Source organism: Prunus avium, chromosome 1, assembly GCF_965620075.1.
Source record: "Prunus avium chromosome 1, drPruAviu1.hap1.1, whole genome shotgun sequence".
Taxonomy (NCBI): Eukaryota; Viridiplantae; Streptophyta; class Magnoliopsida; order Rosales; family Rosaceae; genus Prunus; species Prunus avium.
The window spans coordinates 15,526,444-15,598,001 of NC_142284.1; the positions used below are offsets into that span (position 1 = coordinate 15,526,444).

General features: G+C 37.5%; 3 protein-coding genes across 5 annotated transcripts; 2 read left to right on the forward strand and 1 right to left on the reverse strand.

Moving 5' to 3' along the window:
- Positions 1–14,304: 14,304 nt before the first annotated feature.
- KINESIN-12B (phragmoplast-associated kinesin-related protein) lies at positions 14,305–23,398 on the forward strand. The gene is made up of 16 exons (XM_021949175.2): positions 14,305–14,864; positions 15,752–15,889; positions 15,972–16,055; positions 16,154–16,279; positions 16,381–16,440; positions 16,533–16,586; positions 16,672–16,764; positions 17,885–17,980; positions 18,133–18,278; positions 19,144–19,293; positions 19,387–19,516; positions 19,611–20,864; positions 20,966–21,064; positions 21,152–21,304; positions 21,431–22,228; positions 22,885–23,398. Exons 1-16 carry the CDS (start codon positions 14,568–14,570, stop codon positions 23,197–23,199), a joined length of 3,993 nt encoding a protein of 1,330 aa, XP_021804867.2. The 5' UTR covers positions 14,305–14,567; the 3' UTR covers positions 23,200–23,398.
- Positions 23,399–30,389: 6,991 nt separating this feature from the next.
- LOC110749037 (transcription factor bHLH62) lies at positions 30,390–33,423 on the reverse strand. Its single transcript, XM_021949042.2, has 8 exons — positions 32,206–33,423; positions 31,874–32,110; positions 31,714–31,779; positions 31,550–31,618; positions 31,387–31,458; positions 31,052–31,279; positions 30,884–30,962; positions 30,390–30,783 (listed from the first exon to the last, which is right to left on the reverse strand). The coding sequence occupies exons 1-8, from the start codon at positions 33,118–33,120 to the stop codon at positions 30,746–30,748; spliced, it is 1,704 nt and encodes a 567-aa protein (XP_021804734.2). The 5' UTR covers positions 33,121–33,423; the 3' UTR covers positions 30,390–30,745.
- Positions 33,424–43,631: 10,208 nt separating this feature from the next.
- Positions 43,632–53,706, forward strand: LOC110749045 (DNA topoisomerase, type IA, core). 3 transcript variants are annotated; one of them, XM_021949055.2, is made up of 15 exons: positions 43,632–43,931; positions 44,031–44,087; positions 44,903–45,006; positions 45,538–45,631; positions 45,784–45,883; positions 46,459–46,699; positions 47,598–47,760; positions 47,844–47,963; positions 48,872–48,951; positions 49,548–49,826; positions 51,228–51,396; positions 51,713–51,841; positions 51,955–52,167; positions 52,398–52,577; positions 52,881–53,706. In XM_021949055.2, exons 1-15 carry the CDS (start codon positions 43,908–43,910, stop codon positions 53,526–53,528), a joined length of 2,601 nt encoding a protein of 866 aa, XP_021804747.2. In that variant the 5' UTR covers positions 43,632–43,907; the 3' UTR covers positions 53,529–53,706. The 3 variants fall into 3 exon arrangements, with proteins under 3 accessions (XP_021804747.2, XP_021804756.2, XP_088102982.1); XM_021949064.2 differs by lacking the exon at positions 43,632–43,931 and having other exon boundaries at positions 44,066–44,087; positions 45,543–45,631; XM_088246856.1 differs by lacking the exons at positions 43,632–43,931; positions 44,031–44,087; positions 44,903–45,006 and having other exon boundaries at positions 45,798–45,883.
- The last annotated feature ends 17,852 nt before the right edge of the window (positions 53,707–71,558 follow it).

A 71,558-nucleotide genomic window follows, 5' to 3' on the forward strand; every position in this document is an offset into this window, starting at 1 on the left:
TGGAGGTGAGTGAGGTTGGGGTTACGGGTGAGTCTGGATTTCCACTGAATGAGGTGACAACTTGGTTGAGAGGAGAGTAAAAAAAATAGGAGATAACTGACTTTGCCGCGTGGAGACCAAAACTTGAGGTGATGACTTAATTTTAGGTTTAGACACCCGGGCGTCACATGTTGCGCGCTCAAGAAGGGACTTCAATTTTTGAATCTTTATGTGCGGCTCCATCTCAGCTTGGTAGGTTCGTTTTTGCAGAAAAGGAAATACAGATAAGGAAGTTAAAGGAACAACATATTTCATTCATAATTTGTATGAATACATCACTTAACACAATCTTGGGGTGTACAAAGACACTTTCTTTCTTCCCGAAACTTGTGTGCCATAGTTGATTATGGTTAAGGCCAAAGGTGTACATGGTTGCACAAAAATCATAAACAATGTTCACTATGTATTCCTTTAATTTTTCTTCTTTAGAAGGTGAGGGAGGTTGGGGTTGGGCTTGGGAGTGTGGAGGCAAGTGAGGTTGGAGTTGTGGGTGTGGAGGTGAGTGAGGTTGGGGTTGCGGGTGAGTTTGGATTTCCATTGAATGAGGTGACAACTTGGTTGAGAGAGAAGAGTAAAAAAATAGGAGAGAACTGACTTTCCCGCGTGGAGACCAAAACTTGAGGTTATGACTTAATTTTAGGTTTAGACACCCGGCCGTCACATGTTGCGCGCCAAAGAGGAAACTTCAATTTTTGAACCTTTATGTGCGGCCCCATCTCAGCCTGGTAGGTTCGTGTTTGCAGAAAAGGAAATAGAAAGAAGGAAGTTAAAGGAACAACATATTTCATTCATAATTTGTAGGAATACATCGCTTAACACAATCTTTGGGTGTAAAAAGACACTTTCTTTCTTCCCAAAACTTGTGTGCCATAGTTGATTGTAGTTAAGGCCATAGGTGTACATGGTTGCACAAAAACCATAAACAATGTTCACTATGTATTCCTTTGATTTTTCTTCTTTAGATGGTGAGGGAGGTTGGGGTTGGGGTTGGGAGTGTGGAGGCAAGTGAGGTTGGAGTTGTGGATGTGGAGGTGAGTGAGGTTGGGGTTGCGGGTGAGTTTGGATTTCCATTGAATGAGGTGACAACTTGGTTGAGAGAGGAGAGTAAAAAAATAGGAGAGAACTGACTTTCCTGCGTGGAGACCAAAACTTGAGGTGATGACTTAATTTTAGGTTTAGACACCCGACCGTCACATGTTGCGCGCTTAAGAGGGGACTTCAATTTTTGAACCTTTATGTGCGGCTTCGTCTCAGCCTGGTAGGTTCGTGTTTGCAGAAAAGGAAATACAGAGAAGGAAGTTAAAGGAACAACATATTTCATTCATAATTTGTAGGAATACATCGCTTAACACAATCTTGGGGTGTACAAAGACACTTTCTTTCTTCCCGAAACTTGTGTGCCATAGTTGATTGTGGTTAAGGCCAAAGGTGTACATGGTTGCACAAAAACCATAAACAATGTTTACTATGTATTCCTTTCATTTTTCTTCTTTAGAAGGTGAGGGAGGTTGGGGAGGCAAGTGAGGTTGGAGTTGTGGATGTGGAGTTGAGTAAGGTTGGGGTTGCGGGTGAGTTTGGATTTCCATTGAATGAGGTGACAACTTGGTTGGGAGAGGAGAGTAAAAAAATAGGAGAGAACTGACTTTCCTGCGTGGAGACCAAAACTTGAGGTGATGACTTAATTTTAGGTTTAGACACCCGGCTGTCACATGTTGCGCGCTCAAGAGGGGACTTCAATTTTTGAACCTTTATGTGCGGCTCCATCTCAGCCTGATAGGTTCGTGTTTGCAGAAAAGGAAATATAGAGAAGGAAATTAAATGAACAACATATTTCATTCATAATTTGTAGGAATACATCGCTTAACACAATCTTGGGGTGTACAAAGACACTTCCTTTCTTCCCGAAACTTGTGTACCATAATTTATTGTGGTTAAGGCCAAAGGTGTACATGGTTGCACAAAAACCATAAACAATGTTCACTATGTATTCCTTTGATTTTTCTTCTTTAGATGGTGAGAGAGGTTGAGGTTGGGGTTGGGGTTGGGAGTGTGGAGGCAAGTGAGGTTGGAGTTGTGGGTGTGGAGGTGAGTGAGGTTAGGGTTGCGGGTGAGTTTGGATTTCCATTGAATGAGGTGACAACTTGGTTGAGAGAGGAGAGTAAAAAAATAGGAGAGAACTGACTTTCCTGCGTGAAGACCAAAACTTGAGGTGATGACTTAATTTTAGGTTTAGACACCCGACCGTCACATGTTGCGCGCTTAAGAGGGGACTTCAATTTTTGAACCTTTATGTGCGGCTTCGTCTCAGCCTGGTAGGTTCGTGTTTGCAGAAAAGGAAATACAGAGAAGGAAGTTAAAGGAACAACATATTTCATTCATAATTTGTAGGAATACATCGCTTAACACAATTTTGTGGTGTACAAAGACACTTTCTTTCTTCCCGAAACTTGTGTGCCATAGTTGATTGTGGTTAGGGCCAAAGGTGTACATGGTTGCACAAAAACCATAAACAATGTTCACTATGTATTCCTTTGATTTTTCTTCTTTAGAAGGTGAGGGAGGTTGGGGAGGCAAGTGAGGTTGGAGTTATGGATGTGGAGGTGAGTGAGGTTGGGGTTGCGGGTGAGTTTGGATATCCATTGAATGAGGTGACAACTTGGTTGAGAGAGGAGAGTAAAAAAATAGGAGAGAACTGACTTTCCCGCGTGGAGACCAAAACTTGAGGTGATGACTTAATTTTAGGTTTAGACACCCGGCCGTCACATGTTGCGCGCTCAAGAGGGGACTTCAATTTTTGAACCTTTATGTGCGGCTCCATCTCAGCCTGGTAGGTTCGTGTTTGCAGAAAAGGAAATACAGAGAAGGAAGTTAAAGGAACAACATATTTCATTCATAATTTGTAGGAATACATCGCTTAACACAATCTTTGGATGTAAAAAGACACTTTCTTTCTTCCCAAAACTTGTGTGCCATAGTTGATTGTGGTTAAGGCCATAGGTGTACATGGTTGCACAAAAACCATAAACAATGTTCACTATGTATTCCTTTGATTTTTCTTCTTTAGATGGTGAGGGAGGTTGGGGTTGGGGTTGGGAGTGTTTAGGCAAGTGAGGTTGGAGTTGTGGATGTGGAGGTGAGTGAGGTTGGGGTTGTGGGTGAGTTTGGATTTCTATTGAATGAGGTGACAACTTGGTTGAGAGAGGAGAGTAAAAAAATAGGAGAGAACTGACTTTCCTGCGTGGAGACCAAAACTTGAGGTGATGACTTAATTTTAGGTTTAGACACCCGGCCGTTACATGTTGCGCGCTTAAGAGGGGACTTCAATTTTTGAACCTTTATTTGCGGCTTCGTCTCAGCCTGGTAGGTTCATGTTTGCAGAAAATGAAATACAAAGAAGGAAGTTAAAGGAACAACATATTTCATTCATAATTTGTAGGAATACATCGCTTAACACAATCTTGGGGTGTACAAAGACACTTTCTTTCTTCCCGAAACTTGTGTGCCATAGTTGATTGTGGTTAAGGCCAAAGGTGTACATGGTTGCACAAAAACCATAGACAATGTTCACTATGTATTCCTTTGATTTTTCTTCTTTAGAAGGTGAGGGAGGTTAGGGAGGCAAGTGAGGTTGGAGTTATGGATGTTGAGGTGAGTGAGGTTGGGGTTGCGGGTGAGTTTGGATTTCCATTGAATGAGGTGACAACTTGGTTGAGAGAGGAGAGTAAAAAAATAGGAGAGAACTGACTTTCCCGCGTGGAGACCAAAACTTGAGGTGATGACTTAATTTTAGGTTTAGACACCCGGCCGTCACATGTTGCGCGCTCAAGAGGGGACTTCAATTGTTGAACCTTTATGTGCAGCTCCATCTCAGCCTGGTAGGTTCGTGTTTGCAAAAAAGGAAATACAGAGAAGGAAGTTAAATGAACAACATATTTCATTCATAATTTGTAGGAATACATCGCTTAACACAATCTTGGGGTGTACAAAGACACTTTCTTTCTTCCCGAAACTTGTGTACCGTAGTTTATTGTGGTTAAGGCCAAAGGTGTACATGGTTGCACAAAAACCATAAACAATGTTCACTATGTATTCCTTTGATTTTTCTTCTTTAGATGGTGAGGGAGGTTGGGGTTGGGGTTGGGAGTGTGGAGGCAAGTGAGGTTGGAGTTGTGGGTGTGGAGGTGAGTGAGGTTGGGGTTGCGGGTGAGTTTGGATTTCCATTGAATGAGGTGACAACTTGGTTGAGAGAGGAGAGTAAAAAAATAGGAGAGAACTGACTTTCCCGCATGGAGACCAAAACTTGAGATGATGTCTTAATTTTAGGTTTAGACACCCGGCCGTCACATGTTGCGCGTTCAAGAGGGGATTTCAATTTTTGAACCTTTATGTGCAGCTCCATCTCAGCCTGGTAGGTTCGTGTTTGAAGAGAAGGAAATACAGAGAAGGAAGTTAAAGGAACAACATATTTCATTCATAATCATCTATGTACCAGCTATCAGGTACTTTATACATGATTTTGGATGATACCACATGGCAAGCATCCTGAGATAATAGGATAACCGTTTCCTAACTATTGTAATGAAAATAGAAGAGTGATATGGATAGTGCAGGGTGATGTAGTGTGGGTGACGGTCCTATCAATCCTGCCTCGATGAAAACAGACCTAACCTCAGGTTTGGAATTGAGGAAAGCGACGCTCGATGTCTGTAGCATCCTCCCAAGTGGCATCCTCCTCAGGTAAACCAGACCACTGAATCAGCCAGTGCACAACAGGCTGGTTGCAGCGTTTGAAAGCCTGCGATTCAGAATTTTTACAGGTGTCCATTGCACAAAGCTATCCGGGCGCAATGGAGGAAGTGTTGGGGATGAAGTGAGGTGAGCACCAATTTTCTTCTTGAACAATGAGACATGAAAGACACTATGAATTTTTGAGCCAGGTGGTAAGGCAAGCTTGTAAGCCACTGCCCCAATCTTAACAAGGACTTGGTATGGACAGTAAAACCGAGGAGACAGCTTGGGGCAGTTAGTAGTACCCATGGTGGGCTGCCGATAGGGTTGAAGGCGCAAGAAAACCTAATCGCCCATAGCAAAATGGTGTTCATAACGTTTGTGATTTGCAAAAAATGTCATGTGCTCTTGAGCAACTTGCATATTCTGTCAGAGTCGTCGCAATAAGGAGTCACGCTCATGCAGAGCTAGATCAACAGCTTGTACAGCGGATGAACCTGGAGTATAAAATTCTACAGAGGGAGGGGGTTGGCCATAAACCGCTTGGTATGGAGTCATCTTGATGGCAGAGTGATAGGTGGTGTTATACCACCACTCGGCCCATGGTAACCAAGAAACCCAGGACGTGGGTGTGTCCCCCACGAAACAACGAAGGTAGTGTTCCGAAGTGCGATTGAGAACTTCAGTCTGACTGTCGGATTGCAGGTGGTACGCTGAACTATGGCAGAGTTTAGTGCCCTGGCGTGCAAAGAAAGATGTCCAGAATTGGCTTGTAAATGTTGTGTCCCTGTCACTCACGATGGTCCGTGGCATCCCATGGAGCTTAAAAACTTCGCGGATAAACAAATCTGCAACCTGTGAAGCTGTAGAAGGATGTTTGATGGGGATAAAATGCCCAGACTTTGACAAGCGATCAATGACGACAAGGATGGCGTTCTTCCCATTGACTGAGGGTAATCCTTCAATGAAATCCATGGCAATGTCTTGCCAAATGGATTCATGTATGGGCAAAGGCTGGAGCAACCCGGGTGGATGTAAAGCTTCGTAATTTTGGCATTGGCAAGTGTCACAAGCTGCTACAAATGCTTGCACATCTTTCTTCAACCTCGGCCAGCGAAAATTACGGAGTATGCGCTTGTAGGTGCGGAGTTGCCATGAGTGTCCCTCCATTGGAGTGGAGTGAAATTCCTCCGAGATCATGGTACGCCATTTAGAAGAAACAGAGACAAAGAAGCGCTCCTTGTAGTAAAGGCAATTATTCTGCCATGAATAATGGGGTTTGGCATTAGGATCAGCCTGGAGGAGGCTAATAAGTTGCTGAGTTTCATTGTCAGAAGTATAATCTTGTTGAATATATGGGATGCAATCAAAAATTGGAGTGGATAAGCCCATAATAACCAATAACTCTGACTTCCTGGATAAAGCATCAGGGCCAGCATTTTTATACCCAGCACGATATTCGATTTCATAGTTGTAACCAAGTAATTTGAGCAGCCATTTCTCTTGAGTTGGAGTGGTAATGCGTTGTTCCAAAAAATGCTTGATGGTTTGGTGATATGTGACAGTTTTAAATTATCGACCCAACAAGTATGGTCGCCATTGTTGCACTGCCAGAACCACTGCCAGAATCTCCTTGTCATAAACCGATAAAGAGCGATGCTTCTCGGATAAGGATTTGCTAAGATATGCTATCGGCCACTGCTCTTGGGACAAAATGGCACCAACCCCACTATTAGAGGCATCAGATTCCACGACAAATTGTTTGGAGAAGTATGGTAGACGGAGGACATGAGTGGTTGTCAGGGCAATTTTGAGGGCATGGAAGGCAGACTTTGCAGTTGGGTTCCAATGGAAGTTATCCTTGCGCAAAAGATCTGTAAGGGGCTTGAAAATTGTACCAAAATGATGAACGAATTTGCGGTAATAACCTGCTAATCCCAGAAAACCACGCAACCCTTTTACCGTCGCAGGCCTTGGCCAATTATCAATGCATTGAATTTTCATCTTATCCACTAATACTCCTGCTTCAGATATTGTGTGACCCAAATAATCGAAAGTGGACTGAGCAAATGTGCATTTAGAAGCCTTCACTTTGAGTTGAGCAAACCTTAACACCTCAAATACAGTGGTTAAGTGGTGAACATGTTCATTCAAAGTCCGACTATATATCAGTATATCGTCAAAAAACACAAGGACAAACTTACACAGATAAGGGCGGAAGATGTCGTTCATGAGTGCCTGGAATGTGGATGGAGCATTGGATAAGCTGAATGGCATCACAAGAAATTCGTAGTACCCTTCGTGTGTCCTAAATGCTGTCTTTTGGATATCAGCGTCCCACATACGAATTTGATGGTACCCGGAACGCAAATCTAGTTTGGAGAACCAGGCTGCACCATTCAATTCGTCTAGCATTTCGTCAATGATTGGTATTGGAAATTTATCCTTGATTGTCACCTAATTTAGAGCGCGATAATCAACACAGAACCTCCAAGTCCCTTCTTTCTTGCTAACTAGTAGTACCGGGGAGGAGAAAGAACTCGAACTCCTCCTAATTATCCCAGCTTACAGCATAGCATTCACTTGAGACTCAATTTCGGCCTTTTGCCAATATGGGTAACGATATGGCCGTACATTAATAGGTCCGGTACCTGGCAGCAATGGTATACGGTGATCAATGGCACGAGAGAGTGGTAACCCCATAGATTCCTCAAACAAATCAGAAAATTGCTTTAATAAGCCTTGAACACACAGTGGAGTGGTATACATGACTCCATGGTTTGCTTGGGTTTCTAGAAATTGCTCATCTTTTGCAAGCACAGCCAATACTGCAGATTTTGGTGGGATGACATTGCTCCCATTGCCCTTGTTGCCCAGTAAACGATAATTGTTGCCATCCACTGTAAACTCCATGAACTTATCTCTGAAATGCCAGCCAATGAGTCCCAATGCCTCTAACCATTCGACCCCCAAAAACTAAATCACACCCAGATACAGAGAGGAGGCAAAAATCACCTTGGTATGTTTTCTCATCCTCTCGATGTTTTCTAGCTGTTGGTTGGGTTGTTTAGAATTAATTTCTGCGTTTTGGTGGTTAATTAAGCGATAGAAGTTTTGGCCAGTTTCGACCCCCGATTCCGGCCACTTCAAGTGACTTTTTAGGGTTGGTCCAGGAACAAAAGTTGCTCCACTCAATGTCCTGATCTTGCATTATAAGTCTTGACCTGCTATTTGGAGATTTTGCGGATCGCCGGAAATTGCTTTGGGAACCCACACGTTGCCGACACGTGGGGCGACGCGTGAGCCACTTTGTGGCCTGTTGTTGAGCCCTAAAATGATCCCCATGTCGTCCCGAGCACGACGATATGCTCGGATATGAATTTGGTTATCGTTTGATCGTCGATCGGATATCACATATTATGCGTTATCCGGGTTCGATGTGTTCAAACAGTTGGATTGACTTCATTCCAATTTATGTTGATCTAGGCATCTTTAGGATTGTGTATGAATTCGCGGATTGTGAATCGGAGCCCCGAATGTTCCGATTCAATAACTTAAAGTTTGGGTTAAACGATAACCGTCCGATCATACGATCTCGAGCGATCCAACCGTTCGATTCAGACCAAATTTGCAGGACATGTATAATAAACCCCGTTGAACCAGTAGGAACTTTCGAATTGGAAATCGGAGGTCGTGGGCCCCGCGGGTCCAGTTGACCAAGTTTGGGCAGTTTGACCCATCGGTTGACCGCGAGTCTAAGGTAGTTTCACCCTTCGAGGAGTACTAGAACGACATTATTAATGAGTCTTGACTGTTATTTGAGTTATGTTGACTATGTTGGGATTTTGAGATTTATTTTATAATATCGTATGAAATTCTTAGATTATTAGTTTGATAATTGAAGTTATGGAAGGGATGAGTATGAGATACTTGATCGATGGGTTATGAAAACGAGTCTTGGATCTCAGCTATGTTTATTAGTAAATAAATGGATGCTTGTGTTTAAGTGTACTTCGTTCTTCTAATATGGAATTTCTTGCATAAAGAATTTTGGGTTGAAAATTGATTTAATATGGTGATTGAGGATATGGGATCTCTAAAGGTTATTGTTTTATCATTAATTAATATTATTTTGATTATTATTAAAGTATATGGTTTGGGTGATATCGGGTTGTAATAACCCGATCCTAAAGTAATATTTAATTATTAATTTATTCAAGTAAGAGACAATTTTATCCCGAGAATATTTTAATAAGTTTAAAAGTTGACTTTTTGTTTGGGAAAGAATTTGGAGATTTGAGTAGTAACGTTGTGTCAGGCTTGTCGAAACGAGTTCGTAGACAAGCAGCACGCCCAGTTCCGAGTTGTAACGAAGGAGAAAAGGCCAAGAAACGAAAATGATGTGATAGGAATTTTTTAATTTGTTACTGTAGCAAACAGTACCGTACATTCAGTAAATTGTCAACCACAATATGTTTATTCAATTTACTTTTATGCAAAGTGTGCAATTTGACGTACTGCAATACGGAAAACTTATTTAGCATTGTAATCATCCTTTAGACTCTGAACCTAATGTTGTAAAATCTGCGCGGTTATTGTCTGTGTTGTGTGTTCTACTTTTCTGTTCAGTTTCATGTAGTTTATAATGGTACTTGAATCATATCTCTGTTGAACATTGCTCAATTACTTTTTCTAAAATTATATTTTGGGACGATGAGAATTGATATTTGGAAGTTTTATTCTGTGGTAGTTATAGTTAGCACATGTCAGAATTCTCTTCCTACATATACTCGTATGAATGTCTTGTGGTGATAAGAAAGTAGTTTTGCATTTATTTGGTTAGACTATCATCACAGGCTAGACTATCCTAACTCTATTGTCTATTCATTTTGTGTATTTATAATTGAGTGTGATTTATGAATTTGGACAGTGTTTTATTATTCAATTTATTATGTGTTTTATGGCTTTTACTTTCTATGGATATTATATTATGTTTAGTTGTGAACAGTTGGGAATGGTTTGTTAATCGGATTTCGACGTGAATAATAAATTAATTAAATATCTAAGTACATGTCTATATTTAATATATATACTCATTGACTTGAAAATGACAAATCATGAACACTAGTTCTTAACATAATGTGGTATATATTTTAAATGTAGTTGAAAACTGATTTTGGGAAAGTTGATATAAGAGTTGGAAAATGGATTTGTAAAATAAGGAAAAGTTTATGATAAGTTTCGGAATTTTAGTTTTCAAAGCCACCGCGGGGGTACCTCCCAGTTGCCTGTGTGACAGTTTTGTCATGTATGTTAATGCTCCACGAGTTTCGGGAATGCCTGAACCGTGTGGTGCAAGGATCTGCGTTCTCGGGCTGACTACATATTCCCTGAGTTCTGCGAGGAATGCGGCTCAGGTTGACTAAGGGCCCCCTGAGTCTTGTGAGGAATGCGACTCGGGTTGACTTTGCGTCCCCGAGGCCTGCGATGCGAGAATGCGGCTCGGGTTGACTTTGTGTTTCCGAGGCCTGCGATGAGGTAACAAACAGGATACTTGGAATTGATGGTATATTAAAGGAATTGACGAAATATGAATGGGGATGCCTAGGTGGACTGTATTTGGGTTTTAAGATGTTTAAACTGAAATGGATGATTTTATCGCTTGGTATTTTTTAGTAAAATTTTTAATACCTATTTTCTAATTTTACGAGACAAAAGATTGAAGGTTTCCAAGTTTTTAGGATTTGTCTACAATTCATATCTATTCTCTTTAGAGATGAGTCAGTTATTATATGTGGATGATAAAAGCATATTTTATTTAAATTGTTGACAGTGATATTAAGGCTTCACATGACCAAAAGTTATTTTAATACTTTCTCATTTTCACACATGTCAGTGTTGTTTATGCACATATCTGATTAGATGGAAGATTATTCTTAAATCAAAATCTTTTGTACAATTTCAGAGGATTATTTAGAGTTGAAACTTTTGGTGAGGGAAGTATGAAAGAACTACGTGTGGCTTGATCCCTTTGTAAGGGTACGTAGGCAACCTAGGTTAACCTAGGTGCAGCCGCAAAATAAACTGTTAAACTATGTTTTGAATGGGTCTAGTTGTAACCCATTGTAATTGAGCAGAAAATGGATTACAATTAATTCTCGTTTATAACAAGGTGAATGTCAGTGCTTTGTTTATGTTGTAAACCATTGTTGAACAGAGTATGGATAAAATTCTTGTATGCAGAACGTTTGGGATTATAGAATTGTGTTTTTACAGGTGAAAATTTTGGGAAATGAGCGAATTACAGGGGAGACTCTGCCGAATTTTCGGCAGAAGTCAAACCGTAAAAGAATTTTGAGTCTTAATTAGAAGGCCATTTTGGTCAAGTGTGCCGGCACCTGCCAGGTGTTGGACACTCATAGGGTTCGGCTCAGATTCCAAAGTGGAATTTGGGTCGGGTCCTGTCACGGGTTATTTACGAAAGTTTATTGTTTTAATTATGGAATATAGTGTTTTATGGAAGATAAGTGTAAACAAGTTTTGATTACTATTTGAATTATTTTGGGCCTTTATGGAATACAGGCTTGTTAGCTTATTTTCTATACCAGGAATGAATATTTGGGAAAATTGGATTAAGGGAATATTATTTTTATAATATATATATATGAAGTCATAAAAAAGGGACTATCGATTCGGTCTCAGCCTGTTTCCTGTGACACGAGACTTCCCATTTGTATTTTGTTATTATTATTATTGTTTTTACTATTATTATTAGTGTCATTAATATTATTTATAAGGGATTATGTGACTTTGTGTAAGATACGGTGTTTTGGATTTTATTATCTTGTCTTGGGGGATTTTCAGAGATTGTTTGTTCCTAAGCATTTGAGTAGTGTTTTGAATGTTAATAAAATCGAAATGTTTTACTTAGGTTTGGTAATGGGTATTTCGGTTAATGAGGCTTATATTTAATTTGAATATGGATTATATGTGTTGAGGAATTTTTATTCACTCTATGATTAAATGATTGGGCAAGAGATAAATTAGTTGGGGTACTTTATTGTTTGGTTATGTGAATATGAGATTATATCATGTTAAGTACCCTCCCTTGATTGGGGTACTTTACGAGTTTGGTGTCGACTTTGTCGGTGGTTTTAAAGCTCGATTGAAAACGAGGCTTGATTGAATGATTATTCATATTCCCATTTGACTAAGTAAGTGTTGTTAAAATGTGGTTGTGGCCAAGACATGTATGAAACCCGTTTTGGATTGTTGTACGATTTGGGCCGAGTGCTTAAACTTCTTGCGATTGTGTTGGGTTGTTAAACATCGCATGATGGAAATTGAGAAGTTATTTTATGTTAATTACGGGGGCATGAATTAGTTTGAGTTCATTATTTGCATTGTTAAATTTCATTATTTGACTTAAGAGCTTCGCTGGTGGTTCTATTTTGAATTATTGAAGGCTAGAGGCCTAGTTTGTAATCTGCTTGAAGTTAACTTGTGCATGCTGCCAGTTGTGGATATTAATTGTGTTTTTTAACAGGTTGAGAATTTGGGAATTTTTCAACAGCTTGTGCATGCTGCCTCGTTTCTTAGTAAGTTGGCCCGGCATCGGTTTTGATGCCGGAAATTTCATAGGATTCGTCCTGGACTCCGAGACCCACATGAATTTCATTGGATTTTTTGTCAAACTTTGGGTTCCTATTGGCTCAGATTTTTACACTACCACATGTCTACCAGGTCTACTGGCATTATTCTATAAGGGCTCCCCCAAGACCCACATGAATTCATAACGTTGTTTGCATGATGTATGACTTAGGGTGAGGATTTTATTAGATTTTGAATTCTAGTTACATAGTCTAGCATATGACCATAAGTCAAGTGTGCTTTGTAGAATACTAGACAACTCATTCTCCACCTCATTCATGAGCTTGAAGAACTCTGAACAGAAAAATGAACAGATTGGGTAAAGTCTCATGATTATTGCTAATGATGCATAGCAAAGTTTTCCATGCCACATACCGTCAAGATGCTGAGGAAGAATAGGTCGGATCTCATTCAAATCCTGCATAGCATACGAAAAAGATTATATACATCAAATAAATATTAAATAAATAAATAAAAACTACATAAATGCAAGATCCACAGCGGAGAGCTGTGTATATACCTCTGCAAGCTTCAACAAAGGAGCGCAATGCAAAAACTGAGTCAACTCGAACAGGAAGTCATGGATCCCGCATCCCCGCAACAACACTATGCAATGCTTTACGAAAATTGTTCGAGTTTGAGAAGTTAATATGGGCATACTGTCCAGCGACCCAGGCTGCCTAATATTTGATCATGTCAAAATTCAAGCTAAGAATAACTCCTTGACATAAAATAACAATAATAAAAGAAATTCCAAGATAATTTCATAAAATAAACAGTACAATGAATAGAGCAAAAACTATACAAATGGGAAGAATCATGCACGAAGCACATATTAAATTCAAAATAGCTGGAAATGTGAGAACGAATAATACAGAAAATCTACTCTCCTAAATTATACAAAGTGGAACACGATAAACTTTAACATAAAATAAATACATATTAAATGCAACCAAAAAACACATATTATCAAAATGAAAATATGTTCAACAACATAATTGAAATTGTTCCTATTCAAGTTGTGCCCTACGATCCTAGAGAGAATTGTAATGTTTTGTTTGAATATGAATCAATATTGTTAGCAAGTTCTTTATTAATGTAGATAATCATATGATTTGCTAAAAAAATCATACTTCGTCTGAACCGCATTGTGCACATCCTTAGGGCTAGCTAATTTAAAAGGGTGAATGATGGCAATTAACATGAATATAGACGAAAAATTAAGGAAACATTAGGAGAGAATATGAAAAGGTAGAGAGTTAAAGTCATGAGTGTTAGTGTTACTAAGAGATTATATTTCTTAATTGAGCAAACAAATTAATCTTAGATGATTATATATTTCTTAGTTGAGTGGATAATGAGTTATTAGGCTACGTTTTTGTGGGCTACTAAGCTTTTATGGGGTGAATCACATTAAAATGTATAGAGCCCATGTTAGCCCTCATGCTAGTTTCGCCCTTGAATGAAATGCGATATGAAATAAAAAGCCATATATGTTTGAGCTCGTGTCCTACAAATTTATGATCATCATCCTCATTATACTCATTAGGCTATCAACTCATCTTTACACTTTGGCATATGATATGAGTACTCCATCATACTTTCAAATGCATTCGAAATACTCTCAAACACTTTGTTTCCTTGTCTTTTCCTTTTGTTTCTTGATGATGATGATTTGGATTGACCTCCAGTGTGGGTAGGATTTATGTATGTCGCAGAACTGTATAATTTATTGAAAAAATGGTTGCAAATTGCAAAGGAAATCTGGACCGTACAAATAAGGTAAGTAAATCAAGGGGCCATACGATGCGCATCGGGTTACTGAAAAACTCCATCAAAACGCTCCAGATCCAACACAATTTCAAAACTGCTTTTTGTTGCGACTTCAAGAGAGAGAAGAGAATCAACAAGAAATGACAATAATGAATTATTTAAAAACACCCTGCATCACGTGCTTTTTCAATTTTCCCCCAAATCTCCCCAAATTCAAATCTCTCTTTCGCTCTCCTCCTCCAACGGCTACCCCTCTCTCTCTCTTCCCCTTCTCTCTCGCTCTCTTGTCCTTCCAAACCCTACTCTCTCAGTCTCGCACTCTCAGATTCACGTTTCTCTCTATCTGAAATCCTCATTGTCGCTCTCTACAATTCGCGATGAAGCACTTCATGCAGCCGAGAAACACTATATTGAGGGAGGCGACGGAGCCTACCTCGTCGCCAAACCCTAGCTACGGCAAGCCCAGGCCACCTCGGAAGCCCAAGGCCTCCAAGGAGAATGCTCCGCCGTCGGATCCGAACTCCATGGCCTCCGATTCCAAGCCTTCGCCGGCGGCGAAGTTGAAGAGTCCATTGCCGCCTCGGCCACCGCCGTCGAACCCTCTCAAGCGGAAGCTCAGCGTTGACTCTCAGACCGAAAACTCTGTCCCTGGGACCTCCGATTCTGGTGTCCAGGTACTTTCACATTTCTGGACATCTTTTCTTGTTTCTTTCTTTCTTTTATCTTTAAATTCTGGGAAAATCTGTTTGGTTGCTGCGAAATCTTGTGCGTTTTGTTGAAATATTTATTACCTTTTTAAGTTGATATCGTTTTTTCCCCTCTATTTTAGTATCGTTTACCATTCGTTTGCTGTCTGTAGCGTTTGGTTCTTGACTCGCTTCTGCTTGGTTGCTGAAAAATCTTGTGGTTTTTGTTAAAATCTTTCAAAATTTGAACTTTACATCATTTTCCCTATTGCTGTCTGTAGCTTTTGATTGCTAACTCACTTTTGTTTAGCTGCTGAGAAAGATTTTTTTTTAAATAGGAATTTTGAATGAGAGGAACTAGAGAAAATGGCGTCTTTACCTCAAATAGGGAGTCGTTCTTATATATCGACCTTAGTTTCTTATTGTTAATTTTCCATTTTTACGACCTTTTTTGCCTTGTTTCCTTTTTCTTTTATTTTTAAATTGATAAATTGACGAAATCTTCTACTTTTGTTGATTTTTTTTTCTTTCTTTTTTGAGTGGATATCATTACTCTCTCTATTTTAGTATGTTTGCACTTTGATTGCTGTCTGCAGTTTTTGATTATAGACCCACTTTTGTTTGTCTGCCAAGAAAAATCAAAACGAATTAAGAATCACCGAAAATGTCCTCTTTTTTATTTTATTAAGTGCACTACAGAGCGTTTCTTATATGCTAGCTTTAGTTTCTAATTATTCTTTAGTTCACCATATAGTTGTTCTTTTTTCTTTCTGTTTCCTTTTGTATTCTTTCAGTGAGCCCTTTTGCATTTCCTTAGTTGTGACAAAATATTTATTAATTACTCTTAATTTTTCTTTCTTTCTTAATATGTATAGGTAGTAGTGAGAATGCGACCGCCACGAAAGGATAAGGATGAAGGAGAGATGATGGTACAGAAATTATCTAGTGACTCTTTGTCGATAAATGGACAGACCTTCACATTTGACTCGGTTTGCGACACAGACTCTTCACAGGCATGAACTCTATCAAAATGGTATTCTTGTTTAGCTGATTTTGGAGTGGATTCTTATCTTTTTGTTGTGCTTATCATTGCAGCTAGATATTTTCCAGCTTGTAGGAGCACCTCTAGTTGAGAATTGTATGGCAGGGTTTAACAGTTCTGTATTTGCATACGGACAGGTCTGTTTCCATTTGTGTTTTGCTTCATTCCATGTGTGTTATGTTGGGATGTTGATTCAATTTCTTATTCTACATGTTCTGATTATTCAATCTATCAGACGGGAAGTGGAAAGACATATACCATGTGGGGTCCAGCCAATGCCTTGCTGGATGAAAATCTATCAAGTGATCAACAAGGGTTAACCCCTCGTGTTTTCGAGCGTCTTTTTGCTCGCTTAAATGAGGTGAGCTTTAATTTTGTTCTTTAGTAAATCAAGATTACACAAATTGATCGTATATTATATTAAAAGGTTTCCCTACATTATTTTTGAATTAATCTTTACAGGAGCAAATCAAGCATGCTGACAAACAACTCAAGTATCAGTGCCACTGTTCTTTTCTCGAGGTAGAAATTCTGAGTAATTATTCATTTTGGTTGACTGGTAATTGGTCAATAGCCTTTTAACTTCTTTCACTTGATTATCGGCTTATTTGCAGATTTACAATGAACAAATCACAGATCTTTTGGATCCAAATCAAAACACCCTTCAGGTAAATGTAATAGTTTGCTTTTTTCATCATCTTATGTACTATAAGTGGTCTGGTGTTAATAGGTCTTCTATCATTATTTTTCCAGATAAGAGAAGATGTTAAATCAGGTGTATATGTCGAAAATCTCACGGAGGAGTGTGTACGCACTATCAAAGATGTGACTCAGCTTCTGATAAAGGTTTGCTTTATTATTTTACTTGTACAATAGGCATAGTGTATATGACACAGTTGAAGATCCTTTTATTGGAATACAAATAATTCTCCCTCAGGAACCTCTGTCTTTCAAATGTGGAATTTTAGTTTTGTTTGTATATTCAATTTGACAATTATATATCCTGGTTATTTCTGTGATCTGGTAGCTCTCATTGGATGTTGATGACACTAGTTTCTTTAGCTACATGTAAAGTGTTTCAAGGTCTTGACGTGATGTCTGCTAAATCTATGTCTGCAAATCAACAATAAAGAGTTGACTCTTATACAAAATAACCAAAGAGTAAGAATTTTTTCGGATGATAAGATGTATCACATATCGAACCAATCGTTTTCAATAACAAAGTGGGAGAAACAGATTTAATGGATCAGAAAATAACGTGGGAAGGGATCTCTTTGAAGTCCTGCTGGCTGTTTGGTTTTTTGGCATGGATCTTCTTTACCTAAGAAGTGAACATCATATTGACTTTCTAATTCCTACTCCTGTACATCTGAAATGAAAAAAGATAAATTTGAAAAATATATAAATGGATATAGTATTTTTTTTAATGTTCTTTTTAATCATTTCAAGAGTTTTGAATTTGCAAAGAGTTTTAGCAAATTTTACTGGTCTTGCTTACGTCAACTACTTGAGACATAAAATGCAAGTTTGCAGTAGATTTTAAATAAAGAGGTGTTTTGGTAAAAAATATTCTTGTTTTGTCTCTGAGTCTCACACATGCATATTGAGCATCACATAAGTTTTATAAAACAATTTCTTGTTGCTGTTGAAATTGGAAGTGGTTGCATCAAAGAACAAGGGTCTGAAAATGCAGATTAATGTATGTAAGAATAGTTTCACGATTGTTGAATGTGTTTTGAACAAGAAGAGTCTTATGATTCTTAATTGCGTATCAAACACCCCAGATATTCCAAGTAACAATGCGTTTATCATAATGTTATAGAGGAAAATGGCATTGTTGATGGGATTTTTCTGGGAGTCTAGCTCAGGAGAGAATTTTCTAAGCTCCTCCATTAACTTTTGAAAGAATAATTGGAGCTTGAATATTTGTTTAAGAAACTCCGTTACTAACATGTACGTTATGCAGGGCTTGTCAAACAGGAGGACAGGTTCAACTAGTATCAATGCAGAGAGTTCCCGCTCGCATACTGTATTTACCTGTGTGGTTGAATCTCAATACACGGTAATAACCGACGAGGACCTATGTACTGAATAATCGCCCAATGAACTTGTTCATTATAATTTACTTATTTTCACAATTGAAATTTATGTGTTTTCAATTTTTTTTCTCACACTTATGTGTCAAGTGATTAAAGTGAACCATCACTTTTGTAGAATGTGGCAAATGGTATAAGCAGCTTTAAAACCAGTAGAATAAATCTTGTTGATCTAGCTGGGTCAGAGCGTCAGAAGTTAACAGGTGCAGCAGGAGAACGCTTGAAGGAAGCAGGGAATATCAATCGATCACTCTCACAGCTTGGGTATGGTTTATCTATCTGCTCTCATATTTAATTTTCCATTTAAAGGTGCATTTCAAGCTTGCGAAAATTTCTAAACAACATTGCTGTTATTTATTGTTTGATTGGAACACAGTAGCTAATTACAGATTAGAGTAATTTGTAAGACAGCAGTATCAGTTTATTATAACTTATAAGTATATCGCTCAAGGATAATAGCATGTTTGAATTCTTAATCCAAATTTTGAGTTAACACGCTTGGAAACTAGCTGTGCCGAGCCGTGCTTCACCTAACCAAAGTGTTGCTTTATAAATTTAGGGTTTAGGGTTTAGTGTCGCTTTATAAATTTAGCCGTGCATTTCAAGCTTGCGAAAATTTCTAAACAACTTTGTTGTTATTTATTGTTTGATTGTAACACAGTAGCTAATTACAGATTAGAGTGATTTTTAAAACCGCAGTATCAGTTTATTATAACTTATAAGTAGATGGCTCAAGGATAATAGCATGTTTGAATTCTTAATCCAAATTTTGAGTTAACACGCTTGGAAACAAGCTGTGCTGAGCCTTGCTTCACCTAACCAGAGTGTCCCTTTATAAATTTACACAAGCTTAAGTTTGCTGTTTAGTTTAACTTGTGCCTTAGTTGAACTTCAGGACTAAAAATTAAAAAACCAAATTTCTTTCTTGAACTTGAGAAAAATTAAATATGAAAGAAAACTATGATTTTTATTTGCATTCATATGACTTTTTGAGTGATCTGGTGGAAATTACGGCCTCTCTCTATCTCTCTCCTCAGGTTTAAAGTTTTTTTTATGTTCATGTCAATGTTGACATGTTCAAAACATTTTTTTAGATTTGTGCTAATTGCAGCTGATTATCTGAGTGCAGGAACCTGATAAACATTCTTGCTGAAATTTCTCAAACGGGAAAGCAAAGGCATATCCCCTATAGAGATTCCAGGCTGACATTCTTATTACAGGAGTCTCTTGGGGGAAATGCAAAATTAGCGATGGTCTGTGCTATTTCTCCAACACAAAGGTAGTACTGCAACCCCTTTCTTCCTTCAAAGTAGCATTTAACAGTTTTTACGTTCTTTCGTGAATTGGAAGTTCACTTAATTTAACCTTGCAGCTGCAAGAGTGAGACTTTCAGTACATTGAGGTTTGCACAGCGTGCTAAGGCTATCAAGAACAAGGCAGTTGTTAATGAAGTAACTCAGGAAGACGTGAACCACCTGCGTGAGGTGATACGGCAGCTAAGGGTATGTTCTCATTCACTGTACTCTGGCATATTGTGATTCATAAATCTACAAATTAAACATGTGAATCATTCCTATGAGCTTGTAAATTTAACAGGATGAACTACAACGGATTAAGGCAAATGGAAACAATCCAGTTGCTTCGGATGGAGGTCACAGTGCAGCATGGTTTCGTCAGAGTTTGAATTTACTAAAGGCTAGCCTTAAACCACAAATGACATTACCTCGTGTCGATGATGACAGTGATGAAGAGATGGAGATTGATGAGGAAGCTGTTGAGAGGCTTTGTGTTGAAGTAAGTAACCAGACAGTTGTTAGTGAAGCTAACAACAGAGCTGATGCGAACAATGTAGAAACAATGAAATCACATTCACAACTTGTGGCCGTTGAAATTGGAAGCTCTGATGGCCCTCAAGACTATACGTCTGGAAGTGGTTGTATCAAAGAACAAGGTTGTGATACAGATGTTAATATGGAAGAAGGAATATCTGAACAAGAAGGGGACATGATTGTTGAATGTGTTGCCGACACCCCAGTTATTCCCTGTGCTAATGCATCGGATCTTCATAATCTTATAGAATATACCTCTGTGCAGCCTGCCCAGGAAGAAAATATTCTAAAATCCTCCATCAGTAGTTTGCTAAATGAAGAATCAGCGACCAAAAGAGGGCATGAAGGTTCTTCATGTCCAGCCTCTGATCCTCATGGAGGAGTGTCTGGCTGCCTTTCAGTTGCAGATGAATGCATCGGTTCTCCAAATGGCTTAGTTAATTGTGTTTCCCCATGCCTGAGCATAGTTCCATCCGATGTATCCCCAGTCCTAAAGTCTCCTACCCCCAGTGTTTCACCCAGGGTCAACACCAGCAGGAAAAGTTTGAGGACCTCATCAATGCTGACTGCTTCTCAGAAGGATCTTACTGGTGGAAGTACATTAAGTCCAGAGGCCATGCACGTATCTTTGGCAAAACCTGCAATAAATAGCTCATCAGATGATGTATCTGCTCAAATATGTAAGAACTTTTCGGCACCAGCTGAACAGTTGGCAGCAAGCATTCGCAATGGCCTTGAAATTATTGGTAGTCACCGCCATAGTTCAGCTTTGAGGAGGTCGTCATTCAGGTTTTCATTGAAACCTTCAGAGTCTAGGCTGATTTTGCCAGTTTCTAAAGCTGATGTGGGTGTGCAAACTAGTCATGAAATAGTTGAAGAAGATTCAGTGGAATTTATGTGTAATAATTGCAAGAACAGAATGCAGCTAGAGGTCAAGGAGGTCAATGAAATTTCAGATCTGCAATTAGTAACTGTCGATGGGTCAGAGTCTGCTGACAAATCCAAGATACAAGTTCCCAAAGTAAGTTCAGGAGAGAGTAGTTGAATTTTTCAGTTATCATTTCCAAACTTTCTGTATTCATGTGCAACAGTCACTTGACTTTTCCACCGTTTACTCAACAGGCTGTGGAGAAGGTTTTAGCTGGAGCTATTAGGAGAGAAATGGCATTAGAAGACATATGTGCCAAGAAAACTTCTGAGATAATGCAGCTTAACCGTTTGGTAGGTTTCTCCAAATTCTGTGACCGCCATCCATAGCCATTATTTTCATCTACTACTGGCATGACATATTTTTGCTGTGATTTACAGGTGCAGCAGTACAAGCATGAGAGAGAATGCAATGCCATTATAGCCCAGACAAGGGAGGATAAAATTCTACGCCTTGAGAGCCTTATGGATGGCGTTTTACCCACTGAGGAGTTCATGGAGGAAGAGCTAGTGTCTCTCACACATGAGTATAAGGTATAAATCTTTCTTTGGCTTCCTTTGTGGGGTTTTTTTTTTGCCCAGATCCTTTTTGTGTTCTTTGTGCTTTTTTTTGTTGATCTGATTGTGTTCTTTATGCTTATGCTTACCCATCGCATACAGCTTTTGAAGGAAAAATACGAGAATCACCCAGAACTTTTGAGGACAAAGATTGAATTGAAAAGAGTTCAAGATGAGCTGGACAATTTACGAAGTTTCTGTGATATGGGTGAAAGGGAAGTGTTGTTGGAAGAGATTCAAGACTTGAGAAGCCAGCTACAGTATTATGTGGACTGTTCATCCACATCAGCCCGGACACGGAAGTCTATGCTGCAGTTGACCTATTCACGTGACCCCAATGTGGCTCCTCTTAGTACAATTCCAGAATCAACTGAGGAAAGTGCTGAACAGAAACTTGAACAAGAGAGAAAACGGTGGACTGAGGTAGAGAGTAACTGGATTTCTCTGGCTGAAGAGTTGAAAGTTGAACTTGAGGCCAGCAGATCACTGGCTGAAAAGACAATGCAAGAATTAGAAACTGAGAAGAAATGTGCAGAAGAGCTCAAGGAAGCAATGCAACTTGCAATGGAGGGGCAAGCACGAATGTTGGAGCAGTATGCAGATTTGGAAGAGAAACATATGCAACTGCTTGCAAGGCATAGAACAATACGGGATGGAGTGGAGGATGTGAAGAAAGCAGCTTCTAAGGCAGGAGTCAGGGGTGCTGAGTCAAAGTTCATAAATGCTCTCGCTGCAGAAATTTCAGCATTGAGAGTAGAAAGAGAAAGAGAGAAGAGATATCTTAGGGATGAAAATAAGGGGCTTCAGGCACAATTGCGGGATACTGCTGAAGCTGTGCAGGCTGCGGGGGAATTACTTGTGCGACTCAAAGAAGCAGATGAGGCTGTTGCTACTGCTCAGGTATGTTAAAATGTGGTTTTCTGTTTTGATTCCTTGTCATTTTACTTGGTTGAGATTCTTATTTTCAAGGTTGCTGTGACCACTTTTCCTTCTTAAAACTATGTTCATAATCAGATAAGTTGTTTCTATTTTTGTCCTTTTTTCTTTTGCATTGAAGTTCTGAAGTTTCATCGCAAAATAATTTTCTCTGAGTTTCTTTACACAAGATTATGCAAAAAGGGAATACTCTTTGCTCCTCTTCAATATTCAGAAAAGCCTTGTTAATGAGCTTAAAATACTCAGCAACCAACTTAACTAACTACAACTTTTGCTTTTGACTTGCAACCAACCTAATTTCAAAAGACTAAATGTTGTTACAGCCTGAGAGTAGGGTAACTGTGACAGACCTGCAGTCCAATTTAACCAGGGCCCTAAATATTGCACTTTAAGTTAAATACTGGCAACTAGAGGAATAATCTAAATTATGTTGAACCATTCTTCCTAGGTCAATACCTGTGAGCATGTTGAGCTGTGATATTGCATTTTGATTGAAAATTTGGAAGTTTGAATCATTTAGATACACCCCGTTCTTGTAAACTCTTAATCCTATTTTCTCCATATATAGTCTTTTCATGCATGCTTAACATAGGACTTATTTGAAATTTAACAACGTGCAGAAGCAAGCTATGGAGGCCAAGCAAGAAGCAGACAAGGCTTATGTGAAGGTTGAAAAACTGAAGAAAAAACATGAGAAGGAGATTAGCAGTCTCAATGAGCTCCTTGCCCAGTCTCGTTTACCCAAAGAAGCAATCCGACCTACTATTGATGATGGTTCTCATATGCCAAAATATGATGTGGGCGAGCCCCATAGTTTAAGTGATCAACGATGGAAAGAGGAATTTGAACCATTCTACAATGGGGAAGATGGCGAGTTACGAAAACTCACAGAACCCTCATCATGGTTCTCCGGTTATGACCGGTGCAACATATAGAAAGCGAATTTAGAATGGCTACATAGTGTATAATAAACTACTAAGTGTGTGTCCAATAGCTCCATTGTATGCAGGTCATCTGGTTTGGTCACCCAGTTTGACCATTGCCATTATATATTTTTTTTTCAAGTGCATTTTGTATTCTTCAAAATCAGATTCTTTCATAAGAGATGAGTGAATGGTTGTATTCTTTTATTCATATTCCCTCCTGTTTGCAAGCATCTAAAATGGGCTCACTTTTATATCCAGTTATGGTCTGGTCTATTCTCATGCCCAGTCTTCCTAGCAACCCAAACAAAACACAAAACATATGCTCTACTTCATTCCTTTTGGTTCACAGATATACCAAAATGTAGGTGTGCACAATAACTGCCATATTGCAAATAAATGGGAGACTGAGAAAGTTTTGGATATAATGGATGTGGTGGGCCCCATTCTGAATACACAATATACACTTGCTACATACATGGATAGCTACATATTATGTATAGATCCAATTTAATGAAATGGGTGCATTTTCAAGATTTTAAGATCATTTATTTTTGTTTGGTGTGTATGTGTCAAGAGGGGAGGGGGCAATGTTCAAGTGGATGAAAGAAGTGTGTCCATGCCCTGTGTTAAATAGGAGGCATAAAACAGACAGTCCACAAGTACTCTTCACATTGGAAGCCTCCTCATGTGGGAGAGTGGTCTAAGCTTGTCATGGAGACCACAAAACAAGAGGTTTGTTGTTGCTTTGTCTTTCTCTGACATGAATCTCTATCATTACCAGTGGACCATTCAAATTCCAGAGGTTGTTTAATAAGGCTGGGTATGGCTGGAGAACAGGTAGGCCTGCAACCCTAGCCATTCATCACCCAACTGGAAAGAAGTGTACATCTTCTACACCTCTTCTTTTTTCAATTATTAATTTTTTTAAAATTTTTTATACAAGCGATATTAGGAGGGGGAATCGAACCTAGAACCTGAAATGCAAGTGTAAATGCTCGAAACCACTTGAGCTACAAATCCCTTTCTTTCAATTTTTATATTGGTATGTAGGTTTTTCTTTTCGATGACAATTTGGTTGAGTGGGAGTCGGTCTTTACTTTAACAAAATGGTGGTTTATATTTTAATCAAATAATTTGTATTCAGAGTAAGATTATTAAATATTTAAGTCATGAAGAAAAAAACACACACACATGGACAATTTCCAACCGTTTTATACAGGGAAGCAAAATTGTCTGGAAATGAAAAATTCAGCAGTGGCCCACAGGAGGTAAGACAAAGTGTGGTTTGGTCTAAATTCAAAGTCTAATCCAGCATACTTTCTTAAGCTTAGCTGGACGGAACTTAATTTGGGCAGTCCCTTCAATTACTCTTCAATTTGGTAATAAAATGAAAAATTGATGGCAATAACAAACTATAATCCCAGTCAATTGCTTTCCTTGTAAGCAACAATATCTGTCCTAAATCTAATTATAAACCCAACCAAACAGTCATCACCTTCAATGTTGAGTCACCCAAACCTGATAAAGCTGTGGTGCAATTGGCATGCATGTAAAGTATAAATTTGGGCTGAAGAAAGGGCTTGATGATAACCTTGAATGGTCATGGTTGGTGGTGTAAAATGATAGTTTCCTACTGGCTACTGCCACTGTTATCCCTCCCCAACCCCACATCAAAGGTCATATATACCAACCAAAGTTAAAGCTAAATGCTTCTTGAGGTGAAAGAAAGAGACATAAAGGGACTTCATGATCTTAAAGAAAGAAATAAAAAATACCAAGCAAGTGATAGAGACATAAAGGGTAGTGATTTTTCGTATTATAACGAAATTTATTGGGTGAAACTGTAACACCGTCATATTGTGTTACTAATTTCCATTCTTCAACTACAATAAGGGTGAATGACAATTTTATATTAGGTGTGATCACGTTATAATATGAATGGATTGAAATTTGTGATAATCAATGACGAATCCACTTTAGGGCGAGTGAAGCCTATTGCCCCTACTCTCCCTTTTTATACCAAATGAAGTTTTCATTGATGCTCTCTTGAGCAAAGTATGCTTGCAACAACACGTAGCGTAAGAAAAACTCATGAATCCGTCACTCACTAGTAAAACCGCTGCATGAAGAAGAAAAATGGGACAGGGTGGTTGATTGGATGCTATAAGAGTGTGTGTATAACCCCACAAGACAAACATATTGCGTCCATCTTTCCTAATCCAACTCCCCACCAGACAGGACTAAGGACCACATTTCTCACTATCACTGCAGTCAGTTACGGCTTCCCAATTGATATTTTGGAATCCAATTTGGACCTCTGGAGACTTAATTTTGTTCTCATCAATCATCACCACTTATATCTTATCAAGTCTCCAAATCATAAATTAATCAAACCTAAACTCATCTTTAATTAAATTTAAAAATATATATAATTTGGACCAAAAAAAAAAAAAAAAAAAAGACACGAGTGTTGATGGGGATTAAATTTGGTCACTAAAAAGGAATGGCAATGAGCTGAGATGGGGTGTGGGCTTGTCATTCTCATGTCCCTTTCTCCCAACGGGGCCCAACCATGGAGGCAAGTCCTATATTATTTTTCCTTTTTTATAATCATACATACCAATTACATATGAGAGATTCATTGTTATACCCAATATAGGGGCTCAAATTATTAAAAAAACCTATATGAAATGGACTTTAGAAACACACCTAAAATCCATTTACATCATAACAAAGAATCTTTTTAACTTTTTATAAATTACCAAACTACCATCAACTTCTTAAAACAAACCCAACCCCAAAACCTCATAAAAAACTCAAAACACTCAATAGGGCATCAAAGTAATTTAATAATCAAAATTTAAATTCAATAGGGCGAGCTGTCAATTTTGGGATTTGTTTATAGAAATTAAATGGTGTAGAGTTTATCTATATTATTAGTGCTAGAATGGGTATATAACTAAATATATCTTATTTATCTATATATATAAAGCAAAAGGCAGAGAATGGTGAAACATTCAAAATACCAGAAAATACCCTTAGTTAATGCAAACATTAAGAATTGAAATTATTAATTAAGTGAGGATAATATGGTAAATTTACACTTTTTCATATTAAAAAAATTTAAAATTAAAAGAAAAATCAGATAATGGATCCTTTTTTTATAGAACACAACTACCCATTATCTTTTTTAATTCTAAAATAAATTTAATTTTTTCTTTTAAAAAGCCTCTCGCAGGCGCGGAAGCGCATGCAGAGAGGCTAGTATATATAAAGCAAAAGGCAGAGAATGGTGAAACATTCAAAATACCAGAAAATGCCCTTGGTTAATGCAAACATTAAGAATTGAAATTATTAATTAAATGAGGATAATATGGTAAATTTACACTTTTTCATATTAAAAATAAATAAAATTAATAGAAAAATCGGATAATGAATCCTATTTTTATGGAAAACAACTACCCATTATCTTTTTTAATTCTAAAATAAAATTTAAATTTTTTATAAATAAAAAAAAAAGCCTCTCGTAAGCGCGGAAGTGTGTACGGAGAGGCTAGTAGTATACTGTATATAGTACCAAAGTAAACCTTACATTATTCAAAGTAATTAATTAAACCTTACTTTCTACCGACCCACTTTTTCTCTTTAACATTTACATGCATTGCATGCGGCATGCTTTTATAAAGCAAAATGAGTTCAACGATACATAATTAGGAAAATAACCAAAGCATTTTCCCCATTCGAAGGACTAGGAAGGAACTAGGCAATTCTACGCTTAGGGTGACAACTTTTAACACGACTTAAAATTTAAAAGAAATAATTAGGTTAAGGTTAATCAAACTTGACATGAGTCCGTAAATGACATAATGTGCTAACACGAATACTGGATTAGTATCGAGCGAAGTAAACCGATTTTCGCACGAGTAAACCGTACAAGTTAATTTGAAGTCATTTAATATAATTGATCCAATAATTTTGATCATAGTTAACTAGGGCTTGACAAGTCTTTGGGAAAAAAAAAGAAAAAGGTTTGACACGAACCGAAAACAACACAATCCAGACACGCACACCACTGGCTTGCCACTCCTGTCTATATATACAAAACAAACATAATTGTTTGAACTAACAATTAAATAGATGTCTATGAACAGATGAGAGAAGAGAAATTGAAAAATCCAATCCAAATCACCAACTCTTTTAATTCATTTTCTTAATATAATTTTAAAAATATTTATGATAATGGGAATATTAAAGGAGTGTCATTAGTTAAAATGTGGACGTAACCCCAACTCTTACCTGGACAGCATGAAGGCGAACTGTGTCTCATCACTCATGTTAGTTTGTCTACTAATGACCAAGACTGGCTAATTGAACAATTAGTTTGGATGTCATTGTCAATGTGTGTCAATGTGTCAATGTGTCAATGTGTCAATGTTACAATGAAAATCCAGCCAGGAACTTTGAAAATATTTTGGCAAAAGGTATGGAATGGAGGAGGTGCTTAGAATTTTTCTATTTTGGTCGAAAAGGGGGTGCTTGGATTAGATCCAAACCAAACCTTATGTACGCAATCCATTTCATTTTCACATTTCTAACTATCATAGCCTACTACTCATTAGGGGTCAACAATAAACAATCCGAGTCATTCAAAGCGACGAAATTAAATAAATTAGAGCTAGCTACAATACCTTTTTCTCGATATTTTGTTAAGAGCTTTCAATTTTGAGCTAATTTTAACCTTTCAAATTGTTGGGCATGTTCAAAATTTTGAACTACTTTATGGCCAAAATTGTTCATCAAATGTAAGTTCCAAAACTTTACAAAAATTTCGAATTTTCCGAATATAAATGGATGTTGAAATTCCGATATTTTTTTTTTGGGAAGTGGAATTGGAAGAGAATTTCATTCTGAATTGTTTTGTATTGGAATCTCTGATTCCTTTCTGATTTCGATCCATTCGAAAATTGACCGTAATTTCGAGTTTTCAGAATAGAAATGAATGTTGAAATTCCGATTTTTTTGGGAAAAGGAATTGAAAGAGAATTTCATTTCGAATTGTTTTGTATTGGAATCTCTGATTCCTTTCCAATTTCAATCGATTAGAAAATTGACCGTAATAGGAAACAATTAATTAGTACTATTTCAAACAGTGAATGGCTAACTATGAAATATGAATTTAAGACATTCTCCAATAACTTAGACTTTGTGTTACTAAACCAAATGGTCATTGGAAATTTGATAACATTTTCAATTTGTTTCAAATTTACATTTTTGTTAATTGGTTGCCGAAAATGATCAAGAGGTGAACAATCATTCATCATAATAACTTTGTTTCTACATGTCTGTCACGTTAGATCTTATATCTTGTTACAATGTTGTGAAGAAAAATATAAATTTGGTCACATAAAAATGTTAAGATTAAGAGTATTATTTGTTGAACTTTACTCAAAAGCCTTTGTCACTTACATATCGATGTATTATGAAGTGATGCCTATTACACATGAAAATTATAGTTTACTTAAACTTCAAGTTAAATGAAAAACCCAACTTGCAAACTTTTATTATTATTTAGACTTACCAAGTTATGGTGTTATTGTGTTATTTGTTTACCCCAAAAGAAAAATACTACAATTGATAAAATAAAATATAAAATGAGAAATAAAACACTACCAAATGTAAACCATATTAATTATTAATTGATTAAAATTTTAGAAAAAAATTATAATAACTCTATTATTATGATTTAATTGAAATGTCACCTTAAATTTGAAAATAGAAAGACTAAAATACCCTTAAAAATGGATGGAAAATTGTACTTAAAGTCAAATGACAAATCATAGATTCTGAAAAATTAAGGTGATATTTGTCTTAAATTTTTTTTAAGATGGCAAATTAAAACTGAGGTATACGTTCAGGTGACATTCCGACAATTATTCCTATTATTATTGTTTGCTGAGTTTACTTATTAGGGATGTATTGGCTAGATTTACTAGAAAAAGGTGTATTGCAGATTTCTTTCTTGATGCGTTTGGAGATTGGATTTTCCAGACAGGCTTTGATGGAAAGTTCTTTTTATCTTCAAGGGTATCAATCGACGTCTGAAGTCCTCTTCTTTATTCTTCCACTTATCCATTTTGATTTTCTTTTCATAATTTTCTAAAGGAGTTGGGATTGTAAAGGTTCTCTGATTCCTCAGCCAAGTCAGAACTTCACTGCTGCCAACCTGGGCCACTCATGCTCTTTTTCTTTTGGATGCTAATTTCAAAACAAAATACAATCAGCATTAAGCAAATAAAAACATTAACATTCATTAATAATTAAATAGGTAAAAGTTGTTGTTTGCTTTGATTTTCTGTACAGTAAATTCCAAGGTTCTCAAAGGACTTGACCTCCAGCTCAAAGACACACATCATTCTTATTCTTATTCTTATTCTTCTTTTCTTATTTTTTTAATTTAATTTTTTATGTTTAATATAAGCGATAGTCTAACTAAAAGGACGGGTTTCTCATACACATAGTGCTAATGTGTCATGGGGACTCAAAACCTACACAGGAAATTAGCGGGTCAACCCGACATGACACGGTTATTAAACGGATCGAGTTTAAGTTGAGCATTCTTGACACGTATATGATCCTGACACGACACGATCCATTGCTAGCCCTAACCATTGGTTTGCAAGACTAGACTCAGTTGCATTCTTTTTTATCTTTTAAATACAAAGGTAGAAATTCTAAGACACAAATAATTAATTCTTAATCATTAGTTGGACTTAAGACACCACCATTTGTCCCTACCAAACAGCTGGTTCCCAGTAAGAATCTGTTAAGCCACAAGTTACGCGATTTAACAGAAGATTATATATCATTCAGATGATTGAGGGTCCACCATAAAATCCTTTCCAGCACACATTTGAAAGCAACTGAGAGATGTCTTTCTCATTAAACTATTTATGTTTGGTTGCTGAGAAGATGGCTAGAGGCAAAAGCAAGACAGAGATTAGGCATTGCATGATACTATTGGTGGTTGAAATGGTGGTTATAAGGCCAGCAATTTTTTTTTTTTTAATAACTTTTAAATTTTTATTTATTTTCCCAGCAACCAATCTGAGAGGCAGAAGATTTTCGACAAAAGATTACAACAATAAAGACTCATGGAATTTTTAAAAAAAAATTTGAAAAAAAAGGTGAACAATGGAACATTATAAAGAGTCTCACTGAATCTCAGTAATAATATTATCAAATGGTAAGTAGATACAAGGTTGGATCAAAACTGAAGTTTACATGAACAACTCTCTTTCTTTCAAGTTTTTATCCCCCCAACACTCATCTTACCATGCTACATATATATCTTAAATGTGATCTTATAGAATTGCTGCAATTAGTTCTAGGATATACATTAATGTGGAATTCTTGAAAGAATTCTTGAAAGAATGAGTTGCTGAATCAATGTGCCGATGCGAGAGACTAAAATTGGAAAAGAGAAGCTGTTATTTTCCTCCAGGCTAAAGATCCACTCAAACTGGAATTTCTCTGTATATACAGTTAATTCTGCTGATTATAGCTCGACTTTCATCTGGGCTGAAGCCATTGAACCTGCACATGACAGAAAATGGATTAGACACCGAAACCAACAAGCTAGCTAGAAGATTGAGAATTGCTACTGGTTATTAGTTTATAAAATTTTACTACTTACCATGAAGGCTCTCCTGCTGAATCTGGCCAAATCCCATCTGAACCACACTTTGAAGGTCATCCTCAAAGAATTGTGGAGCCTGGAAAGTAAATTTACAGTAAGCCTTGAGCATATAAGCAAGCAAGACTATTTCAAGTGAAATTATTGAGCCAAGTTTTGTTTAATTACTTGAGGTGCTGCTCCACCAAATCTATCAAATGTAGGTAACTGCATGCCTTGACTTTGACGCATTGCAGCATTTAGAGGGTTCTCTGGAAATTGTGTCTCTGTCCCACTAGAGATGCTGCTGCTATGCAAAGGTGGCAGTTGCTGCGGCTGGTACCCGAAAGGGAATGAGGGTATTGCAGAATCTAATTGGTAAAGGGCATTTTGTAAAGACCCACGAGATTGAAGAATCTGAATTATGCATTGGAATGGACAAAGCTAAAGTTAGTTTTATGGAAAATGCATAAGGATTAAGGAATGAATCAGTTGATAAAGTAGTTGAAAGTTCTGTGACTTACCTCCTTTGACAGAAGAGCCTCCATGTTCAAATCCATTCTGGGATTTACAGTTGACAATTTCATTGAAAGAAACTGAGCCAACAAAAATTCAACCAATACAGCAATTCAGCAAGAAAGCTAGATGTTTCAATCACAATATGAATGGTTGACTATGTGAATTTACCTCAACTTGGCGCTGCAATGACTGCACATAATTTATAATTTCATCTAGCATCACTGCTTTTCCAGTTACCTGAAAATATTGAACAAAATCCAATTTAGTTCTATTTCTCATTGTTTTTCTATCAATTTCAGAACAAGCAACTCAAATTTACATCTTTTAGGTACCTTGTTGCAGCCAGGAACAAGATCTTGAAGAAATTTCATCCTTTCGCTAATTTTCTCTCTTCGAACCTGACCAATAAATAATGATAAACATGATATAGCAATCAAATCTAAAATCAAGGCCAAAAAAGAAACAAACTACACGACACGGCACTGAACATACTCTTTCTGCAAGACTATGGCTATCAGTAGCTTGACCCCTTCTGGCTCTGACATGGATATAGTCCTTCGGAGCCTCAGGAGGCTCTGAATTATCCTTTGTTTGCTTCTGAGCCCCATCCCCTGTAGCTTTGGAACCTCCATTGGGCTCTGTCTTTGCCTTTGCAGCTGCCTTTTCATTCCCAGAAGCTTCATCTGTTTTGCTTCTCTTGGAATTTGTTTCCTCTTTTTCTGCCACAACCTGTAGTAGAATCACTCATTGGTTTTAGTTCTCAACAGAAATTGAAAACAAATAATTGGATTTAAATTGGACAATTGTTGACAGAATTAAACTACCTTGCCATCTTTAACAGAGGGAGATGAAGAGGTTTCTTTGGCTTTTCCTCTTGCAACAGGTTTCCTTTTCCTGGAATTGGTCACATTTTCTGCTTTCACACTCATATCCCCACCTGGGATCTGCTCAGAAACTGATGATCCTTCCCTTGAATCACCCAATTCAGTATTTTCTGGGGTGGAGGACCTCGACAACCTGCTGAATTTTTTATCAGGAGCTGAATTCCCACCCTGGGGAGAGCTTTTGTTGCTTTCTTGAACACCCAATTGAGATCCAGCAGCAACTTTAAGTGATTGGTTGCTGGAAGCTCTGGAAAGCTTGCCAGAATCAATTGTTGGCATTGATCTATAAGCCAATTCAGCTTCATTCAAGTTGACCTGCCCATTGAGGCCACCAAAATTGCCACCACCAAAGCAGGAAAACCTTGCAGCCCTCTCAACAAATCCAGGGTCAGCTTGAAAAGGTGCCAAACTTGGATGTGAAGGTAAATGATTTCCAGGAATTGGCAAATTGCCTCTCATCTGTGGATCAATCATTGACAGGTTCAGCTTAGGTGAAGAATTCAACGGGGTGCTATAACATGAAGTGTTAGTGCTGTTATTGCCACAAATGTAAGAGTGTGAAGATATTTCTCCTGAATTGCAAATGCTTCCTAATCTTCCAATTAGTTCTCTAATCATTTCTCCATCGCCGCTGCCTTTGCCGGCAGCGATGGCGGCGTTGGACGCCGCCGGAGAAGAAACAATGGAGCTCAAGGCAGACTCAAAGGGATCGCTCTGATCCATTGAATTGTCCCAATTGGCATTAAAAAGAGAATTGGGGAGCTGCTGTGAGCCACAATTGAGCTCATTGGACTGCATTTCCATGCCAAAACTTGAAGGGTTCCAAGAGGGTGTGGCTAGGCTGTCCTTTCCCATGATTTTTAAGGAGGAATATGGAGTTCAATCCAAGAAAAGGTGAAGATCCAGAAGAAAGTAAGGAATAAGAAAGAAAACCCAGAAAATTTCTTGGGAAAATCTTTTGCTTGAGTAGATATAAGAAAGCAGAGGTGGGAATTCGGTTGTTGGTGTCAAAAGGACATGCAATGATGAAGATGATATGGTCCTTGTATGTCACTCAAATGTGGAAGGAAAAGAAAAGCTTAAAAAGGAGGTGAGGAGTGAGTGAAGAGAGAGCAAAGAGAAAAAAAGAGAGAGAGAGAGAGAGAGAGAGAGAAATGAGGAAAGTAGAGAGGAAGCAAGACACATAAAAGAAAGGAAATTTCTGTTGACCTTTCCATAAAGTAATAAAATAATGATATATTTATAAACCATTATTATTTTTTAAGGTCATAATTAACAATTTTTTGAAAAGACATTATTATTATTATTATTATTATTATTATTATTATTATTATTATTTCCATGATTTTAGAAAAATATGTAAGTTTTGAATCTACAAAAAATAAAATAAAATATCATTTGATTTATAAAATTGTTTTCGATTGTTTAAAATAAAAGAAGATTCCACATAACAAAATAAAAAATAAAAATTGTACTTATATTCGAGTTTTTTAAATTATTTTTTATGAGCACAATAAAAGAGTTAGTGACCGACTTTTCTTAGTATAGTCGTGCATGTAGTGGATTAAAGCCAAAATGAAGTTTCTATATAAACTGCGTGATAGAAGTGAGTGGGAATGTACATGGGCCTTAAACGTCAAAGTGGCTGGTCATCTCCTCTACTTTTTAAAACATTTTTATTTATTTATATTTTTTACAAATCATATAATACTTACAAGATTTTTTTACAATGGATCAAAATACCGACAACAAAATTAGATATCAAACTCACCACAAATATAGAGTTTTTTAATTGATATGACGATATTCATTAATTGACTTGGCATGATACATCAATTGCCACATAAGGTGGTCAGCTAAGGTGGTCGATATTGTGTGTCTAAATAGCATTACTCTATCGTCTTTGGCGTTTATGTGAGTCGAACATGAAACCTTCTCTAACTAAATAAAGACAAATACCACTAGAGTAAATGCGAGTTATAATTGTAACACGCAAAATAAACAAACTTTAAGCATAGTATTTATCTTTATAATATAAAATAGATATTTACTAAACAAATGTCTCACTCTGTCACTGTTTGTTGTAGCTAATCATCAATGATTAATGCGCATTAGAGAGAGAGAGAGAGAGTAGCATTACTTGTTTAACCTTTCCAACAAGATTCATGGTTAAAAGACTAGAGGAATGCTATTCACAATCGCTCAAAAGCGATTCTCATCGAACTCGCTATCCACGTGTCTCTCTGCTGATGGTTTCCAAGTTGGGCAATAAAATAGTATTACCAACGTTCTCTCTCCTCTTTCTTTTATTCTCTTCTTTTTTTTTCCTTTCTTTCTCTCTTCTCTCCCTGTTTCCTATTTTTCCCCTTCGTTTATCCTCTCTCTCTCCTCCTCCTTCTGTTTTTTCTTCTTCTTCCTCTTTATTTCTCTCTTCTCTCTGTCTTTTTTTTTTCTCCGACGTTTCCCCCTTCTCTTTCTCTCCTCTTTCTTTTTTTTCTTTCTCTTCTCTTTTTTTCCTTCCTTTCTCTCTTCTCTCCCTGTTTCCTATTTTTCCCCTTCGTTCCCCCTTCTCTTTCTCTCCGCTTTCTTTTTTTTCTTATTCTACCTCTGACTGGCTTGGTGCGGTTTCTCTATCCATTTTTGTCTATAATCGCACTACAGGCAAAAATTTTGGATTTCACCCATCGATGGCCCGCCCTCCTCACTGCAGAACTTTCTGCTAAACTTATATCACAAAATTTATATATATATAGAACGAATAAAGCCCGTAAAAAAATTAAGCGAGCTTTGTTAAAAAAATAAAATTGAGTGAACATCTGTAGCAAGTTTCTTCTTCGTACAGTTGGGTTGTTCATGAGGTGCAAAATTCTTCTTGCTGGTTGGCCGTACTCGTTTTACTTAGAAGAAGGAAAAAAAACAGAGAGGGGGAAACGCGGAAGAAAAAAAATAGAGACAGCGAGAAGAGAGAAATAAAGAGGAAGAAGAAGAAGAAAAAATGGATAGACAAAAATCCAAATTTTTTGCCTGTAGTGCGATTATAGACAAAAATGGATAGAGAAACCGTACCAACCCAGTCAGGGGTAGAAGAAGAAAAAAAAGAAAGAGGAGAGAAAGAGAAGGGGGAAACGTCGGAGAAAAAAAAAAGACAGAGAGAGAAGAGAGAAATAAAGAGGAAGAAGAAGAAAAAACAGGAGGAGGAGAGAGAGAGGATAAACGAAGGGGAAAAATAGGAAACAGGGAGAGAAGAGAGAAAGAAAGGAAAAAAAAAGAAGAGAATAAAAGAAAGAGGAGAGATAACGTTGGTAATACTATTTTATTGCCCAACTTGGAAACCATCAGCAGAGAGACACGTGGATAGCGAGTTCGATGAGAATCGCTTTTGAGCGATTGTGAATAGCATTCCTCAAAAGACTAAAGTCATGTAAGGTCACTAATCACTATGAAAAAAAAGAATATCTTTCACTTTTTTTTTTACCTTGAGTTGCTAATGAGAGCTGGGACCTCTCTGGGTTTGTGCGCGTAGACTCGTAGTGGGTGATATGTGCAGACAGATCAGGAAAAATAATTTATTTTTTTATTTTTAACTTTTTTCTTTCCTTGTCTGTATGCTTATTACTTTTCTTTTTTTTTTATTTTAATTTTCTGTTCTTTTTCTCTTCGGTGGAATATTTTTCCAACTCTAGCTTGACGATTAGTGTGTGTGGTCCCCACATTAACGAATTTATTCTCCCCACCCCCCTTTCTTTCTTTTTTTATTTTTTATTTTTTTATTTTTATGTTTATAACTTTGAGTAAAAATCAAGATTTCTTTGATGGAGTGGGCCAGACTAGATTCAGCCCACCAACTGCCTATCAGCCCAACAAACCAACCGATCAAACTACTGTACCAAAAATCAGATTTTATTTCTTTTTAGTTCGGAGGTTGATAACGGGAGTGGTGGTCGAGTCTAGTAGCATGGACTTATAATTAAGCAGACCATTAAAGTAATTGATTATTTTAATTCATGCCTAGCTAGATAAATTTGTAGTGATCTTAATTACTCAACGTCACGTTAGGTTGAGTAAAGAACAATGACTAGTGCTTCTGAAATGATTAAAATCGCTTTTTGACAATCAAAAGCGCTTCTTTAAGAAGGCATTTCAAAAAAATTTAGGAAGCATTTCCAAGTGCTTTTCTATGAAGCGCATGGATTTTTAGAAGAAAAAAAAATTCCATACTTATGAGCAATAGTGTTTTCTATAAAAAGCAGTCTCAAACATGCCGGTCCGGAGGTAATTAAATTATCTACAATTAAAATTACAAACCATAACATGATTACAATTTTCTTAATAACCACATAAGCAAAACAACATTAAGACGTGCATAGTAAATCCTTTCATCCAATACAAATCGCGATTTTACCTCATTGTCGAAAGTAAGTAATCTTATACCTAATCCTTACCAAAATGTTCACCTAGAAATCACCTTGAAGCCGTTTCTAGTTTTTGACTCACAAAATAAAGGGTGATAATAGGTTTTGGCAAAGAATTTTCCCATAAAAATAATCCTATCTAAATCATCTAATATATCTGAAAGAACACATATCATTGAGATGAATACTATTTTCGCACATATCTAATGCATCCTTCTAGTTCATACAAAATTATGTGAATATAGTTTCGCACATATCAACGAATAGGAATTTTTAGATTTAGATCCCGGAATATATATTAGAAAACAGTCTGATGCCTTTTAAAATGTAGTTCTGTAGAAAAAAAAAAATTGAAGAAGAAGAAGAAGAAAGAAGGTTGTTCATGTAGGAAAGTCAAACACAAACAGTTATATAAATTAAATATAAAAAAAACTATATAGCGTTTTCATATCTGTCCCTTTTTTATATCTACCAAATGCGAATGAAGACCAGTTTTGTGACATCTAGTTTATATTTTGTTGAAGGGGATCCTGATTTCAAATCTCATGAATATCGGGTGTTGAAAAAAAAAGCACAATTCATAATGAAGGCGGAATTTTATATTTTAGGAAAACAAACATAATTTATATATAACTGTCCCACAGATACATTATTCGAGTGCAACAAAATTCATTTTTGGCATATCACAATCATGCATATATATGTCTCACAAAATATATTATCTGATGTGAAGTTAGAATGATCATTTGTTCACATCATGATAATGCATTATCATTATCTAAGAGTTATATTATCCTGATTCAACTTTTTAGATCCTGATAATATATTTGTCACACTTATACATTACTATAACTTGATTTTCTATTAATTATTATTCATAATCAATCTTGTTTGATAGATCTCAGAGAGACGTTGCTTAATAATTTCCATTTGATTTAAACATATAATCACATGCATTATTAAAGATGTTATTTCTTAGTCAACCAACTCAAGCACCCCAAATCCAAAACGATACAGTTGTTATATAAAAAGAAAAACAACAAAAAAAACGATGGCAAAGAAAGGAAAAGAAAAAACGATGCAATCGATTTCACTGCCGTCTCTGACCTTTGAGCCACACATCCCTGCCGCCCACCGCTCTCTCTCTCTCTCTCTCTCTCTCTTTCTCTCTGTGTCTGTTTTTCTGTGGGTGGGTGTGTGTGTGCGTATACCGTGTGTTTTGTTTCAAACTTGGAAATAAGATGCCTCTGTACTGTGTCGGCAATATATATAAATTCATGCAAAGCCTTCTGTTTGATCTAACGTGACCATCAATCATTGATGCACACATTCATATGCATAATGCACCTCCCTCCTTCCTCAAACTATAGTTTTATGTTCTCAGAGACCAACGTGTCGCCTTCTCATTGGCTCGAGGGCACGATGTTCAAGTTAGACTAGGGTTTGTTTACTTGTATTTAGCAAATAATATAAACTAACGGTTAGCTAGCAGTTGTTTTAGGTCTTGTGAGATTTTTTTATTAGTTACGTTGTTGTTCTTATAATTCAAAGTCTCACAAAGACACAAGTGAGCCTTCCAATCAAAGCTTTGAAGGAATCAAGATGTTGCAAGGGGGGGGTGGTTTAATCATTAAGCTTGGCTCTTTCATTATAATATCCCTCGTGAACTTTTTATTTTTTTATTTTTTTATTTTTTTGTTCTCAATTGCATTATTTTTATGACATTTTTCTTTTTGTTTTTGCATTGGATGGTTTGCTTTTCTTGGAAGAGGGGTCGTCTATATTGGTTTTCAAGGAAGTTAGTTGATCTTTGTCGGCAGAAAATGTTTACAGAATTAGTTAACTAGCAGCAGTAGGTTTACTTTGATGTTTACAGAGGGGATTCTATGTTCATCCTAACTGATCTCTCAACAATATCAACACCCCATACTTCAGGATGTCCACCATCAATGACATAGTTGACTCATTAAAAACATTGCTTGGAAAACCCAGTGGGACAAAACCAAAGTGAAGGGAAAAAAGTGCAAAATTCTTTTGGATCATTGATACATGGTGTTGGACGCGCTTATTATGCCACATTAAAACCTTATTAGGAAAAACCGCATGGGATTAAAACGTGGTCTAATAGCACATTGTGCATATGTCCGATGTAGTAGAACTTCGATGCTCCCTGTAATTGATATCTCCCCCTGATCTTTAATAACTTCTTGCATATAGACTTCGGAAGAGCTTTAGTGAAAAAAGATTCGCCAAATTATCTTGTGAATGAATTTGTTTGACTCAAATCTCTTGGCTTTTCTGAAGCTATGGCACCCTTGATGAACCCTTCTTTGATTTGAGCAATACAAGCAACATTATCTTCATACATGATCCTTATCACACTATTCGACCTGTTTTTCACTTTTCAAATGATTAAACATGTTATCACATTATCTTCAAATTATTCAAGTAGCAAATAATAAGGCTTTTCAAATTGCCACGTAGGTCAACAAACTTCAATTTGAAGAGTTTTATTTGCTACAATTGGAGATGCTCTTACAAGTTAGGAAATTGAACACCATCATTTACAATATACTTATAGGTTACAAGCACTAATTACAAATACTTAGTGCATAGATCACAAAAAATATAAGGGTACTAAGAGGTATGGTGGTCATCCACCATCTCTTGCATTTACAACAAATTTCAAATTTAGGAGATTTGAAATGAAGAGATTTAAAATCTATAAATTTGGAAATTCAATTCCAAATTCAATCTTGCATCCAAACATGGCTAATTTAATCTAATTTATGGAATGGAGAATTTGAATTTCGGTGTAAGAGCATCTCCAACAGTAGTAGTAAATAAAACTCTTCAAATTGAAGTTTTTTGACCTACGTCACAATTCGAAAAGCCTTATTTTCTACTTGAATCATTTTTGCTCCAATAGACTCTTCAATTCAATTAATGCAATATCATGGAAAAGAATGAAAAATATGAAAACATGTGAAAAATGTCTATGTATTTATTTTATTTTTTTTGAGAGAAAAATGTCTATATATTTATTATATAAAAAGAAAAAAACACACGTTTTAAATATTTTTAAGGTAGATTTTGTTTTTTCAAAGTAAAATCAAGGTAGGTTTCACTGCCCTAAGGGGCTGGATATCCACTTATTAGGGCAACTCTATTACTACCTTTACAATAATGGAAAAAAATCTAGACAACAATTACCCAATAATAATGTACAGAGAAGATATAGCAAGTGGTTGACAGTGAGATATGATTCCTTAAAAGCTTAGGAGAATTGAAGGATGAAAAAATATTGGGCATAATTGCATGAGTCAGCCTAGGATTATGTTTCCTTAATTAGATCTTCTCCTAATCATGTAAATAACATCACAATTCACCATTGGCTCGTCATTGCAAGGAGTTGAAGTCAAAAGCAAAGAGAAATGGCCAGTGGGTATTTTTGCATCATTGCCAAGAAGTTAACCATTTTGTTGGTTGTCATCACTATGGTCTTCTCTTCACTTGGTATGTTGAAATTTGGAAATCATATACAATGTTTGACCATTAATTTTCTTGCTACAAATTAAATTCGTTTTAATACGTTTTAATTTTTGAATTGTTTCAGGAATGGCCGACTTGCAATGTCGAGCAAAATGTGAAGACCAGCCTGATTGCAATGCGTTTTGCCAGAGAATTGGTTTCAAGGGAGGGGACTGCCAGCCACCATTTTATCAGTTTTGTTGTTGTGAAACATAATGTCTCACTCTTCAGAATTGCCAGTCTATATGAGGACTAGCTTATAGCGATATAGAGAGGGCATCCTAGATAGAATCTCATCCTAGCATTACTCTTTTGAATAAATTATTATGAGAAGAAAACTTTTCCATGACAACGGACCTAGCAATACGGATTGGTTAAATGATCAAAACCATTATGTTGGATTGAAAGATTTGCCATATGTGTTAAGAATTGTTGTATTGTTTCCCTTTTATTCAATAAAAAAAAGCATTAAATAATATGACTGTTTATTAAAAATATTTGCACATGAAAACAAAGTTTAATTAAAAACAGACCTTATTTTATTGCAAACAACACACGAAACGAAGCATAATTAAAAGCATAATTAAAAATAAAGTATAATTGCAAACACACCACACACAAAATAAAGCAAACTTGAAAACAAAGCATTAATCTTGACTTCATCCATTGTGATTGCCTTTCATCTCCCACAAGTGCTCGATCAAGTCAACTTGACGCCTCTCGTGGACATACGAAGATTGCATTTCCTGGTAACGATTAATCATGGAGTTGTTGAATTGACCATCTCGAAGTAACGGTTCGTGCTCCAATGAATGTCCATTTGGTCTCATTGGCCTTTCATAAATTCTTGTCAAGGTCGTGTTTATGAGATCTGGTTCGAACACCTCTGGAGCATCATAATCATACTCATCCTCCACAATCATGTTATGGAGGATGATGCAAGTCATCATAATGCTTCGCAGCACCTCCACATCAAACATCCGAGCAACACCCCTAATAATACCCCAACGAGCTTGTAAGATACCGAAACACCTTTCCACGTCTTTCTTGTTACCTTCTTGAAAGGCAGCAAAAAAAATTTCCTTCTCGGATTGGGGATTCGGAATTGTTTTCACGAATGTCGTCCACCTAGGATAAATTCCGTCGGCAAGGTAGTACGCACCAGAGTATACAGTATTGTTGATTTGGTACGTGATCTGGGGGGAATGACCTCGCAATACATCGTTGAAGACCGGGGATTGACCAAGCATATTGAGGTCATTCTGAGATCCGGCAACTCCGAAGAAGGCATGTCAAACCCAAGTGTCGAATGAAGCTATGGCCTCCATAATTATACTTTTTTGGCCCTTTCGATTCCCATAATCTCCTTGCCAAGCAGTTGGGCAATTCTTCCACTGCCAATGAATGCAATCGATGCTTCCAATCATTCCTGGGAAACCTCGAGCCTCACCTTTTGCAAAAGCCTTTGGAGGTCCCTAGGCGTAGGTTTGCGAAGGTACTCCCTCGTGCAGAGATTTTCTACTGCATCACAGAATCTCACCAAGTACTCTAGGATATTTGATTTTCCCATCCTTGCAATCTCATCTACCTGCTCTGCAGATGCCCCATAAGCAAGCATCCGCAAAGCAGCTGTAAGTCTTTGCTCCGGGAGAAGACCCAAAACTCCAACAGCATCATACTTCTGAATGAAGTATGTGTCGTAATTACAAATATCATGCATTATTTTTTGGAACAAATGTGGCTGCATTCTATATCTCTCTCGAAACTTAGAAACATGATATAACTAATTTGGGATAAGGTAATCTTCCAAGAGATTCTTACCCCGAGACTGCCTATGTCTATCTACAATCGGGGCACGACGACGGTGGTGTTGCCTTGATTCATTAAGCTTACACACCGCTACAAGCATTTCTTCCTCTTCTTCATCAGCCTCCCGATCTTCCTCAGCACGTCTGCGTCAGATTTCTTCCTCTTCTTGCTCTTGCCTCTCCAACACCCTCCTCAAGTTTGACATTGAGAGTAGAATGTGTTTTGTAAAATCTCATAAATGAAGGAATAGATAAGATACGGTGTGAGAGGTATGAGTTGATGGTGTAGTTTTATGGAGGGATTCAGAAGATAGAGATGACACGTGGCGCAATTTTAGAGGGTGAAAATCTTATCTGAAATATGAGATTATAATTTTTTTTATAAAAAATATCTGAAAATCTTATCTGACATGGGACACGTGGCGCAATTTTAGAGGGTGAAAATGTTATCTGAAATATGAGATTATAATTTTTTTATAAAATATTTGAAAATCTTATCTGACATGGGACACGTGGCGCAATTTTAGAGGGTAAAAATTTTATCTGAAATATGAGATTATAATTTTTATATAATAAATATCCCAAATTTTTATCTGAAATAAGACACGTGGCAACCGAGAATCTCATCCGAAAATCTTTTCTGAAAAATGATGGACACGTGGCAATCAAAAATCTTATCCGAAAATTTAATTCGAAAATGTTATCTGAAATTTTAGGTGATAATTTTATAATAAATAGCGACACGTGGCAGCCGAAAATATTATCTGAAAAGCTTATCAAAATTAATGGTTTAAAGTATAAAAAAATTCTTGTACTCCTTGTAACTTGTTGGCTTTAAATTACATTCAGAGCTCAACAGGTCTTGGGTTCGACTGGTATCGAATCAATGTTAAAGAAAAAAAAGTATAAAAAAATTCAGACAAAAAAAAAGTACAAAAAAAAAGGAAATAAAGTACAATGAATAGTATTTGCCCTTGCTCTAGCCTTTTGGGGCGGAACAAAAAAGGGCAAGGCTGTCACTATTTACGTGAATAGTGCCAGCCCTTACCTTTCCTTTGCCTTGCCTTAGACTTTTGGGGTGGACATGCTCTTTGAGCACTTCCAGCAAGGAGGCTAGGGGGGGTTGGGCCAAAATCTGTTTCCAACAACAAAAAATGGCCCGGGCAGAGTGTGGGACCCAGCAACCTGGGCTGGCCCTCGGGGCAAGGCTAGCCCCTGCTTTGGCCTGAGTTTTGGGATGACGTCAGCCTTGGCGTCCAAATTTTTTAATGTTGGCGTGTGCGTTGCACGCGCCAACTTTCAAAAAAAATTGACGTGCCTGCTACCGTACACCCAAAATTTGATTAAGTGTGGAAAATGGACTTTTGAAATACTAATGTTTTCAATGATATTATTGGTGGTTTATATATATTCCTTATATCTTAAATAATCAAACACGATTTTATGAGATTTTAGTAACCCTAACCTTAACCATGGGATGAGTAGCCTCCTTCCCCCTAAACTCTTTGTAAACAAAAAAAGGAAAATAGTTTTTGTTTGTTGGATAATCTTCTATTATATGGCCCATAGGACAAAGTTTTTAAATAATTGGCCTCGCAAGCCCATTAAAACCCACCGAACAGAAAAATGAAGACGCAGCCAAGTACTGAACAGAGTTGGCAAAAAAAGAAGTATTGAACCGTGAATCGAAGCTCAGTCGCACGAAGAAGGTTCCAGAGACGAGGTTGCAGAATAAGGAGGTGAACGATTTTGAGTGGCCAATCGACGAATTGAAGGTGTTGAATCACCGGCCCTTAATTCACTCATTGTGAATCCCCTTCTTCTTGCTTCAGCAGACGTACCTATAAAGCGAAGATTCAAATCTCTCAAGTCATAAACATCTCACTTCATTATGGCTTCCAACAAAGTTATCATGGTGTGAACCTTACACATACTTAGTTTCAATGCTTCTGTCTGTGCGTGCCGTGTAATTTTGTTTTGATTCTCATTCTCTTTGAGCTTTTACTTGTGGCAGGTCGCAGAGAAGCCTAGCATAGCTCTTTCTATAGCATCCGTTCTCTCCCATGGTCAAGTAAGCTCTATCTCTCTCCTCTCTCATCTCTCTCTGGCAGACACTCACACGTACACATATTAAAACCCTAGCTCCGAAGCTCCAAATAAGGGACTGTTTGAATGCTAATAAAATGCTGGAAGCAGCAAAGAAGCTGGAACTTAAAATGTTTTTAGTCTTTTCAATTTATTATTTGGATGAGGAGTGAACTCAAATAGAAATGAGAGCTGGGCAACGTCCATTTTTTCTGTTTTTTGGTTGAAGAACTTAGTGATTGAGTTTCGTTGTTCTTAGGAATATATGAACTGGACGTTGGAATTAATAGGTTGATTTGGTTCCCATGGGGATGCTTAGTTCTTTCATAAAATAGATAATTTGTATTCTAAGGACGATTATAAGATGCTTAACCTGGATTTTGGTTATGGGGATATGGTTACAGAAGTCAGAGGTTAAGCCAGCAGTTCTATTCTATTTATTTTGGATGACCATTTGTCTTGAGAGAGAAACAGAAGTGCTTCCTACAGAAGCATTCCCAAATGGGTCCATCCATATACACCCATACCAAGAGTTTACTAGCATCAAGAGAGAACAAGGACTTATAGTAATACTAATATGGAGGATGCAAATAAGGTTCTTGATTGAAATTAGGACTGGAAATAATAATTCTTTGGTTTGGAAATTTGCTTTTCTCTTGAACCTCTTGTAGCATGTATCACTTAGGCTCATATTTTCTTTTTCTGCATTTCTCTTTTAAAAGTTCTGGTTGTTGGATTCATAAATCCATGTTTTGCACAATTGAATTTTATTGACATTCAGCTTGTATTTGCATACTACAGATGTCTACAAGAAAGGCTAGTACGGATGTCCATGAATTTGAGGGAATGTTTCTTGGGTTTCATGTGCATTTTAAAGTGACATCGGTTATTGGGCATGTTTTCAGGTTAATTTTTCTCTCATCTCTTAAACAAGATAGACAAGAAAAAGCATTATTAGATACTATCTCTGGTTATATGATGTGATATTGGATTCAACTTTGTCTTTACCAATGCATTGTGTCAAATATTAAATGGCCTTTAGATTAGTGTTGCCTTTGTTTTTATTTCTGCCAATTCAATATTCACATCCATGTGTCATTATGTGGGATCTCATTTTATGTTTATGAATATTTATATACATTAGTTAGCTCTTTTACCTTGTGCCTTTACTTTTGTTTTTTTGCAAAGATCTGTGTCTATTTTTTTTTTGGGTAAGCATTTGTCATCTGTAAACAATATCCTTCTTTATATTCCTAGTCTCTGGTCCTTTGCTATATGGATGCAACTCCTCAGTAGGTTATGGACGAAATCTAGCAATCCTTCACAAGTGTTAAATTGTCAATGTTATCTGGTATAATCATCAAGCTTTAGGCTTAAGTTGAATAGTTTGTTTGGTACATTTCTAACTTAGTGCCACCTTTTCTTTCAAAATCTAGTGTAGATTTTCCTGAAAAATATCAAAACTGGACAACCACTGATCCTCTTGATCTTTTTCAAGCCCCAATTCAAAAGACAGAAGCAAATCCAAAGGTACAACTTTTATTTTTTCCCCTGCTTCCTTTTTGTTTATTCCTATACCTCTTTCCCTTTGATTCTTATGCCATTTGTTGTGACGAACTTTACCTGTTGGGTTTTCTTACTTTCTTCATCAATAAATGTTGGCTATTGACCTTGGTGTAAAGGCTCATATTCGCAGGCATCTAAGCCAAGAAGCTCGTGGTTATGGTAACTTGGTTTTATGGTTGGATTGTGATCGCGAAGGGGAAAATATTTGTTTTGAAGGTATATCTGTGTGTGTCTCTATCTGTCTGTGTACTTAGTTGAGTGGAAATTTATCATATTGATATGAAATCTGGAGGAAAAAAAAAACTTTCTGTCGGAAAGTAGAGAACAAGGACTCTCTCTTGTATGCCATGTTTGTGGTTGTGTAATTGATGTGAAATAGGGAAAACTGGAAAATCGAGGTCTGATTGGCATTCATTAGCAGGAAAAAGGAAAAGTTCATCAAATCTAGGCTGAGAGAATGAGTAAAACGTACATATCCTGCTCAAACCTTATGTTTTGACCTATAATTGTGTTCTTTCTTAAACCAAGAATCTGGTTGTAAATGTGGAAACTTTTACAACACTTGCAGTCTTGCATGCTAATTTTGTAGCAGAGTGGTAGTTTTAATTACTTATTTTGTTTAACTACTCTAAGATTATACAAGTACTTGGCAAGGTAGACTTTAGAAGCCATTTCTGTGTGGACGTCCTCTGCTTTCTTATCCTCCCCCCTCTCTTACCTACAGAATCTAATCTTAAAGCTAATAGAATGTTGTTTGTGATGGTTAAAGGCTCTAAAATTTGTTGTTGCAGTTATGGATTGTATTGGCAATTCAAATGAGACTAGAAGAAGGATTTATCGTGCTCGGTTTTCCTCTGTTACTGAGAAAGACATTTTAAAGGCCATGGACAACCTTGTTGAACCTAATAAAGATGAGGCATTGGCAGTAGATGCTCGGCAAGAGATAGATTTGAAAGTTGGAGTTGCATTTACACGGTTTCAAACAAGCTTTTTTCAGGGGAAATACGGAAATCTTGATTCCAGAGTTATCTCGTTGGTTTTCTCTCTCTCTCTCTCTCTTTCTCTCTCTCGCTCGTGTTTTGTTTGCAGATTATTATTTATATACTGTTTCTCTTCCAGTCCATTAAGCATTTCTCTTTATTTTGTATGATTGAAGCAATCGAACGTATATCTTTTGAATACATTCCATTTGATTGACTGATCTGAAGATATTTTGTTCTATTTCAGCTTCTTGTTCATGTAATTGCATATCCATATATCTACATTCCTCTTCTATTTTTATATACTTTCTTTAGGCCACCATACATTTCCCTTTACAGAGATCAATATGGTTGTGTTATTATTGGTGGGGTAACTAGAAATTTTATGCTGTAAATAAAGGCCACTATAATTTTTGCACTAGAAACACAGTAAACCAGAAGGCCGCCGGGTGTACCCTTACTAGATCCGAGAAACAACAATGTTACCTTCAATCATGGCAACTACAACAAACATGTACACATCCCAAAAGTTAACACAAATTAACCTAAAAGCCAGCTACCTCTCAGTCCTCTGCCTCCCAACTTTCATCCTAGAAGATACTGCTATTTGTATCCATTACAGCTGCCGTTCTCCTTCCACCTTCTTTCTCCTCCTTCCTCCTTGGTGCACATCCGTGGCCTTTAAAAAAAATATTATTAGAAGAAACCAACTTTAAAAGAAATTAAAAAGTTAAAAGTAGATGAAAGTAAAATGGGAAAACTTAAGGGTTACTGACAGGTTGTGGCAGATTCTAGGAGTGGTTTTTTGATGTTCTAGCGGTAGTGCATGTAGGATCATACTGATTTTATTCTGTGGCCCTTCTTTTATTTGTGATTAATATGCCTATGTTCCATTTTCATCTCAATCATCAACAATAGATTAATCAAGCTTAATGTTCATTTTCTCTCAGCTACGGGCCATGTCAGACTCCCACCCTTGGTTTTTGCGTACAACGTTATCTGCAGATAAATACATTCAAACCGGAAAAGTTTTGGGCTGTACGCCCTTACATAATGCAAAAGGGCTACGAACTTCAGCTAGAATGGGAACGTAACAAGTTGTTTGACTACGATGTGAGGTCTTGTTTGCTATAAACTTTCTACTGTCTTAACTTCCCTTCCAGTGATAATATTTTTGAGGCTTTTGCATATTGCAGGTTGCTGTAATGTTTCAAAAGTTAGTAATGGAAGATGGAATTCTAGAAGTGACTGAGATAGTAGAAAAGCAAGAAAGCAAAAGTCGTCCTTCTGGTCTTAATACAGTCAATCTTCTGAAGGTCAGAAAAGTGAAAGGAAAAAAAAAAACTAAAGATTTTTCATTTTGTTTCTAATGGCATGTATACTGTAAATTTAATGATTGTATTGTAGAAGTACATGTTTTTGGGCATTACCTGTTGGTTGATTACTTAACATGATTGCCTAATAAAGAAAAATATGAAGAAATTGATGTCTGAAGATTACGAGTTTATCTTTGTCATGTATTAAATAGCTGAATGGACAGTTCAGTATGAGAACATGCATTATTCATATTAGCCTGGGCAGAAAGAAGAAGAGTACAAATTAGATTCTCCAGCCCTGTTCTGTGCTGCAAAGAAGGAATTACAAGATCCTAATTGGCTACTTCACAATTTTTGGGGACAATATGACCGAAATCCCAGTTTACTGAGTGATTTTTTGAAAACTTAATATTTCAAGAAATGCATGTGGCAGACAGTGACGTAAAGTGGATTAAAAGTAAATCATACTAATTCTCATGTATGTAATCTAGTAAATATCAGAATTGGTAGTTTTCTATATACCAGAAAAAGAAAAAGAGAATGTTTTAAAGATTAGCTAGTCGTATTACAGTTCGAACATAATTTAGTTGATTTCTTCCTAGTTCATTGTTGGTTGAAATGCTCGTCTGTGTTGTGGTTATTGAAATATTATAATCAAGCAATCTTCTAAAAAAAATTTAAATTTCATTTTAATTACCCCTTTAAAAAATTGATAAAAAGTTATTCTTTGTAATTCTTTAGTTGATATGTTAAAGTTTAAAAAAATAAAAAGTTAAAAAGCTTAATCGGGTTGTCCTAGTTCTATTTTTTTTGTTTTTCGGTGGTCTGAAAGGTTGTCCTAGTTCTTTGTATGCATTGAGATAATTTGAGCACATTGACAAGTTTTTCTTTTTCAACTTTTAACTCAGGTTGCTTCAAGTGCACTAGGCTTTGGACCACAAATGGCTATGCAAGTTGCTGAACGCTTGTATACTCAAGGTTTCATCAGGTTTCATTCTTTATCTGACATTTATAAATTCCAAGAAAACTCTTCATCCAGTACAGTGATGAAAACTGAACTAGAAGTAAAAAGTAAACTTAATTATATGAATAGATTTCAAGAAAAATAGAATTGGAGCGTTGCCTTGATTCAGTAACTTAACATGAGAAGAGGAGATGTAGAAAAAAATTAGGGTGTTTTAGTTTTTAGTTAAATTAAGAAGGTACATTTGCTAACCGGTTAAAGAGGGTTTCATGAATGGAGATTTACATGAATCCAGTGGTCATTAATGTGTCAACCTGTTAGTGACCTGAGTAGATAAGGTAAAGCTGAATATGTAATTTCTCACACTTGGGGAAAGAATGAACCTGAGAAATGGTGAACCTTAAACCTTTCCTTCAAGCATTAGTCTGTCTCTGTTTGAAACCTCCACGTGTGAGAAATGGTGAACCTGAAACCTTTCCTGCTGGCCCCTTAGCTTCAAGCATTAATCTTGAAGGGTGCTTCTTTTGACACAATTTTTTTTTTTCGTCTTTAATGTCAAGTTTCTTTTGGTTCAAGGATTCTGGTAGTTGTCTGATTATTTCCATATGCTGATTCTCTAGCTATCCGCGTACCGAGAGCACAGCTTATCCTTCTTCTTTTGACTTTAGAGGCACACTTGGTGCGCAAGTAAATAACCCAACATGGGGTAGTTATGTTCAGAGGCTGCTTGCTGATGGTTATCAAAAGCCACGATCCGGGACAGATGTAGGTGACCATCCTCCTGTTACTCCATTGAGGTCTGCAACTGAGGACATGCTAGGAAATGATGCTTGGAGACTATACGAGTACATTTGTACACACTTCATAGGGACTGTATCTCCTGACTGCAAATATGTAAGGTAAAAGTTTCAGTGTTCATTGTTTTCTGTTGGGTGACACTTGGTTGCACAGTTCCCTTTCCCTTGTTCTTATGTCAGATTGCCTGTCTTTCTGCTGGTTATGTCATGTTGCCTGTCTTTCTGCTGGTTTCGTATTTATAAAGTTTCTAACCGTTACTTGGTTTCACCGTCACCGTAAGAAGATTAATGCTTTCCACCTTGTTGCACATAATGTCTGGTGCTTCAAGATGTGTTCAATTTTTCACAGAGAGTGGCACCAAGAGTGGAGCCCCCAGATATGCTTAGATAATATGTTCACCTCATTTGCTTTGGAATGCTGATAGTGGAATTGAGGGAATAAAAATTTCAGAAGTCCTGATTAATGTTTTGACTAAACCGACCCTTCTCAGTCGGCTAGATGGACTTCCAGTAATGAATAAGTTTGCTATATAATAGTCGGGGGAAGCTGTTTTCCCCCTTTAATGCAGTATTAGATGGCTTATTTCTGGTCGATAATTACCTAGCCTGCTTTAAAAATGGACTTCGTAGCATGTGTCTGAAACCGATGAGAAATCATTGTGAAGGTCTTTTCTTTTAAATAATCTGAGTCTTGCACTAACTGCCTCTATATTTTCTCTTTTATAATCTATTACGATTAAAAAACACAATGAAGCAGAATGTCCTTTAGAACTGTTGAAGTTATATGCCGTTAACAATTTCAGTCAGCTTTTTAGCAAAAACAAAAATTAAAAAGTGAAAAAGGAAAAAGAAAAGAAAAGTGTCAGAGCACTATTTGACATAGAATAATGATTTTGACAAAGCCGGTAGGTTAGTGAAAAGCTATAGATATTTAGATGTAGATGGAGGACGAACCTAACTGATGCAGGGCAGTGTCTATAAGCGGCTGCCCAGCGACCCAAACATACCCACAATACAGGGAATAGAAGGATAAAGCAATGAAATAGAAGAATTTTCTCTTTCATCACTAACACTACGTGGCATTTCACTGATTTTATTTATTTATTTAGTGTTGATGGAAGAAAATAAGAGTTTGAAGGCAGAGCAAAGAGATTTCAATATCAAACAAAAATATATATATATATTTTGTGTGCATTTGCTGAACACGAGAAATGCTTAAGCACCAAATGCAGCCTACTTGTCTAGATTTTGTGTTTGTTTTTACTTATTTAGTGAATTTATACATAATATGTGACTATATCTGATACAAATTTTGGTTTCTAGTAGGATATTAATGCAAACAGCGTTGTAAGCTTTGCCAGTAAAGATGTGACATTTTGTTGAAGTTGCTTAAAGTTGACCTTATTAGTTTCATGTTTTATTACTTTTCTAACATCATTTGTGACAAATATTATATATATACCAAAGTATAATGTTTATTATTTTTGCTAATGTCCATTCCAGAACAAAGGTAGAATTTTCAATCGGTGGAGAATTCTTCCATTGTGTAGGGCATCGTGTTTTGGTGAAAGGATTTACTTCTATCATGCCATGGTTGGCGGTAACTGAGAAAAATCTTCCTCAGTTTACAAAAGGGGAGAAAATAGAAGTTTCACAAGTGGACCTTCATGAGGTATTGTACATATGTTAATCCTTCAAATCTCACTTCTACTTAGTCCTCAATTTTTATTTAAAAATTGAAAAAGCCTAAACTCTCCTCAATTAATTCAATATCTTCTCAGAATCTGTATTCTGTTGGATTTTGTAGCAGTAATTTTTTTTTGGTTGGGCTTCCAATCTATTGCTTCTCCTTTAAGGAAAGGGTAATACTCTTGTTTAGATATTTGGGTAGGAGGAATCAAAAGTAAAAGGTTGTATACAAGTTATTGGTAGCATGGCGTGTTTTGGCATATACTTGTTGATTTTTGAATCCTTAAATTCTGCTGCAGGGGATGACATCACCTCCAGACTATCTAAGCGAGAGTGAGCTAATTTCCCTTATGGAGAAAAATGGAATTGGCACAGATGCGTCAATATCTGTTCATATTAACAACATATGTGAGCGCAATTATGTGCAGGTTTCTATTCTCCTTTTTCCTATTGAGATTTTGTTTCTTGTCTGGCTTTGTAAACAAATATAGTTTAAACTGCATTTTACAAGACCTGGTTTTTTTATACAATCAATTGGAAGGTACTAGCTGGCAGGAAGCTGGGTCCAACTGCCTTAGGTATTACTCTAATAAGAGGCTATCAATGCATCGATCCAGATCTCTGTTTGCCAGATATTCGCAGTTTCATCGAGCAGCAAATTACTCTTGTTGCTAAGGGGCAAGCAGATCATTTTCGTGTTGTGCAGCATGTCCTACAACAATTCAGGCAAAAATACAGTTACTTTGTCAAGCAGGTTAGAATACCTTATCATTTGCCAAATGTGTACTTTACAGCATGCTTAATGGTGTAGCTATTGTTTGTACGGCCAATATGTTGATCTTGCCAACTTGTGTTGAATCATGAAGCCTTATAATCCAATTACTTTGGACGACTTTGCACTCCTTAGTCTGCTGTATGGTTTATTGGATGATGGACATATGTGCTTCTTAATTTGTATGAACCATTTTCTGCTATTTGGTGCAGATTGAAAACATGGATGCATTATTTGAAGCCCAATTCTCTCCCCTTGCTGACTCAGGACGAGTTCTCAGTAAATGTGGCAAATGTCTACGGTACATGAAGCACATTTCCACCCAACCTTCACGTTTGTATTGTAATACATGCGAGGAGGTTTATTATCTTCCTCAAAAGGGTAGCATTAAGGTATGCACTTGTAATTGAGGTTCTTTAGTTAATCACGAATCAAAAACATCAACCTATATTTTAATATGATATGCATCACAAGTTGAAATCAAGGTCGGTAAATACCATTTTTGTTTTCTTATCTTTTCTTTGGAATGGAACATACAGTTTCCAGAATGTAGATAATTTTCAAAATTAATTTTAGTCTATGGCTAAAAAAATTGAACTTTCTTTTTATCATCAAGATTGCTTTTTTCTAATATCTTGTTTCAAATTCTTGTTATGGAACTTCTCATGTTTAAATCAAGCACTTCCTTTTTGCAGCTCTACAAGGAACTTACTTGTCCTCTCGACAACTTTGAGCTACTAATCTTCTCCATGCCTGGCCCGGATGGCAAGTCATTTCCTCTCTGCCCATACTGCTACAATAGTCCTCCTTTTGAAGGTATCGACACTCTCTTTGGTGCTGTAAAATCTGGTCCATCAAGCCAGCTGGGAAAGGGAGCTGGGATGCCATGCTTCCTATGCCCACACCCCACATGTCGACATTCTTTGATTGCCCAAGGAGTCTGTGCTTGCCCAGAATGTAGTGGAACACTTGTTCTAGACCCTGTGAGTGCTCCCAAATGGCGGCTCTGTTGCAATATGTGCAATTTCCTTGTCTTGCTTCCTGAAGGAGCTCACCAGATTTCCACTACTCGAGAGCGGTGCCCTGAGTGTGACTCCACAATCTTAGAAGTGGACTTCAATAAGAAGACAACACCCTTGGAGAATGGAGAGACGTTGTATACAGGTTGCATTCTTTGTGACGAATTGCTCCATTCGCTAGTGGAGATGAAATATGGCAAATCATTTTTCAAGCGCATGGGTGGAAGAGGTAGGGGTAGAGGATCAAGGAGAGGTGGATATAGGGGAAGAGGGCGGGGTATCGGGAAGAAGGTGGATCCTAAAATGAGCTTCCGTGATTTCTGAGTTGTTCCCATTACTGCCATCGCCATAGTCTTTAATTTATTCTGTTTGTGTTTTAGATTCTGTGTTTTATATAAGGTGTGTTTGGATTTGAGATTTGATTGTTTCCATTTTATATGCAACGAGGGTTGAAGAAAGAGTTCATCTGACTTTTGTCAAAATCCCAAATTTATTTCCCTCATCTAAACGCCTTATAATAATAAAATAAAAGTTATGTATAGCAAGTATATGTATGCTATATACTTTAATAAATTATTTTTATAAATAAAAAAAAGGCAGCCAAAGGGTTGTGAGCCCTAGCTTATAAAGCACAGAAATACAATGAGAAGTGGAGGTGGATATTGACATTGATTTGTGAAAGTTTTCCACAGCAAGAGAACCACACCACACTTCGATACTTGATTAGTTAAAGAAACCGATGACGGAATAGAAATATTACAATACATTGGGGTTTCAGTTGGGTCTAACATTACAACATCATCTTAGATTCTTCCCAAAATGAACCTTCGTTACTAGCAAGTAACAACATAAAATGTCCATAATGGTTTTAGGTTTAATAGTGCGTGTTCGATGTGCGAAAATAACAGCAAAGATCCAGGCTTGTGGGCCCCTTATTATGAATACTCAATGTATAATATTACTGTAATTCCATTTTCATGAGGAAATTAAAATGAAACTCAACAATTGCAAAACGGGATGGCAAATAATGTTGAAATTACACAACCCCCACCAAGAACTAAAAATACTAATAATGAAAGCAATGATACTTAGGGTATGGGTTCGAGTATTAGCATCTGTGTAGTGTGTGTAAGTTTAGTGTATTATCGCCCCTCTTAATAGGAAAGGTCTTTAAAAAAAAAAACAATTTGAAAGCTAATATTAAACTTCATCATCAAGCTATATTTGTTATACAAGTGATATTGGAGGAAGAAGAGATCAAGTTTAGGACCTAAGATGCAAGGATAAATATTTGTGAAGCAATTGAACTACAAACCTCTTGTAAAAATGAGTGATTTTTAAGCGATAGAGAACAAGTGAATTCAAATTTGACTCTTCCCTAAAAAGTGAATTATCGCTAAAGAGAGGAATGTTTAATTAATTATAATTGAAATACTTTGTCCTAACTAGTCAAGACTTCTTATTACAAAAATAATTTTATTCTACAACAACTTCCCTTTAATTTGGAAAAAGGAGGTCCCAAATTCACACCATCATCCCAAATAATCCCTTCATCATCAACAGAGCACCTAAGTTGGTGACCTAAGCAAGCACCACTAGGATCGTCACTTCCATTTTGGTCAAAAGGTTGGATTTCTTTTTTTTTCTCATTGTCCTTAATCACCGGCTCTTAGACAAGAAAAAAACAAAATAATGATGGATTCCATGCAAAAGAAAATGAACTTGAGGAGAAGTCAAATTTTTCATAATATTAAATATACCGTGTGTCAGACTCCAAGCCCACTGGTACTAATTTTTCTTCGTCACCATGCTCACTTTTACTTTACAATCAAACTTTGCTAGCGAGCACTTGAACTTTTATCCAGCTATATAAGGGAGAGGGCAAGCAAAGACCGATACTTCATCAAGCACTCAAACTCTTAATATTAAACTCCCTAAAGTGAATATGAGTAAGGGAGGAGGCGGCAGCAGTAGGAACCAGATTCTTAACAATGATTTTATAGCAAAATCGGGCAGTGACAGTGTTGGGATACAGGACTCTTTCAATGGACCAGGTCAAGGTGGTCTCAACGTTTCTGGCAATAGATTTGTTGCACGTGAACCCTCCAAGAATGTTGGGGTCCAAGGAGTTGGCAACACCAACACCAGACCTGACAAAGGCTCCAGCTGGTGCTGCATCCTATAGTTTAGGAGAAGAAGAAGCGGGACCAAAGTTAGCATAAACCAATTGAAGAAGGACATGATCAATAAGAAGAAAAAAGTAGTCTGTTCTTCCATGCTTTAAGTTTAATGGTGTGTGTTCGATGTACGAAAATAAGTGCTGATAGAGCAGAGATCCAGGCTTGTAGGCCTCTTATTATGAATAATTAATTTTGTATAATATTATTGTAATTCCATTCCTTTTGTTTCGTTTGAACCAAGTTTGTGGGGACATTCTATCTTCTAATGTTGCTTGCAATTGTTTCGATCTTATACAAGCTCAATTACTTAGTTTAGGAACATAGAGGTTCATTCATTGATGACATTGACAGGTTTCAACATGGTTTAAACTAATCAACAAAGGTATGTGTTTTTGTACCTAATTGATTAGTATCATTTTACGAGTCAAGTTTCATCAAAATTTGAGTTGGGTATGATTTAATTCTTACAGCCTTTTTGAATGTTGTAGAGGTGTCAAACGGATCGGGCCGACTTGAGCACTGCCCTCGTAAAGCTCATTTATTTCAATTATATTTATTTTAGAGAAAAATAATACATAATGTTATTACATTTATTTCTTAAATTCAAGTCTATTTCTTTTTCCTAATAATATATATTAAAGTTTAATGTTTTCTTTATATACAAAATAATGATTTTGTTTTTCAAATTTCAAATTTTAAAATCCAAACAAAAATCTAGTCATTTTCTATTTAAATGTACTTTAAATAAAGTTATTGGTCTTTTTTTTCAACAAATTTTGTATATATACATGATTGTAAAAAAAAAAAAAAATTAAATGAAGTTGTTAAAAAAATTACAAAAAATAAAAATAAAAATTGCAATACATGAGTCAAATTTTGAGAGAAAACATTTTTTCAAGTAGATATGCAGTAATCTATATTATTGTGCATCAAAATTTGAGTACATATCATAATTGAAAAACTGTTTTCTCTCAAAATTTGACTACATAGCATTAGGGGTGGGCATCTAAAACCGAAATACCGAAACCGTACCCTAACCGAACCGTACCATACCGATTTCATACCGTTTCATTCGGTACCGATCAATATTCGGTACCGTACCGTACCGTACCAATAGAGTATGGTATGGTAGCGGTATCAAGTATTTGGTACCGATCAATACCGTACCGTACCGAATACTATTCAGATATATAATTTTCTATTGAATATGTTGATGGATATTGCATATGTTGATTAGGATTTGGTTGATTTGGATATTGAATATGTTGATGGATATTGAATATGTTATATTCAATGGATATTGAATATGTTGATTAGGATTTGGTTGATTTGGATATTGAATATGTTGATGGATATTGAATATGTTGATTAGGATTTGGATATTGATAATTGAATATGTTGAATCTTTGAATTTGTAACTTAGGCATCACTTATTTTGGTAAATGAATATGTTGAATATTGAATTGGTTCATTTTTTAGTTGTGTCATTTTTGTACCGAAATGATACCGATACCGTACCGATACCGACACGGTACAGTATGGTACGGTACCAATTTTGACAAACGATAATCTCATACCGTACCATACCGATTTAGATTTCCGGTATCGGTAGCGGTACGGGCTCAATACCGTACCATACCGTACCGTGCCCACCCCTACATAGCATAATTGAAAAACCGTTTTCTCTCAAAATTTGACTAAGTGTGAAAAATGAAGTTGACTGATCTGCAAACACAGTTTTAAGCTAACTTGACTCCAAAATGTATTAAATGAGTTACAAAGCTTAATACCCTAAAACAAACACAAAAGAGATTAAAAGTACAAGTTTAATTAAAAAACATAACGAAATCAAAAGCTAAAATGATACAAAATGATATGTAATTATGCACCGATCAACTTCCCTTTCAAACTTCTTGCCCTCACTTCAACGCCAATTTACTTCATTTCGTGCAACTACTAAGCCTAATTCACAATTTTACCCTTTCTTAAAAATTAAAAATTGTTGCTACTTTTTTTGTTGGAAAAAAAGAAGTGGGTTACGTTGATTTTTATTTTTAATTTTAAAAGAAAGTTTAATTCAAATAGTCGCACCCTTTTGAATATAGTAAAATGTTACGAGGGTACATGACTTGGTTTTGTATTTAGAATGGGAATAAATCAAAATTGGAGTATGAAGGAATCGAAGCAAGGATGAATTAAGTTTTGAAGGAATTGGAGCAAGGATGAATGAGAAAAAAGTTGATTTTCACTACACTACAATGTTTATTAACCTTAAAAGAGAATTGGAATAAAACCAATATGATTACTAAAACCCCTTAAACCAAAGAATTGTAATATCCCGCTTCACTAGATAATTTTAATTAATAAAGCCTAGATAATTACCATAATAATAATAACATTATCATCGAACAGCTAGAATACATGAACCAAAGAGGCTCAAAAAACCTGAACAAGATAAGTAAAATTAGAGCACAAACATATCTCTCAATTTGACTCCATCTAACGGTAAATAATAAATGAGTTGGAGAACATTTGTTCGGATACACAGTCCCATGCCAAAATACGAACAGGGATTAGTTTTTTTTAAAACATGTTCACCAAATATTTATACATGTTGCATCATAGCTATATTAGTGTATATTGATTTATGTTAACAAACTGAAGTTATTGATGTATAACAAAAAACTGAAATTTTTTATTTTATTTGACATTTTCTCGAACCTCATGAACTATTTGTGATAATAAGCTTTTACGGGAGTTGATTTTCCCATTCCCTTTTTTCATCACTCACACTCTCTTTTACTTCTTAATACTTTTTAATCAATTCTGTTCTTTTTTGTTATTTCTCTTTCCTATTCTACCCTTACCCCATTAATTTCTTTTTACTTTACTTTTATAATATTTCTTTTTGGAAAACAAAGAAAAAAGAAATCTCACCTCATAGATGCTACATGTCAATGATTTTGGAAAAGGAAGAAATAAAAAATCAACGTGGTGGGGGTACTCATCATTGATGCAAGACTTTCAATGGGAAGAAAAAATTGGAGTTTACTTTTCAAGTCTTCAGTGGGAAAGTTCAAATGGAACATTGATTCCACATGCAATTGTCCATTTTCCATCTGCATCTAACAACCATTGGTTTGGTCCCATTTGTTAAATTCAATCCATCTGCATCTAGCTTGATGATATGTGGGGTTCTTGCATAACCGATTTAAGTCATCTCAATATCATTATTAAGGACGAGAGTTTTATCAATTTGATTAAGTTACAATGCATTCTCAATCCATAATAATGATAATATATGTCCTATGTTTTATATGCATGGTAAAAATGTTTATTGCACTCAACAATATTTTTTAAATATTGAAAATAAAGTTCAAGTTGGAAAATTAAGTGTAAAGAAAAAAAATAATATAAAAGTGAAGTAAAAAGAAATTAATGTAGGGTAATCTTAGAATAGGAAAGAGAAAGAACAAAAAATAACAAAATTAATTAAAAAGTATTAAGAAGCAAAACGAAAGTGCAAATGGAGAAGCATATTAACTTCAAAATTTAAAATAAGAAATTACATTACAATGAAAAATAAAGTACAACTCAGAAAAACTTAAAGGAAAATTTAACAAAAAGGTTTTGTTACAACAATTACTAACTAAAAAGGAAAACTAAGAGAATTTGAGGGAGAGAATGGAGAGGATCTCTAGAGAAGTGTTTGAGAGCTCCCCCCCTTAGGGTGTGTTTGAGAATTTAGAGAATTTGAGGAAGATAAGGGAGATGAGCTCTAGAGAGGTGTTTGAGAGCTTGGGGTGTATTTGAGAACTAAGAGATTTTGAAGAAGAGAAGGAAGAGACGTTTGAGAGCTTAGAGAATTTGATGAAGAGAAAGAAGAGATTGTTATTATTTGAAAGGATTTTAAATTTTAATGTGTGGGGGTCTTTTTGTTACAACAGCTCTAGATGGATTTGGGCCGCTGTAAAGAAAGAGTGACATTGCCCCTTTGCCTGGGTTCGAGGACTAGGCCCTAAAATATCCCGAAAGAATGCTGATTCTTAGGGAATATTCTGGTCATCTTTAGTGGCTCCTTGCAGGTTTTGATGTATAACAAGTTCTGGAATGATTTTGCTTGATTTTGTTGTATTGGAAGTGCTTTTCTTGAAGTGGAGTATGTGTTGCAGGTAGTGGAGTAGTGCTGGAGGAGATGTTCGAAGAAGACGGAGTTCATGGCAGCTGGGATGGCATACAGCAGCTGGTGGAAAACATACGGCAGCTCATGGAACGGTGTGAGATGGCTCCAGAAAGAGTTCATGTTGTACAGAGAATATACAAGCTTGGCATGAGAGCACGTTTCGATGAATTAAAATGGAAGAGCTTGGCATGAGAGGCTTGCGGTGTGGGAGCTAAGTCTCCATGAGTTTAGCAAGAGAGAGCGTTTGCTTGAGTTGAAATGGGATGCTGGGTAAAAGACATTTTAGGGCTTGAAATGGTTTCTGGTTGCCGGCAGAAGAAGATGATAGTTTCTGGGTTAAGCTTGAGTGTTTTCCAGCGGTGAGACTATGGCTTGTTCTATGTTGGTTGGTTTTGGGATGGCTTGAGATAGTTTTTTGGAGGATGTTTATAGCTTGGAGTGGTTTATAAAAGAAGATAAGTATGATGGAGGAAGGCTTGGGCTTTGTGTGTTTACAGCAATGGGTTTTCTGGAAAGTGGAGGATAAGCTTGCCTCTGCTTGGTTTGGTATGTCTAAGCTTGGGATAGCTAGGGCTTGTTTCTGGGTTTGGAATGGCTGAAGCTTGGGGTGTTTTGGGGTGAGCACGCAGCAAGGGTATGACAGCAAGAACGTTGTTGTTTCTGGGTTTGGAATGGCTAAAGCTAGGTGCTTTCCGGCAGCAATGAGAATATGCTTGCTCATGCCGGCCCCCCTGGTTTCTTGGTTAAGGCCTCCTTTTATAGGCGTTGGAGGAGCAGCCGTTGGTCTAAGGCTTTTAATAGGGATTGTTGAGATGGTGAGAGATGGGCTTTAATGCTGGTAGGTTAAGTGCTCGAGGAAAACGCGTGACAGCTTTGGCTTTAATGCTGGAAGGTTGGCTGTGTTCTCTGCTTACCCATTCAACGGGCTCAAGAAAATGGGCTTGGATTTTGGGGCTCCCAAGCAGCCCAAAATCTCCATTCTTTTGAACCTTTAATGGGCCTCATGGATCCTTGTAACCATCCACACCACAACCCGCTCAGCAAGCCCCAGGCATATATGTGGCTTGGGCCCACTTAAGCTTGTCGGGTGGTTTAGCATAAGAAAATGTATTATTTGCTTGGCATGGCATGTACATTATTTGTATATTTAATTAATGAATTAATTCCCAAAATACAATTTGGGTTAGCATGAAGCAATTATTGTATGTTATATTGGGCTTAAGACACCTTTGGGCTTCTCGTAACATTTTGGGCCTCAACAAATTAGCCCCCTTGATTATTGGGGCCATGAAAGAGCTTTGAAATGGTCCGAATAATCAATTTCTAGCCCAAAATGAATGGCAGTGGCTTGGCGTGGTTGGTTCTTTCCAGTTAATAGTTTCTGAAATCACAGCCAGGTCTTTTCCGGGAAGGTTGGAGGGGTCACAATGGTCCCGCTTAAAACCCAATCTTCTTAGACACTGAAAGTTTCGCCTTGAAGAACTTTCCTAGGCACTGTAATTTTGGAGATCACTGACTGGAGTTACCAAGAGTTGGCCTGACATAGAGGATAATGCTTGGTTGAATTTTCTCTGATGAGCTTAGCTTGCATGATTCATTTGCTTGAGGGACTAGAGATGCTTGATTTAGCATGGTTATGGCTTTTGTATTGCCTTGCATTCTTGACAATGACTCGTATGCTTGATATTGGCTTGCATGCTTAGAATTGAAATGTATGCTTGGCATTGGTGTGTACGCTTGGCTTTTGCTTGTATGCCTGGTATGTTGTGCTTGTGATATTTGTGAAAATGATATAAACTTTCGCTTTGATCACTGCATGATGTGGCTTGGGCTATACCTTTGTCGAAATGGTAGCATGATTTTTCTTCACGATCATGCCACTGATTCTTTACTTTTGCATTTTTGTTGATAATTTTTTGATTTTCTGAGTTTCACAATTTGGATTGTTTTTGGTGTTTTGCAGAAATTGCTTCGGATCGCCAAGAATTGCTTCCCCATCTTGTCTGAATTTATGATTATGTCACTGAGTTTGCTTGGAAGGTTGTGAGTTATTTTAGGGGTTAGGTGTCCCAGCTAGAATGGTTGGAAAGCTTGTGTGTAAGTTTTGCTTGGCATGCTTTTGCATTGAGGATTGGCCTCGTTCATTCCTTTAATTACGAGCTTGATGCGTGGGCATGGTATATGCTATGTGAATTGATATCATGCCATGCGATTTTGTCAATTGCTTGATTGATGAGCCGGCCTATTAACTTGCATGTTGTTTATGCTATTTGTCAGGAGGATAAGATGCTCTTTCAGAACACCTTTAGCCACCATTGTTACTGCCGTTGAGAGGCGCTGAACTGCTTGATCAAAAGCACAAGATACCCCCAGTAATTCTTGAATTTGTTTGATGACATACGGGATGGAACGTCTGGTGTCAATTAGGTGAAGCACTGGAAGGCAAGAATTGAGCACTGTTCTCCATGCATCACCACTTTGCTTGATGACCAATTTCTCCAGAACAACATCCAAGACCCATTCCCCCTTCTTTTTGGGCTTCTTTCAAATTGCTCTCGCTTTTGTATGAGCATGCTCATGTTCTTCAATGCCTTTACATGATTTCTTCAAGTGAATTGGGGATAGCATGATAACCCCAATTATTTACTTTGATATGTCGTACTCTTGTTTCCTTGATTTTTTGCTTGGCTTAGCTTGGCTTGTCTGATCGACTTGCATGACTTCGTTTGAATGTCTAGGACAGTGAGTATTGATGACTTTTACATTTGTTATGGGGGTAAGTATAATGGCTTGGCTTTTCACAATGGTGTTCAATAATGGTTTTGAAAAAACAATTATTGGTAACAGCGGTAAGCATGAAGGTTAATGGGGACTGTGTTTGGCTTATAAGTGGTGGTAGAGTTCCTGGTGATAATAGCTAGTAGGTTTGCTTGGAGTTTCGGAGTTGGTGTTTTGGTGACATGGAAGTATTTGCTGCCCAGCCCCCAAGTGCATTTTCATCTGTAGAAATTCAAAGTATCCCTTACGAATGCTCATCCAACTCTAGTTTCTTTGTTTGATTTACATCATCTTAGCGAATGAGCTTGTTCACTTGATACAAGCTTCGGCTAGCGTGGTTTGGAAATGATCTGCTTTGAAGCTTGATTAATTTGTTTTGGTAGGCCTGCCTGTATCTTGCATGTTTTGGAAGTGCTTTGCATAAGAGATTATTATTTCCTTATTTCCAGCCTAGCATGGGATAGATTGACTTGCAGCTTGTGATTGTAGCTTGACTCGCGACTTGTGGTTGTAGTTTGATCAGGTACCTTCATTAGCAAGAGCCTTGCTTGACATGTTGTATTTATCTTGCTGATATGCTTGTTGAAAAAGACAATCTTTGTTTTGCTTGGCTTAAATTTTGTTCCTTGCATGATAGCCTTGCTTGATTTATTGATGATCTGCCTTGAAAATTTGTATCTTCATATCACTTTATGACATGATTTTTTTTTCTTTGAGTTGGTCATTTGTGCTTCGGCGAAGAAGAAAACTGATATTTGCATAATTATGCTTTAGGTGCTGGAAACTTGTAGAATTTAACAGACAACCGCCATTACTTCAATAATTTGGGTATTTGGGCTTTCCTCTAGTGCTCAGTAAAGAATTCTCCCCACGAATGGCTTCACGTATCTGTCTTGCTTGGCATGTTGCTTTGAATTTTGAGAATTGAGCATCTCCTTTATCTTGACATTGAGTGCTAATCTGGATATTTCTAAAGCATGATTTTGAGCAATATTGTTGTGACAATATGATGTTGAATGGTATTGTTGTAAGAGCATGAATTTTTCAATTTTCTTGAAAGGCATAAATTGCTTGGAATACCTTAATGAAATGTAATTGCTTGGCATGTGGATTGGTATTATGCCCTGTGAATTTGCTATGAACTTGATAGCGTGAAGGTGAGTGTTGGTCGCTTGCACCTTGACTTGACTGGGAAAATCATGACTTGACTGGGAAAATTTATGCTTCCGGCGCCTCGTTTTGTTTATGAGTACCTTTCCGGCGCTTGATTTTGGCTAACGTATTCTCTTGTTGAGAAGCTTCAAAGCATGAGAAGTCTCATTTGCTAGGAGTTTGATAGCATGAAAGTGAATTTTGGTTGCCTGTACCTTGATTGGGAAAATTATTAAGGCTTATGAAGAATTTGAACTGCTTGATGTGGGCAAGGCATGTTGTAAATCTTTTGGTGCTGGAAGGAGAAAAGTTGGTGCTGGAAAGGGGGAAGTTGGTGCTGGCAAGTGGGAAGTTGGTGCTGGCAAGGAGAAATTGGTGCTGGCAAAGGGAAATTGGTGCCGGCAAGAGGGAAATTGGTGCCGGCAAGTGGGAAGTTGGTGCTGGCAAGGAGAAATTGGTGCCGGCAAGTGGGAAATTGGTGCTGGCAAGGGGGAAGTTGGTGCTGGCAAGTGGGAAGTTGGTGCTGGCAAGGGGAAATTGGTGCCGGCAAGAGGGAAATTGGTGCTGGCAAGGGGAAATTGGTGCCGGCAAGTGGGAAGTTGGTGCTGGCAAGGGGAAATTGGTGCCGGCAAGTGGGAAATTGGTGCTGGCAAGGGGGAAGTTGGTGCTGGCAAGTGGGAAGTTGGTGCTGGCAAGGGGAAATTGGTGCCGGCAAGAGGGAAATTGGTGCTGGCAACGGGAAAGTTGGTGCTGGCAACGGGAAGTTGGTGCTGGCAAGGGGAAATTGGTGCCGGCAAGGGGAAATTGGTGCCGGCAAGTGGGAAATTGGTGCTGGCAAGGGGGAAGTTGGTGCTGGCAAGTGGGAAGTTGGTGCTGGCAAGGGGAAATTGGTGCCGGCAAGAGGGAAATTGGTGCTGGCAACGGGAAAGTTGGTGCTGGCAACGGGAAGTTGGTGCTGGCAAGGGGAAATTGGTGCCGGCAAGGGGAAATTGGTGCCGGCAAGAGGAAATTGGTATTATGAAAGAAAATGAGAGTGGTTGTGATCTTGGCAAGTTGAAATCAAGCCAAGCCCCCAAATATGGAAAGAAAGTGGTTGGATTATTCCAATCGAATCCAGCCATCAAGTGTGAAAGGGCCAAAGGGTACGCATGTCTTGTAATGGATTTGGCACTTTTCCACCAGGTTGTGTGTATCATTCTTCATCGTAGGCCAACAGCATTGTGAGCTCAACAACTGCCGGTAAAGTTTTTTCCTTCCCTGGTGTTCTCCGCGTTCTCCTGCATGTATTTCTTGCATGACTTGTTGTGCTTCTGGTTTTGTTGTGTGAATTTCCAGATTTTGGAACTTGAAGGGGTTGCTCTGTAGGCTTGTCCTATTTCTTTTGTCTTCAGTGTGGCTTTGTTTGCAGGCTATTGAAAGATGAGATGATAAGGGAGGGGATTAGTCGCAGGAATCCTTGAGAATGAAGGAAGTGTCGAGGTGCTTCTGGCTGGAGATGGGTTCTTTACGGATGCCATAGAAGGCTTTGAGAAATGTTCGTCGATTATGGTGTCGAAGAATGGGCGGAGGGGACAACGATTGTCGTGTGTCAAGCTTCGCAGAGCTGTGATGGTGATGAAGCAGGGATTGACAAGAGCTCGATAGAATGTGAGCCGACCTTGGTGGCGTAGGAACTGCCATGGGGTCTGAGCTAACCGCGGTGAGGTAAGCCTGGTTGCTGGTGATTTAGCAGTGCCCTTTTGTTGGCGAATGCATCCGCATCTGCGGGCCTTAATTGCCTAGTGATTTACTGGTGCCTGGAAAATCCATAACATAGTGTATAAATATAGAGTGATGATGATCAATTTTTTGAAGATAAGTAAAATATGGCCATCGGTTTATGAGCACTGAGCATGCGGAAAGTTATTGAGTGATTTTATTAAAGTTCAGCAAGGTGACGGGTTTCCATCTTTATTACAATATAAAATAAGGCATATGGCAGCATGCAATAGGAGTTGTAAAAGAAATATTATTTTAAATCACAAAAGAGAAGAGGTTTTCATTATCTCTTCAGCCGAAAGCAGCCCACATAATGCAAGAAATAGTTGGCATGATTGCATGTTTGGCCTGACAACACATTGTGCTTTAGTATAAAATCATTAAAGCAAGAAATAAAAGAAGTTGAATGGTCCAACTTCACTATATGTTGGTATAAAGCATGATATGCATATGAAAGAAAAGAAATTTATCCGATGGTGCCTTACTGACAACTAATGTGAGCATGCAATTTGCAAAGCCCAAGTTGAGTATATGAATAGTTGAACAGATCACATATGCTCGTGCCATTTTTGCAAGTTATATATATATATAAGTAATGGCATAATATTTTATTGTGAAATCTTGAAAGGTAGAAAGAAGAGATTTTCTTATCTTTTCTTTTCTGTTGGCCTTCAGGGAGCATGTGGGAGCCCATCAATTGATATTTTATGAGGGAATGAGCGGCATGGGCATACAAAGTCAGGGAGTCTTTCACGGGCATATTCACGGGCATAGAATATTTCTTGACAAATATTAATACTTAATTGCATGATAGCTTGAGTTTGTGTCGTGTTTTGTGTAAGAAAACAAACCCATGTGGGTTAAAGCATGCATGTCTTCTCGGAAGAAAAGAGAGGCCATTTGTTTAGGTTTTGTAAGAGAAAACAATTCGAAGAGATTAGGCCTGCCGAATCCAAGAGCGGGAGAGGGAGCAAGAGAGAAAAACATTCCTCTCCTAGCGTAGAAAATCAAGGAGAAAAAATACAGAAGAGAGGTATGAGCTGCACAATAGCGGGGGGAAGTGCCAAGGATGGAGGGGATGCTCCAGGCTTGCTGATGGTGTTTCAAGGAGGAAATGGAGGTGAATCAACAAAGTTAGCCTCCACAGTTGACGGCGGTGGTTAGCGGCTTGCATGTTGGCTGAAGCCCTCAGTTGGTGAATGGATGTTGAGCTCACTTTTCATCTGAATTTTTTTTGTATGCTCTGTTTCTCTTGAGCTTGGAAACTTTTCCTTTGATTTTGCTTTAGATTTGCTTGGCACGAAGCCCCCAAGTCATTTGGATTTGGGGATGGTTGTGGAATTTGCTTTGGCGTTCCCGTCATCTCAGTGACATGGGTGCTCCATGTAGTGGTCTGACAAGATCATATAAAGCTTGTGATTATGGAGGAACTACTGAAACAGAAAATTGCCTAGTCCCCAGCAGAGTCGCCATTTATGTGGGGGTCTTTTTGTTACAACAGCTCTAGATGGATTTGGGCCGCTGTAAAGAAAGAGTGACATTGCCCCTTTGCCTGGGTTCGAGGACTAGGCCCTAAAATATCCCGAAAGAATGCTGATTCTTAGGGAATATTCTGGTCATCTTTAGTGGCTCCTTGCAGGTTTTGATGTATAACAAGTTCTGGAATGATTTTGCTTGATTTTGTTGTATTGGAAGTGCTTTTCTTGAAGTGGAGTATGTGTTGCAGGTAGTGGAGTAGTGCTGGAGGAGATGTTCGAAGAAGACGGAGTTCATGGCAGCTGGGATGGCATACAGCAGCTGGTGGAAAACATACGGAAGCTCATGGAACGGTGTGAGATGGCTCCAGAAAGAGTTCATGTTGTACAGAGAATATACAAGCTTGGCATGAGAGCACGTTTCGATGAATTAAAATGGAAGAGCTTGGCATGAGAGGCTTGCGGTGTGGGAGCTAAGTCTCCATGAGTTTAGCAAGAGAGAGCGTTTGCTTGAGTTGAAATGGGATGCTGGGTAAAAGACATTTTAGGGCTTGAAATGGTTTCTGGTTGCCGGCAGAAGAAGATGATAGTTTCTGGGTTAAGCTTGAGTGTTTTCCAGCGGTGAGACTATGGCTTGTTCTATGTTGGTTGGTTTTGGGATGGCTTGAGATAGTTTTTTGGAGGATGTTTATAGCTTGGAGTGGTTTATAAAAGAAGATAAGTATGATGGAGGAAGGCTTGGGCTTTGTGTGTTTACAGCAATGGGTTTTCTGGAAAGTGGAGGATAAGCTTGCCTCTGCTTGGTTTGGTATGTCTAAGCTTGGGATAGCTAGGGCTTGTTTCTGGGTTTGGAATGGCTGAAGCTTGGGGTGTTTTGGGGTGAGCACGCAGCAAGGGTATGACAGCAAGAACGTTGTTGTTTCTGGGTTTGGAATGGCTAAAGCTAGGTGCTTTCCGGCAGCAATGAGAATATGCTTGCTCATGCCGGCCCCCCTGGTTTCTTGGTTAAGGCCTCCTTTTATAGGCGTTGGAGGAGCAGCCGTTGGTCTAAGGCTTTTAATAGGGATTGTTGAGATGGTGAGAGATGGGCTTTAATGCTGGTAGGTTAAGTGCTCGAGGAAAACGCGTGACAGCTTTGGCTTTAATGCTGGAAGGTTGGCTGTGTTCTCTGCTTACCCATTCAACGGGCTCAAGAAAATGGGCTTGGATTTTGGGGCTCCCAAGCAGCCCAAAATCTCCATTCTTTTGAACCTTTAATGGGCCTCATGGATCCTTGTAACCATCCACACCACAACCCGCTCAGCAAGCCCCAGGCATATATGTGGCTTGGGCCCACTTAAGCTTGTCGGATGGTTTAGCATAAGAAAATGTATTATTTGCTTGGCATGGCATGTACATTATTTGTATATTTAATTAATGAATTAATTCCCAAAATACAATTTGGGTTAGCATGAAGCAATTATTGTATGTTATATTGGGCTTAAGACACCTTTGGGCTTCTCGTAACATTTTGGGCCTCAACAAATTAGCCCCCTTGTAAGAACATACTAACCCCTCTGTAAAAACAGTTAAGAAACTATAACATTTCTTTATTCGTAATTGTACTGAAATCAATGTACTTGATCAATTATTAAGTCTTTGAAAACATTGAAAACACTTTAAATCTACCACCTAGGTATACCCATTTAGTAATCCGTCAATTCCTTATAATCCGTCAATTCCTTTATTTTCCGTCAATTCCATATAATCCGTCAATTCCATACTTGTGCCACCGAAGTGACACATCCTAGCAGACCTCGGGAAACACAAGTCACCCGAGCCGCAATCCTAGCAGATTCAGGGAACACTTGGTCGGCCTGATCCGCAATCCTAGCAGAATTCAGGGGACACTTGGTCGGCCTGATCCGCAATCCTAGCACCACACGGTTCGAGCGTCCCCGAGACTCGTGGGGCTGTGTCAAGCATGCTGACATACCCGAAGGCAACTGGATGTCCGTCGACATCATTATAACCGAAGGCAACATAATATTATTCCGAAGGCAACTTTATTTCCGAGGCAACATTTATTATACTGAAGGCAACCTTGGGTACCTATGGTGGCTTAAAATAAATGTATTTATATATATATATAATTCTGAAAAAGATTTAAAGTTTATAAAACTACTTATAAAACTATTCCTTAAATCCTGCTGCCATTTAATCTGATAATGCCTCAGTTCTGACTTTCCAAATCCCTTTTTAAATGTTCCACTAGGCAGCACATAAATAAACAGAAATATTTAAATCTATAAAGTCATGCTAGGAAGTCGTATTCGGTAAAATTTATTCAAGATCAATAATGAAAATAAAATGCATAAAACGTTTATAAAACAAACAGTCCACTCACAGATACTCTGAGCTAGCTGGACCCTTTGAAGGTCCCTACTGCGGGTCACCTGGTGCCCGGGTGCCTGAATAACCATCATGAATATTTTATTAATAAATCTGCTCAGGAAAATAATATTAAATTAAAAACCCTGACCCCCGGCTCCTAAAAGTGCGTGCATCACTTTAAAAGTCATTCCTATGCCCACATTAGCTTTTCCTCTCAGTGGACACGCTTTAGAAGTATCTCGGGACTCAAAAGCGATAAAGTCCCTAAAGTCAACTCGGGACCCCGTGGGGTCCACGACCTCAGAATTCCAATCCGATCATTCCTAGAGGTTCCAATAGGCCTAGGACACATGTCCCGAAAGTTTGGTCTTGATCGGATGGTCGGATTGCTCACAATTGTACGATCGGACTAATGAATGATTTTCCGTAAACCTAGTCCTAGGGTTGGCTTTTTCGGAGTATCCGGGACTCCGATTGACGATCCGTCGAATCCTACACGATCATTAAAATACCTAGATCAACATCCTCCAGTTTGGCTATGATCCAACGGTCCGAACGTATTGAACCCGAAAAACGCACACTATGCGAGATCCGTTCGGGGTTCAAACGTTATCCGAATTGAGATCCGCGAAATCCTACGCGCTCGTGAGGACACGAGGATCGTTCTGGGACCAAGAGTGGTCCCTGCTACCTGGCCCACGCGCGCCCACGCGCCGGCCGCGCGTGGGTGTGCCTAACAATTTCCGGCGACCGGAAAATCTCTAAACCGCCGGCCCAAACTCCTAGTCTAGGTAAAACACCAAATTTGGAACCACTTTTGTTCTTGAACTAAGGCCAAAAAGTGGCCGGAAGTGGCTGAAATCGGCGACGCAAACCGGCAGAACTTCAATTCGTAATTTAACCTATCAAACCTCAAAATCTCTCCAATCCTACCCAACCATCAGTTAGTTCGTGAAAAATAGTTAGAAATCCATACCTTACTCGCTTGATTTGGTGGTCGGAGGAGAGAGAACGAGAGGCTTGAAATTCGGGGAAAAACCAGCCAAATCCAAGCTGTTTCCAGTGGCTGGAGCTGTCGACGGAGGCGGCGCAGGTCGGGGGTGCGACGGTGAGGTTGGGCTGGTCCGATCTTGGCCGGTTTCGTGTCAGGCGGTGAGGTGGGGTGGTGACTATGGAGGTTTGGAGGAGCTGCTGGAAAGTTTTCTAAAGGGGGGAGGGGTTTGCGCGAGGAAGAAGGGAGTGAGGAGAGAGAGAGAAGCAGATTTTTTAAAAATCTGATTTTCAAAAAATACCATTTTGCCCTTTTTCCGTAATTTGCTCGTATTTTCTTCAATACGACTCGGAATTGAGCCCATTACGTGTCTACGGACTCATTTTGTCGTGCTCTATGCAATGGTACAAGTGGATTTTCCAAATTCTTTCTTGGTGAAAAAGTCAACTTAAAACCTAATAAATTATTCCGAGGGTAGTTTAGTCTTTTCCTTCATTAAATTAATAGTTAAATAATAATTAAGGTTTGGGTTGTTACAAAATATCCTGTCATAATTTGGTACCTTTAAAATAAATATATAGATACAAAAGGTTATTGTTTGTTTATAAATATCCTATATTATTTATTACCAATTGTTTAATTATTAAATTTCAACTTGCATTACATTTAAATTTCAGATTTTGTTGCTTCATTATTGTTTATTGGAATTGAGATGGATAGTGTAGAGACCAATTGCGTTAAACCTGGAAAATTTAATGGGACAAATTTTAAGAGGTGGCAAAGACAACTTAAATATTGGTTAACTGTTTTAGGGCTAGTTTCTGCCTTAGAAGATCAAACCACACTGAAAACCACATCTAAAACTAAGGAGAAGATGACAAAAGAAGAATTAGAATATCATTGCCATAATAGAATCCTTAGTGCTCTCTCCGATGATCTGTATGATGTTTATCAAGATACAAAAAATGCAAAAACTTTGTGGGATGAATTAGAAGCTGAATATGGGATAGAAGATGCAGGAATAGATCGTTTTACAATCTCAAACTTTAACAACTATATGATGGTTGAGAATAAAACTGTAAGTGAACAAATTCATGAGTACCAAGATTTTTTAAGGAAAATAGAACTTAAGGGTACTAAGTTTAGTGAAGAGTTTAAAGTCTCTTGTCTCATAGATAAATTACCCCCAAGTTGGTCAAACTTTGCAAAAACCCTTAGGCACAAACAAGGAGATTTAACCTTAACCCAAGTATTAAACTCCCTTAGGATTGAAGAGAAACATAGATCAAGCAACAAGCCTAAGGAAGAAAAGACAAACGTGAACCTAGTGGAAAGTTCAAACAATAGGAATCGTTTCCAATCTAGAGGGAAATTTTTCAAGAGGACAAACAGAAATAGCCAACCCAACCATAATCAATTCAACCGAAACCCAAATCGCCAGCACATTAGACCCCATAACAATTC

Bases quoted from the DNA above. Each gene is read 5' to 3' on its own strand.
- KINESIN-12B (XM_021949175.2), top strand. From the start codon at position 14,568: ATGAAGCACTTCATGCAGCCGAGAAACACTATATTGAGGGAGGCGACG. The intron at 16,587-16,671 runs GTAAATGTAATA...TTATTTTTCCAG, and splicing joins CAAATCAAAACACCCTTCAG to ATAAGAGAAGATGTTAAATC. The intron at 19,517-19,610 runs GTATGTTCTCAT...TAAATTTAACAG, and splicing joins AGGTGATACGGCAGCTAAGG to GATGAACTACAACGGATTAA.
- LOC110749037 (XM_021949042.2), bottom strand. From the start codon at position 33,120: ATGGGAAAGGACAGCCTAGCCACACCCTCTTGGAACCCTTCAAGTTTT. The intron at 31,780-31,873 runs GTATGTTCAGTG...TTTATTGGTCAG, and splicing joins GCCATAGTCTTGCAGAAAGA to GTTCGAAGAGAGAAAATTAG. The intron at 30,784-30,883 runs GTAAGTAGTAAA...TGTCATGTGCAG, and splicing joins TCAGCAGGAGAGCCTTCATG to GTTCAATGGCTTCAGCCCAG.
- LOC110749045 (XM_021949055.2), top strand. From the start codon at position 43,908: ATGGCTTCCAACAAAGTTATCATG. The intron at 49,827-51,227 runs GTAAAAGTTTCA...TGTCCATTCCAG, and splicing joins CCTGACTGCAAATATGTAAG to AACAAAGGTAGAATTTTCAA. The intron at 52,578-52,880 runs GTATGCACTTGT...TCCTTTTTGCAG, and splicing joins CTCAAAAGGGTAGCATTAAG to CTCTACAAGGAACTTACTTG.